The sequence below is a fragment of the Sycon ciliatum genome, chromosome 5, assembly GCF_964019385.1.
Source record: "Sycon ciliatum chromosome 5, ocSycCili1.1, whole genome shotgun sequence".
NCBI classification, from domain to species: Eukaryota; Metazoa; Porifera; class Calcarea; order Leucosolenida; family Sycettidae; genus Sycon; species Sycon ciliatum.
The window spans coordinates 1985064-2051292 of NC_088647.1; the positions used below are offsets into that span (position 1 = coordinate 1985064).

At 44.6% G+C, this 66229-nt stretch overlaps 1 protein-coding gene and 1 long non-coding RNA gene across 2 annotated transcripts; both read right to left on the reverse strand.

Annotated features, from left to right (window-relative positions):
- Positions 1–32910: 32910 nt before the first annotated feature.
- LOC135816519 (nucleolar transcription factor 1-like) lies at positions 32911–36572 on the reverse strand. The gene is made up of 2 exons (XM_065329715.1): positions 36402–36572; positions 32911–33333 (listed from the first exon to the last, which is right to left on the reverse strand). The coding sequence occupies exons 1-2, from the start codon at positions 36570–36572 to the stop codon at positions 32911–32913; spliced, it is 594 nt and encodes a 197-aa protein (XP_065185787.1).
- Positions 36573–39060: 2488 nt separating this feature from the next.
- Positions 39061–40626, reverse strand: LOC135817133 (uncharacterized). The gene is made up of 2 exons (XR_010553514.1): positions 40569–40626; positions 39061–39971 (listed from the first exon to the last, which is right to left on the reverse strand). It is a non-coding gene; the product is annotated as an uncharacterized LOC135817133 (long non-coding RNA).
- Positions 40627–66229: the final 25603 nt, after the last annotated feature.

Sequence of the window (66229 nt, forward strand, 5' to 3'; positions counted from 1 at the left end):
TTTGTGGTGTCCGTGTGTCGCGGGATGTACTGCATTAAGGTTCACTTATAAGCCCATGCGCTCATTTTTGAGGGTTGCTATTTGAGGGTTGCTATTACGCCCAGGCATAGGCACAATATGCGCGTCACTACGGTAGCCGCCAATCTTCCCTAATGTTGTCCTACATTCTGTCTACAACCTTTTCTCAATACATGCGTCAGAACAGATAGCCATATCATCACAGGACAGCACAACACATGGCTATCCTGAATACCTATAGCCACCTCTAATCATCATATGCATGCAAAACCCGACAGCCGCTCTTCAACTAAATAAAACAGTGGTGCACTTGCCTTGCAATATCTTCAATATGGTCTCGTGTTACTGATGCTGGAGACATGTCCTGTGCAGAAAATAATGGATAAAATCGAAAAAGCAAAGGCCAACTTCTCAAAGCTCATATTCATTATGCACCATATTTGGGTGAATTTTGGCAGAATGCTGCTCCTTGTTCATGACGTAGGCCAGCAATCATACCACGGACAAGTGTAAAAATTACAACACCCATATGTCCGTGTTCCCTGGCCATGCTCAGTCCGAGCCAAAAACGCACTCTTTGCAGACTACATACCCACATGCAACACAACGTAGATCAACAGAGAGTAGAGAACTGACCAACTCGTGTTTTACTGTGTTTTCGTCACGTGTTTCTAGCAGTATTCCACCCCCTTAATTATTCGTAATTGGTAATATTTTGAAGGAGCCAAACCTCATTTGTCTACTACAAATGTAGCATACATAATGTAAATCGCCTCCATTATCGATACGAGGAAGAACTCGTTTGTTGTAAACCAGACGTACATGACTGTGTCAACGTGAGTGAGTTGTCATTTTTCCTGCTTTCGCGCGGAATATTTCTTCGAGTTCACAGTGAGTTTTTCCAGGCAGCGCTCGAGTGCTCATACGGTAAGACGCCAAACTCCGCGGGCGATCGCCAGGATTGTAAATCTTTTTGAAACGGACTGTAGTTGCCTTAAATGACATCAATGACATCAACTGCATAACCTTCATAAACTTTCCCCCGATCAAGCGGATGTTTATAAAACTATGTTACATACCTCATTTCGACTAGATTAACACCACACCAGTCACATTTTACAAACATTTTCCTTACCACCCGGCTGCTAATGTTCCCATGCTTAACCCTGTCAAAATGGCTATCTTGAACAGATTCCTGTCCAGATCTGGCATGGAATGTGTGAAAACGTTACACGGTGGGTAATACCGTACTCAAAACTTGCTCCCATCAGCCAGCAAACGGAGAACCAATTTACTGCGTCAATAGTGCTTACAATATTATTCCCTCTCGGAAATGACCACCACTAGAAGTTGAAATAACTCCGCAGGAAAGACATCTGCCAGATGCAAACACAAAGTACAGTGAAAAGTACATCAACTTGACATGGTATGATTTCCGTAGTACAAGTCATACTAGACCGTATTTGTCGGAGAATAGTGCGCACTTTAGATGCACTATTTAATCCTCCAAACCACAGTTTTCAAAGCGAATACGAAAATGCATACACTTAAATAGAAGTAGTGTTATACATCAAACTATTGCGGTAATGCTTTTATATTTCAAGCAAAGTACAGCTCATCTTTTCTAACAATATGTCATTATTTAAGCTCAAAAGGCCATGTGCTGCTTCAGATATGCCTACTGCATGGTAAGACTAAAGACTATTTCAGGCACAATATCATCATAAGCAGCCATTATAAACGTATACAAATCCATACTCATTACTCACTCTTCTTTCAATGCATACATTCTCAATGATCAAAACAAAAAGTAAGTAGCTCAGAACTGGACAATTCACATCTCAATGGCTGCTAACTAAGGCCATCGGATATACTGAATCGCCTAGTCAACAACTAAAATTTAACATCCGGTTCTGAACAGAGAGAAAAGCTTTTGCGGAAGGACACAAAGCTTGTTGATCAGTGACAGCCAATATGGCTACAGTTTTGCAGAATTTATGCATCAGACCAACATGGAAATAGTATTGGTTCTGTTCTGGATTGCATGGCTACCAATCTTTCCTAATTTTGAAGTACATTTTGTCTACAACCTTTTCTCAATACATGCGTCAGAACAGATAGCCATATCATCACAGGACAGCACAACACATGGCTATCCTGAATACCTATAGCCACCTCTATTCATCATATGCATGCAAGACCCAACAGCACTGATCTTCAACAAAATAAGACAGTGGTGCACTTGCCTTGTAATATCTTCTGAATGGTCTCGTTTTACTGATGCTGGAGACATGTTGAATTGTACCTGTGCAGGAAATAATGGAAAAATCGAAAACGCAAAGGCCAACTTCTCAAAACTCATATTCATTATGCACCATATTTGGGTGAATGCTGCTCCTTGCTCATGACCCAGGCCAGCAATCATACCACTGACTAGTTTAGAAATTGCAACTCCCAGATGTCCTGGTTTCCTAGCCATGCTCACAGTTTGAGCCAAAAACACACTCTTTGCAGACTGGAAACCCACATGCAACACCACATAGAGCAACAGAGAGCAGACAACTGGCCAACTAGTGTTTTCCTTCGATTTAATCACGTGTTTTCACCAGTATTTCCACAATAGTAATTTGTAAATTGTAGTATTTTGAAGGAGCCAAACCTCATTTGTCTACTACACATATAGCATACATAATGTAAATCGCCCAAAATCCGCCCAAAATCCGCGCCTTTTTTAGAACCAGCGAGTTTGCAAAGACATGTACAATCGTTCGCAAAGCATTGGGGCCACCTCCATCATACCCATGGTTGAAGTTTGATTTCACGCTGGTTAATATTCGCGTTATGCTCTTCTCACGAAAATAGGGAACATTTATCTGCTGTGAATATTAGGCAGCTTAAAGTGGACAATAGTCAGTTCAGGAATTGTGCAACAGAAGGCTGTTAGTGATCCCAATCAGATTTTAGATTGAATAATTCGCATAACATGAGGAATCCCGTTCTCATACAAACAAGTTTCTGGTTGTACTTATTTATGAAACTGACGTTCTTAACTTAACTGCGGTTCAATTTAAAATAGCACTAAATTTTTCGGGCCTGGCCCATCATTAGGGTACTTACTAGAACCAAAAAATGACCAAGAATGGCAGCATGGCAATAGGGCTGCATTGCTATAAGGCTGCATGCTTCAGACCTGGCACTGCAAAGAGCAGGCCGTGGCCAGACCCCATGCACCAGTCCAGTCTTGTGCCAGTGTGAGGGACCCAGCAGTGTCATCATCAGCAACAGCAGCCCACGCACGGTTCAATAGACAAATATTTGAAAACTGTCTTCTTCTCCAACTGACAACCGCTCTATTCGGGCAGCTGCTATTCATAGCAACTGATAGTTTGTCAGTTGACTGACTATCCCCCTTTTTTCCGACTATGACAAAAAAAATTAAAATGATTCTCATTTCTTCATTCATTCCTTCATTCATTTATTGCGCTCTTGGCCAATCCAAACTCTGCACTCACGTCAAAAACACCACAGCGAGGACAATTCCGATAATATTATATAGATTGATATTGAAAATGTATTGGAGTCCATAATGGCCCGGTCGTCGCTACTTCTTCTCAAAATGATTCTTGTTGTATGAAGTCTCAACTGAAAGTAGTCATCAATTTTACACCGTGCCTCATATGCTCCTTTCTTCTTTCTGTTTATCTTCCCACATCTTCATTCCATTCAGCCATTGTCAATCTTTACACGTACACTCCATAGTACCCATCACCAATCAGAGCGGTTCCCTGCCCGCATTTTGTCTCAATGCAGAATTGAACCTCTCACATGGTATGTGTACCACAACATCATCCGGTGTATCAAAAGTCAAAATACACTCTCACAAGTGTGTGTACAATGCTGGTCTATGAATGCATCAGATCAATCACCGGAAACAAACCTGGCTGATGTCCTCACAGAGTGTGATGAGATCATAGCTTGTAATCTACAGGTGATGATGTCATCATATGCACACAATACTTGGGATACTGCTAAACATACCAATATGATTCTTTATCTAGACCGGCTCGTGTCGTACACTTAAACAAAATCCGCTAGTTCCCTTCAATGACATCAATGACATCAACTGCATAACCTTCATAAAATTTCCCCGATCAAGCGGATGTATTTAATGGTGGTTTAGCGTGTGCGCTAAGCCCTGTTAACGAACGTGGAACATCTACCACTCATACTTAGTCTGATGATCATGCATCTGATTATGTCATTGCTATACATGCGCATGCGCAGCGCGCGCCACTCTCCCACGCGTGCTTTCCAAATCTTGCTTTAGAGAGAGAGAAAGAGAAAAGAGAGACTCCTTTGTCACTTTTGCCTTCTGACGACTTGACTGTTCACTGGTTTGTCCGTCAGTTGTCAATTACCCGTCCTGCATACGGGCCCATGTCTGTCTGTCATGCCGCGGCAAACACCCAAAGAAGACTTGCACCCGAGCGGCCTCTCAGTCTTCCCAGTGACGTCGTCACTCCAGTCAACGTGCCTCGGCTAACTGCACTGCTAGCTGCTCACCCTGATGCCCTGTTTCGTGATTATGTATGTGCTGGCATGTGTAACGGTTTCTCGATTGGTCACACCACTCCTCTGGTATCATGCATTCAATCTGTCAATCATCCGTCTAGTCTCTGCAATAAATAATTTGTCACCCTGTACCTACAGTCTTGTTGCGATGCTGGGGAAACAGCTGGTCCGTTTGCTGAGCCGCCATATCAGCTGTTTCAAACCTCGGGTTTGGGCCTGATCCCAAAATCCAATGGCGAATTTCGCCTCATCCATGACCTATCCTCCTCCACTGGCTGCAGTGTCAATGATGGTATTTCCCGGGAGTCATTCAGCTTGGAGTATGACACTGTCGATTCGGCTATCTCCTATATCCTGAAGTTAGGCCGTGGTTGCTACCGGACCAAAGTGGACATTCGAAACGCTTTCCGATTATGCCCTGTTGCCCCCTCTGACTGGCACTTGTTGGGTATCTCTTGGGATGGTCGTTACTATTTCGAAAAAGTCCTCCCGTTCGGCCTTCGGTCAGCTCCGTACATATTATTTGACAAGTTTGCATCTGCCCTTCATTGGGTTCTGGAGGACACATGCCGCCTTCCCCATCTCATTCATTATCTGGATGACTTCCTGAATGTATCGCCTCCCAGTCCTCCTCTTGCCCAGCACCAGAAGTCACTACTGCTCGACCTGTTTGCATATTTACAGGTCCCAGTTGCACCTGAGAAGGTTGATGGCCCCTCTACCGTTCTCACCTTCCTGGGCTTAGAGCTGGACACAATGGCTCTGGAGATACGCCTTCCACCCTCAAAGCTGACTAAGCTATCTACCACTGTGTCGGCCCTCGTCCAATCCGGCCGGGTTCAGAAACGCGACCTCGCCTCCGTATTGGGCAAACTCTCGTTCGCGTCCAGAGCTGTACCAGCTGGTCGCACATTCCTGAGACGCCTGTACGACCTGGACAGAGCAACTCGATCAACACCATTGCACCAATGGCTACGCATTTCGGCATCGGCAATGGCAGACTTGTTGTGGTGGGCAGAGGCCCTGACCATATGGAATGGGAAGTCATTCTTCCTGGTGGATGAGTGGACGCCAGCCCCCGACATGCAACTACAGACTGATGCCAGCGGCACTCACGGTTATGGTGCCTTCTACAACGGCCGGTGGCTGAGAGGAGAGTGGACAGCCCAGAACGAGAACGAGAACATTGAGTTCAAAGAAATGTATGCTATCATAGTTGCCTGCGCGACCTGGGGTTCGGAGTGGAGCAGGTGACGCATTCAGTTTCAGTGTGATAACAAGGCCGTGGCGGACTGTATACGCTCCGGTACCTGCCCTTCACCGCCAGTCATGACACTTATCCGGGCATTGTATCTGCTGTGTACTGAGCATGACTTCTTGGTGTCAGCTGTCCATATTCCTGGTGTCACTAACACTGTCGCCGATGCATTGTCTCGCAATTTGCTGCAGGTATTCAGGCACCAGGCCCCGGAAGCAGCAGCCGAGCCAGATCAGCCAGTCTTGCCAACTCTCCGTTGACAGACTCCGTGCTACAGCTAGCAGCACTGGCAATAGCACCATCCTCCCGCCGGACGTATTCTACCGCCGAGACCCGCTACTTCCAGTTCTGCCAAGTGCATGCCTGCAACCCATTGCCGGGAGACGACTTTACTTTGTGCTATTTTGCTGCCGAGTTGTTCAGGACTCTTCAGCCTCGATCTGTCCGTGTCTACATGTCGGCAATCCGCAACCTTCAAGTGGAACTTGGCTTTGCTTACCCGTCGGGCCCAACAACTCTCCTCGCTAGGGTCCTGCGGGGCATCGACAGGTCGTCATCGACACAGCGTCATCGTCTGCCGATAACCACTCCACTTCTCAGGGAGATCTGCCGGCATGTTGCCGTTCCACGCATGCGGCACCCTCACGACAAGGCCATGCTAAGGGCAGCTTTTTCCTTGGCGTTTCATGGGTTCTTCCGTTGTGGAGAACTGACTGCTGGCCTGAGGCGATGTGATGTGACGATCAGTACTGACCAGCGGTCGTTATCGGTAAACGTGCGCTCATCTAAGACGGACCCCGACAGCACGGGCCACACAGTATTGGTTGGAGCCAGCACGGACACACCGATCTGCCCAGTGCAGGCCATGGCAAACTACCTGGCGTTTCGCCCCGGCGGCGACCATCTGTTCACTTATGCTAATGGCCAGCCACTTACAAAAAATGCAGTGTCCTCTGAACTGCGCAACCTGCTGCCACTCTGTGGGGTCACGGACCCGAGTGCTTATGCCAGTCACTCTTTCCGGATTGGCGCCGCAACATCAGCGGCCATGGCAGGTGTCCCCGAACACATCATCCGTATCATGGGTAGATGGCGCAGTGATGCGGTCCACCGCTACATCCGGGCTGCTACAGCTGACACCCTGCGAGTGTCACGTCAATTAGCTGCAGTTCAAAGTCATCAATGGTAGCTGCGGGTTAGTGACCACATCGTGCCTGAACTGCTTAGCTTTAGCTTTACATTGCTGCTGTCAGTACAGCACAATACACCAATCGTATTTCATTATTACTCTCATGCCATATTGGGGATATTGGGAACGGGCAGTCTATCTCCGCAGCTGGCTCATTTCAATCACTACCGGTCGCAGCTCCTGCCCACGGCAGGCCGACCGTCTCTCGTTCACACTCTGTGTGCTCCAGGTCACAGCTCCTGCGCAGAGCAGGCTGACCTGTCTGTCTCTCTCTCTCACACACACTATGTGTGCACCGGGTCACAGCTCCTGCGCAGAGCAGACCGACCTGTCTTTCTCATGCACGCCAGCTGCTCCGCCCAATATCCCTGATATGCCAACCAGAAAACAATGTGTTCCGAGTCGGGTGCATGCCTGTATGTGGAGAGTGCGTTAAAACTATGTTACACACCTCATTTCGACTGGAACACCACACCAGTCACATTTTACAAACATTTCACTTACCACCCGGCAGCTATTGTTCCCATGCTGAAACCTGTCGAAATGGCTATGTTGAACAGATCCCTGCCCAGATCTGGCATGGAATGTGTTAAAACGTTACACGGTGGGTATTACCGTACTCAAAATTCGCTCTCATCGGCCAGCAAACAGAGAACCAATTTACTCCGTCAATAGTGCTTACAATATTATTCCCTCACGGAAATGACCACCACTAGAAGTTGAAATAACTCCGCAGGAAAGACATCTGCCAGATGCAAACACAAAGTACAGTGAAAAGTACATCAACTTACAGTACCTGCTTAGTGTGATTCATCCCGACTTTGAGTATTGTTTCCCTGTTTACGCATCTCACCTATCAGCACAGTCCAGGGAGAGATTGTTTACCTTGTTCCGTAGAGCTGTACGAGTTACCTGCGGTGCTTCATATCATGCTGCTGTACCACCCCTTCTTGCTTCTCTTCAAATAAAACACCTTGAATACCGATACATTTATCAATTTCTTACGTTTACGTTTATTTGTCATATTGTTCAGCCTGCATCATGCTTACGCAGTCTTTTCCCTTTGCCCACCTCTAAGCGGTCAACTCGTGGAACTACAACAAACAATATGTCAATTTGCTTGTATAAATCCATGGTAGGGTACAATTCATTTTCCTCCAGGGCATCCCTTATGTGGAATGCCCTCCCTGCTCACTTGAAAGGAAGTGAGGACATTAGATCATTTTCTACAGAACTTTGACGACAACTTGACTATATCCCTATATCCCCTCAACAGTAGTGTTATTGGGATGATGCTTTTATATTTCAAGCAAATTTCAGATACACAGCTTATCTTTTCCAATAACTTGTCATTATTAAAGCTCAATAGGACCTGTGTTGCTTCAGATATGCCTACTGTATGGAAAGTACACACTACTTCAGGCACAATAATCATCATTAGCAACCGTCATAAACGTATACACCTCCATACTCATCACTCACTCTTCTTTCAATGCATACATTCCCAATGATCAAAGCAAAAAGTAAAGTCGCTCAGAACTGGACAATTCACATCTCAATGGCTGTTAACTAAGGCCATCAGATATACAGAATCACCTAGTTAGCAATTCAGCCAGCTGTGAACAGAGAGGAACGCTTTTGCGGAAGGACACAAAAGCTTGTTGATCAGTGACAGCCAATAAGGCTAGAGTTTTGCAGAATTTACGCATCTGACCAAAAATGGAATGAATTTCATTTTGTCTTGTTTGCATACAGTAGTGACGCAAATAAGGCCCATGCGCTTATGAGTGAGTTTTTGCGTATTTGCTAATTATTGCGGGTTGTTTTGTTGTTTTGCGCCTGATTTGCTAGTGTACACCGGTACACTAGCAAATCAGGCGCAAAACAACAAAACAACCCGCAATAATTAGCAAATACCTTGCATAAGTATGCACATATTGCAGTACCACAATGCACATTAAACTATGTGAACATGGTGTTTTTGTGGTGTCCGTGTGTCGCGGGATGTACTGCATTAAGGTTCACTTATAAGCCCATGCGCTCATTTTTGAGGGTTGCTCTTATGCCCAGGCACAGGCACATGTGCTTATATGCGCGTCACTACGGTAGCCGCCAATCTTCCTTAATTTTGTCCTACATTCTGTCTACACAACCTTTTCCCAATTCATGCGTCAGAACAGATAGCCATATCATCACAGGACAGCACAACACATGGCTATCCTGAATACCTATAGCCTTCTCTAGTCATCATATGCATGCAAGACCCAACAGCACTGATCTTCAAAGAACTAAGACAGTGATGCACTTGCCTTGTAATATCTTCTGAATGGTCTCGTTTTACTGATGCTGGAGAATGTTGAATTGTACCTGTGCAGAAATTAGTGAAAGTCGAAAAGTATAGACCAAATTCTCAAAAATTATTGTCCATTATGCACCTGTTTTGGGTGCATTTTGGCAGAATGCTGCTCCTTATTCATGACCCAGGCCAGCAATCATACCACGGACAAATGTAAAAATTACAACTCCCAGATGTCCTGGTTTCCTAGCCATGCTCAGTCCCAGCCAAAACACAGCAGGCCCGTCAGAGGTGGGGTGGCGATGGAAAGGTGGTCCTGGAAAAAAATTGAAACCAATTGCAAGCATTTCCGGGCATTTGGTGTCATTTCAGTGCAACTGCAATGAAAGACTTTTTGATTCTGCAATAAAAAAAGATCGGGGGCAAGGAATTGCCACGTTTGCGCTGAGCTGCGATCATAGCGCTTTGTTGCAGTGTGAGAAACGCCCAAAAAGTGGGGCGGCTCAGGCCGCCCCAGCCGCCCCGGCTGCGATGGCCTTGCACACTCAGTACAAACCCACATCAGTACAACACCACATAGAGCAACAGAGTGCAGAGAACTGACCAACTCGTGTTTTCATTCGATTTAATCACGTGCTTTCTACCAGTATTTCCACCATTATTATTTGTAAATGGTAGTATTTTGAAGGAGCAAAACCTCATTGTCTAGTAGACATGTAGCATACATTATGTAAATCGCACAAAATCCGCCTCACAAAATTTTCGCTATTTTGATAACCAGTGAGTTTGCAAGTACAGTCAAACCTCGTGAGGACGAAATTCAAGGGACCGAACAAGTTTGTTTGTCTTATCGGGAGTTCTTCTTATCCAGATATGGCAAAAATATTGATGTGCATATCATATGGGATTGTATTTATGTGAAGGTGCATGCTGTGGCAAATGTAAAGCATTTCTTTCATAAGATAACCCAGCAACAGGCAAGTAAAATGTTCAAGGAATTCATGATAACATTACATCCGCCTTGTAAAATGTTTTGCCACTGCAAGAGGCCTAAGCGCTTCGACTATCGCGAAAAACTACAGCTAGCATACCCACGGGGACCAAAGGTTCGTACTAGACACTGATTTTGTTCAAATCACGCTTGAAATTAGTTCGTCTTCACGAAAGTTCGCAGTACAGAGTTCGTCGTAAACGAATTCTTTTGACTCGATACTATGCCTGGCCAATCATAGGATTGGCCGGAGTTCGTACTAAAGGAAAGTTCGCCTTATCAGTGTTCGTCCTAACGAGGTTTGACTCTACATGTACAATTGTTCGCAAAGCATTGGGGCCACCTCCATTATACCCACGGTTGAAGTTTGATTTCACGCTGGTTAATATTTGCATTATGCTCCTCTCGTGGAAATGGGGAACATTTATCTGCTGTGAGTATTAGGCAGCTTAAATTGGCCAAAAGTCAATTCAGGAATTGTGCAACAGAAGGCTGTAAGTGATCCCAATGAGATTTTTTATTCAGATTTTCGATTGTATTAATCGTATAACACGAGGAATCCCGTTCACATACAAACTAGTTGCTGGTTGTACTTATTTATGAAACTGACTCCTCAAGTCCAAGTCTCTTAACTGCGGTTCAATTTAAAATAGCACTAAATTTTTCGGGCCTGGCCCATCATTAGGGTACTTACTAGACCCAAAGAATGACCAAGAATGGCTGCATGACTATAGGGCTGCATAGCTGTAGGGCTGCATGCTTCAGACCTGGCACTGCAAAGAGCAGGCCGTGGCCAGACCCCATGCACCAGTCCAGTCTTGTACCAGTGTTAGGGACCCAGCAGTGTCATCATCAGCAACAGCAGCCCACGCACGGTTCAATAACGAAATAATTGAACACTTCCTTCTTCTCCAACTGACAACCGCTCTATTCGGGCAGCTGCTATTCATAGCAACTGAATAGAATGGTTGTCAGTTGACAAACCTCCTTTTCTCCGAAAATGACAACAAATAATATAGTAAAATTGTTGTGCTTTGTGACCGTCACCTAGTTTTCAACCAAGACAAATGAACAAAGAAATGAGAAGAATGGGAAGAATGGGAAGGCTGCAATGGTTACATCTTCATTGCATTGGTCACTGTCCCATACTTGTAGTCTAGTAGCATCACACATACTTTTTGTTGCATGAGGTTAGCAGCTAAAACCCATCTTACACCATAGTCTCATACAGCAATGCTCATTTCTTCTTTCTCTGCATCTATCCACATCTCCATTCTATTCAGCCATTGTCTATCTTTGCACATACACTCCACAGTACACATCACCAATCAGAGCAGTTCCCTGCCCGCATTTTGTCTCAATGCAGAATTGAACCTCTCACATGGTATGTGTACCACAACATCATCCGGTGTATCAAAAGTCAAAACACACTCTCACAAGTGTGTGTACAATGCTGGTCTATGAATGCATCAGAACAATCAGCGGAAGCAAACCTGGCTGATGTCCTCACAGAGTGTGAATAGATCACAGCTTGTAAGCTACTGGTGATGATGTCATCATATGCACACATAACTAAGGATACTGCTAAACATGCCAATTTAGTTCTTTATTGACAGTGTCAGTGATGGATTTGAGACACTGGAAATTGGCCATGTCCATAGTTGACCGGAGAAAGAAGATATTTACAGTCACGTGCACTGCAGCAGCAGCAGGAGTAGCAGCAACAGCAGGAGCAGCGGCAGTAGCAGCAAACTATTGAATCCACCAAAAAGTATTCTCGAGCATACCTTGTTGTTAGAATGTAGAAGGCCACCAACCATTGGGAATCCTGGCTTCCTTCAATCCAAGAGATCTACTTTATGAAAGGCAAAGAGGAATAAACCAGCTAATGAACAATTAGCAGGTCGAAATGATAAGTCTCTTTCCCATAGCACTTCAACACTAAAACTCAAGATTGCTGCAGCAGACATACATACTGCACAAACAGACTAAAAAGACTTTTTTTCAGTCTCAATATCATCATTAGCAACCTTTCAAACTTATACACCTGCATACTCAGACAATCTCAGTGCATACATTCTCAAAGATCAAAACAAAAAGTAAAGAGTGGCTCAGAACTGGACAATCTCCACAATTGGTCGTCTTCCTTATGGTACTAAGTACTGAATGAAGTTGGAGACAAATGCTGAAGTACACAGTATCAATAGTTTGAAAAGCCTATCTGTACACTTGGATGTTACAACCAGAACAAAGGTATCAATTGAACCAAACTCCAATTCCCTCGGTATTCTGCGAGAGACTGTTTTTTCTCCTCTCCTGTATTGTTACAATGTGTTGAGTGGCTATCAAAAGACTATCCCATTGCAATCTGTCTTGGTCAACATTGCGACGATCGGCTTTGAAGACAAAAAGATCTCGCTGAATAATGACATCTGCTTACTCACCGTAATTACTGCATAAGCTAAGTAGTTGTAGTCATGGCTTTCTCCAATACAACACATCTGCAATACGAAAACAGTCAAAAGAAATAGTAAATGGCTGTACTTGGAACACCCAGTAATTCAAACCCGATGACACAGATCTTTTCCAATTACATTGAAGCTCAATAGGCCCTTTGTTGCTTCAGACATGCTTACTACATAGACAGGTGTTCAAGCAAGACTATTTCTGTCGCAATATCATCATTAGCAACAGGCAAGGTTAGACACCTCCTTCTCCACCTACGTGTCTCTACGCAAACGTTCCCAATGAGGAAACAAAATGAAATTTTGTTCACAAGAGGTACACAAAAGGAAGTATATAGGGCTGTTTTTTGTTGTAACTCAGAGTTTCATGGCAAAAACCAATCATCAGACAGCATAAGGAGATTAGAAAAACGCAGGTATATGAAGGCAAGCAGAGGAGATAGAATAATTCAGTGCAGACAATATGATAATCATTCAACACCTCCCAGAGGCAGTACGCTCTGACGTGCCAGAATCAACATCTCAGGTGCTGGGTGAAACATGAACACGCACACTCATCCACACACACACACACACACACACACACACACACACTAATCCACACACAGCCTCTCGTTCTCACACACTCCACACTCCCGCATTATCACACCTAAACACATGCGCACGCACACACACACACACACGCACCAAAACACACACATGCACCACACACACACACATACACACAGCCTCTCGTTCTCACACACTCCACGCTCCCGCATTATCGCACCTAAACACACACACACGCACACACACACACACCAAACACACACGCACCACACACGCATGCACCACATACACATACCTACACACAGCCTCTCGTTCTCACACTCTCCACACTCCCGCATTATCGCACCTAAACACACACACACACGCGCGCGCGCGCGCGCGCGCCAAACACACACGCACCACACACACATACACAGACACACACACACATACACACATACACACATACACACACACGCCAAACCCATAGCACGTCATACACGTTATGTCACTTCATAACCCAGCAAAAACTTGCGCTGGTGGCGGCACTTTGATACTAACTCGCTCCTTTTGTTAAGTGAGATGGCATTTGGAGTGGTGAGGATGTGAAACTTCTCCGTGAGGCACAGGCTGCATCGTTTGCTGATGTTGCTGTAGGATGGGGCGCGATCTTTTATTTTCCAGCTGATGTCAAAGTTGCGCTGGGCGTTCTGAAGGTCCCAAATATGCTTTGAGAGCTCCGTCGATGTAGAGTATTTCTCATGCCGGAATGTTGTGGAGTGGTTGTTGTAGCGCGATTTAAAGGTGTTGGCTGTCAGTCCGGTGTATGTCTTGGTCTGGGGAGATGACACATGTGCCTGGTATATGACGTCAGTCGACTGGCATTCCCCATTGAGCGGGCAGGATGGCTTGACCCGGCAGTTACAAGGCTCAACGGGCGGCCTTGGCTGGAGCTTCGCAGCGTTGTGACCTTTGATGATGGAGGCTACGTTTCTCATGCAGCTGTAGCTGATTTTTATCTTGTTTTTGTTGAAGATCTTATTCAGTGCCGAACCCTTTGGAAAATGCTTTTTGATGAGGCCCAGGAACCTTGCACCAACGTTGGTTCTGACCGTTGTGCTATAGGGCGGGTTAAACCAAATCACATCTCTGCTGCGCCGCTTCCTTCTTTTCCTTTGTTCCGGTTCGTTACTGTATGCCATGGTTCTTGGATGTCCGCTTGCTGCCAGGGCGTCCTCATATACGGGCTTGGCATCATTAAAGACGTCTTCATTACAAGATATCCGCTGAAGACGCTTGTTAACGCCAATCGGGATCTGCTTCAATACTTGTGGCGGGTGGCAGGAGCTGACATCAACATATACTGGAGTGCTATTTGGTTTTCTGTACGGCTGAAAGGTACCGGTGTTGAGGTTCATTGATATGTCGAGGTAATCGACGACCTTTCTGTTAGCGTCTATTGTAATCTTCAGGCCGTGTGTTTGGAACACCTGGATTATCTCCTTACGCAAGCGGTCAGCTCCATGGCCGGTGGCATCCTTGACTATGGCCAGACCATCGTCTCGGTACAACCCGACACATTCCTCGCCTAGAAGTGGGCGGAGCTTGCTGAGCATGAAGGCTCCTACAAGCTCACAGGCCTCAGCTCCATCGTATGAGCCCATAGTTACGTCGAAAGATCCATCCTTCTCCTTCTTTACCCACGCTTGTCCTTTGTGGAACAACAGCGATTTACGGCAGTGCAATATGATGTCTGTTTCTTTTTCGGATATTGTGGCAAACGTCTTCGCGTAGTCGAGAGCTTGCAGCAGGAGGTCTTCCGTAATAGACGGGTAGAAGTCCACAATGTCGAACACGATGAATGTGAATCTTGATTTGTTCTCGATCGCCTTGAACCAATTGATCACTTCTGAGGTGTTCTTCCACAAATTCTTGCAGACATCGTTGCGCATGGGGCCGATGATACCGTCGATTATGTCCTTGCTGACCACGCCCACCTCTGACTTCGCTGGGTTTATCAGCCTGCATGGCAGGCTCTCTGCAAAGCCATCTTTATGGTCCTTTAAAGTTACAAACGCTTGCGCCTTGGCGAGACACTCCATTCGGTCTTCCAGTTGGAGGTCGACGGCAATCGCTTTTGCTTCAGCGTTGATGTCCGCGTATGTATTGTCGGGAGCGAGCTTGTATTTTTTCGTTATGTTTTCGCGCATCAGCTTTTCATACTGGGGGACTGGCACACGGTACAAGTTTCGAGTCTTGTCTGCTGGTACAACTATCTCGGCGCCGTCCTTGATCAGCTTGATGTCCTTCCTCATTTTGTCCTGGAGCTGGTTCGAGGCACGTCGGAAAGAAATGGTTTCTACCATGTGGTACATGTCGTCCTCAAATGCTCTTAACTCTTCTATCTGGGGTGGGCAGTTCGTGCTCTTGAAGCCGTACGTCTTCTTGCTGGCCTCGTCGTTGGCTCCTTTCAGGGTGAAGAGAGCCTTCCACCGCATGCGTTTAATAACGTCCTCGACTCTGCTTAGTAGCTTCATTGTATACTCCTTGTTGGTAGGTACTGGTATATTCTTCAGGGAATATCCGAGCGATACTGGCCTTATAGTTTCCATTGCTTGCAGGATGAAAGCGATAGTGCTCGACCACTAGGGGTGGGAGCGTGAACACAGAGGGTGTGCGCCTTAACCTGCAATAGTGCTCAAATGCCCGGAATGGGCAGAGCGTAGTACGCAAGAGGTACACAAAAGGAAGTATATAGGGCTGTTTTTTGTTGTAACTCAGAGTTTCATGGCAAAAACCAATCATCAGACAGCATAAGGAGATTAGAAAAACGCAGGTATATGAAGGCAAGCAGAGGAGATAGAATAATTCAGTGCAGACAATATGATAATCATTCAACATCTCCCAGAGGCAGTACGCTCTGACGTGCCAGAATCAACATCTCAGGTGCTGGGTGAAACATGAACACGCACACTCATCCACACACACACACACACACACACACACACACACACACACTAATCCACACACAGCCTCTCGTTCTCACACACTCCACACTCCCGCATTATCACACCTAAACACATGCGCACGCACACACACACACACACGCACCAAAACACACACATGCACCACACACACACACATACACACAGCCTCTCGTTCTCACACACTCCACGCTCCCGCATTATCGCACCTAAACACACACACACGCACACACACACACACCAAACACACACGCACCACACACGCATGCACCACATACACATACCTACACACAGCCTCTCGTTCTCACACTCTCCACACTCCCGCATTATCGCACCTAAACACACACACACACGCGCGCGCGCGCGCGCCAAACACACACGCACCACACACACATACACAGACACACACACACATACACACATACACACATACACACACACGCCAAACCCATAGCACGTCATACACGTTATGTCACTTCATAACCCAGCAAAAACTTGCGCTGGTGGCGGCACTTTGATACTAACTCGCTCCTTTTGTTAAGTGAGATGGCATTTGGAGTGGTGAGGATGTGAAACTTCTCCGTGAGGCACAGGCTGCATCGTTTGCTGATGTTGCTGTAGGATGGGGCGCGATCTTTTATTTTCCAGCTGATGTCAAAGTTGCGCTGGGCGTTCTGAAGGTCCCAAATATGCTTTGAGAGCTCCGTCGATGTAGAGTATTTCTCATGCCGGAATGTTGTGGAGTGGTTGTTGTAGCGCGATTTAAAGGTGTTGGCTGTCAGTCCGGTGTATGTCTTGGTCTGGGGAGATGACACATGTGCCTGGTATATGACGTCAGTCGACTGGCATTCCCCATTGAGCGGGCAGGATGGCTTGACCCGGCAGTTACAAGGCTCAACGGGCGGCCTTGGCTGGAGCTTCGCAGCGTTGTGACCTTTGATGATGGAGGCTACGTTTCTCATGCAGCTGTAGCTGATTTTTATCTTGTTTTTGTTGAAGATCTTATTCAGTGCCGAACCCTTTGGAAAATGCTTTTTGATGAGGCCCAGGAACCTTGCACCAACGCTCTGCCCATTCCGGGCATTTGAGCACTATTGCAGGTTAAGGCGCACACCCTCTGTGAAATTTTGTTCATAACTGTGTAGTGCTGGGATTAGTGCTATCATAGTGGTCAGTGTTATATTGTAGAGTATAGGCTATAGCATTAACGCCATCATACTATAGTGTAGAGTTTGGCACATTCCGTATTGTGTTATAAGCCGAGTGTCGCATCATGCAGAATCAGAATACAGATCTTCTGGGACCAAGCAGTTGCTCTGGCAAGCGTGGGCTACGGTACTACAACTGGACATTGAAACTTGTAATGATTGTCAGCTAAGGCCCTAAGATATACCGAGTCACTTTGTCAAAAACTAAATTCCAATGAATTCAGTTGTAAACACAGGAGAGCCTTTGCGGTGGAGCACAAAAGCCTGCCGATCAGTGACAGCAAACATGGCTACAGTTTTGCAGAAGTTATGCATCTGACCGACATCATTATTATATTCAGCATAGCTGCCAATATTCCCTGACTTGTAATACATCTACAACCTTTTCTCAATTCATGCGTCAGAACAGATAGCCATATCATCACAGGACAGCACAACACATGGCTATCCTGAATACCTATAGCCACCTCTATTCATCATATTCATGCAAGACCCGACCGCACTGATCTTCAACTATACAAGACAGTGGTGCACTTGCCTTGAAATATCTTTTGAATGGTCTCGTGTTCCTCAAGCTGGAGACATGTTCAATTGTACCTGTGCAGAAAATATTGGACAAATTGACAAAGCAGAGGCACACCTTCAAAAATCATATTCTTCATCCACCTTTTTTGGGTGAGTTTTGGCAGAATGCTGCTCCTTGTTCATGACCCAGGCCAGCAATCATACCACGGACAAGTGTAAAAATTACAACTCCCAGATGTCCTGGTTTCCTGGCCATGCTCAGTCCCAGCTAAAACACACACTCTGCGCAGACTACAAACCCACATGCAACACCACATACCGTATTATCTCTAGTACAAGCGCAATCTCTTGTAGAAGCCCAGTCTCTATTACAAGCGCACTCCAATAGGGCTTCGAAGATATACGAGCGCAGTCCCCAATATAAGCGCAGGGGTTATACTGGAGAATTGTATGGATCATGCCCATGCATGTTTGACGTCACACACTACTAGCATCACATAAACACATTCTGACTGCTGTGGCAAAAGTATGTGATCCCCAAGATCTATAAAGTTCAGACTCACTCAGTGTACCAGGAAGCACAAAACTGCAGTCCCGGTAGTACCTGCTGGGAAACTTTGTGCTGATATAATGAAAAATAAGCAATGTGCATGTACCAGGGGGTTTAAAAATTAAAAGCCCAGTCTCTTGTAGAAGCCCAGGGTCCGGACTGGTTGAAAAAATGAAAGCGCTGGGCATCTAATGGAGATAATACGGTACGGTAGATCAACAGAGAGTAGAGAAGTGACCAAAACGTGTTTTATTGTTTTTCGTCCCGTGTTTCTACCAGTACCCCTCCCCCTTTATTATTCGTAATTGGTAGTATTTTGAAGGAGCAAGGAGCAAAACCTCATTTGTCTACTACTGAAGTACACACAATAGCATACATAATGAAAATCGCCCAAAATTCGTGTCATTAAATTTTGGCCGTTTCTTAGAACCAGCGAGTTTGCAATTTCAAAAGTTCGCGAAGTATTGGGGCCACCTGCCTTATACCCACGGTTGAAGTTTGATTTCACACTGGTTAATATTCGCGTTCTCGCGGAAATAGGGAACATTAATCTGCTGTGAATAATAGACAGCTTACAGTAGACAATGGTCACATCAAGAATTGTGCAATAGAAGGCAGTAAGAGATCCCGATCAGAATTTTCAGATTTCTTATTCATATATGGGGAGGAATCCCGTTGACATTAAAACAAGTAACTGGTTGTACTTATTGTGAAACTTCACTTCCTAACTCAAAAACTGTCTCTTTACTGCGGTTCAAATTTTATATTACAATAAATTTTTCGGTCCTGGCCCATCATTAGGGTACTTACTAGAACCAAAAAATGACCAAAGAATGACCAAGAATGGCAGCATGGCTATGGGGCTGCATTGCTATAAGGCTGCATGCTTCAGACCTGGCACTGCAAAGAGCAGGCCGTGGCCAGAACCCATGCACCAGTCCAGTCTTGTACCAGTGTTAGGGACACAGCAGTATCATCATCAGCAACATCAGCACACGCATAGTTCAACAAGCAAATAATTGAACTCTTCCTTCTATAAGGAAATGAGGCTTGTCAACTGACAACTGCTCTATTCGGGAAGCCGCAATCCATAGCAACTGAATAGAGTGGTTGTCAGTTTACAAACCTCCCTTTTTCCGACTATGAAAATGATATGAAAATAATTTTGAAAGAGATCGTGTTGGTACCGCAAGCAATGTTCCTCTTTTACACAGCAATGCTCATTTCTTCTTGCTCTGCATCTTTCCACATCTCCATTCCATTCAGACATTGTGTATCTTTGCACATACACTCCAGTGTACCCATCATCAATCAGAGCGGTTCCGTGCCCGCATTTCGTCTCAATGCAGAATTAAACCTCTGACATTGTATGTGTACCACAACATCATCCAGTGTATCAAAAGTCAAAACACACTCTCACAAGTGTGTGTACAATGCTAGTCTATGAATGCATCAGATCAATCACCGGAAACAAACCTGGCTGATGTCCTCACAGAGTGTGAAGATATCATAGCTTGTAATCTACAGGTGATGATGTCATCATATGCACACAATACTTGGGATACTGCTAAACATTCCAATATGATTCTTTATCTAGACAGGCTCACGTCGTACACTTAAACAAATCCGCTAGTTCCCTTCAATGACATCAATGACATCAACTGCATAACCCATAAACTTTCCCCAGGTCAAGCTGATGTTTGTAAAACTATGTTACTCACCTCATTTCGCCTAGATCAACACCACACCAGTCACATTTTACAAACCATTCCCTTACCACCCGGCTGCTATTGTTCCCATACTGAACCCTGTCAAAATGGCTATCTTGAACAGACTCCTGTCCAGATCTGGCATGGAATGTGGGAAAACGTTACCCGGTGGGTAATACTGAACTCAAAATTTGCTCTCATCAGCCAGCAAACGGAGAACCAATTTACTGCGTCAATAGTGCTTACAATATTATTACCTCTCGGAAATGACCACCATTAGAAGTTGAAATAACTCCGGAGGAAAGACATCTGCCAGATTCAAACACAAAGTACAGTGACAAGTACATCAACTTGACATAGTGTGATTTCCGTAATATAAGTCATACTAGACCGTATTTGTCGGAGAATAGTGCGCACTTTAGATGCACTATTTAATCCTCCAAACCACAGGTTTCAAAGCGAATACGAAAATGCATTCACTTAAATAGAAGTAGTGTTATTCATCAAACTATTGCGGTAATGCCTTTATATTTCAAGCAAAGTACAGCTCATCTTTTCTAACAACATGTCATTATTTAAGCTCAATAGGCCATCATGGCCAGCAATCGAGGACATCTGAGAGTTGTAATTTTTGTACTCCTCCGAGGTGTGATTTTTGGCGTGCTGGGCCAAGCACAAGGAAGCCATCTACAAAAAAACTGCAGAAAATGGTTGTTGTTTGATCCTTTGGGGTAATCTTTGTTTCTAGTCGAAGCTAGTTGCTGTTTGGAGCAGAAACGCTGAAATTGACTATTTTCTGCATGTACTCATACATGTACTCATGTACTCAGTCATGCAGTCTCACTCGTATTTTAGCTCTTTTTCTGGAATGGATGCTGCTCTGCGCCCCTTGGTGAACATTTCCTGCGCTCGTGGAGCAGCTGAAAAGGACCACTGGTATGTCTGGTTCCTGGTTTGAAAGTGGAGAGTCGACTTTTGTGCCTTGAAAAAGGAGTAGAGAGCGATAAAGGTACGTCTGTGGCTTATTTTTGAGTGCTCCTCGTACATTTTTGATCGTGATAGAAATTCTCAGACCAAAGTCAGACCAAAGTCAGCGCGATGATGGCCGTACAGTTTTCTTGTGGATTTTTTAGTTGTTTCATCTCGTATCTATGTCAGTATCGTGATGGTGAAGTGGAGAGGGTGATTTTCTTCCTCTAGGCTTCGTTCGGCCGACTTTGCTTCGTCCTCGTTGAAAAGTGATCCTGAAAAAAAGGTCGATTCGCAAAATTATGTTGATTTTGAATGTACGTGGTGACATGCGATTGCTGGCTATGTGTTGCTTCAGATATGCCTACTGCATGGTAAGACTAAAGACTATTTCAGGCACAATATCATCATTAGCAACCGTTATACACGTATACACCTCCATACTCATTACTCACTCTTCTTTCAATGCATACATTCTCAATGATCAAACCAAAAGTAAGTAGCTCAGAACTGGACAATTCACATCTCAATGGCTGCTAACTAAGGCCATCGGATATACTGAATCGCCTAGTCAACAACTAAATGGAATGCAAAACATCCGGTTCTGAACACAGAGAAAAGCTTTTGCGGAAGGACACAAAGCTTGTTGATCAGTGACAGCCAATATGGCTACAGTTTTGCAGAATTTACGCATCAGACCAACATGGAAATAGGACTGGTTCTGTTCTGGATTGCATGGCTACCAATCTTTCCTAATTTTGAAATACAATTTGTCTACAGCCTTTTCCCAATATATGCGTCAGAACAGATAGCCATATCACAGGACAGCACAACACATGGCTATCCTGAATACCTATAGCCACCTCTATTCATCATAAGCATGCAAGACCCAACAGCACTGATCTTCTACAAAATAAGACAGTGGTGCACTTGCCTTGTAATATCTTCTGTATGGTCTCGTGTTACTGATGCTGGAGGGATGTTGAATTATGTCTATACAGAAAATAATGGAAAAATCGAAAAAGCAAAGGCCAACTTATCAAAACTCATATTCATTATGCACCATTTTTGGTTGCATTTTGGCAGAATGCTGCTCCTTGTTCATGACGTAGGCCAGCAATCATACCACGGACGAGTGTAAAAATTACAACTGCCAGATGTCTGTGTTTCCTGGCCAACACCACACCAGTCGCATTTTACAAACCTTTCCTTACCACCCGGCTGCTATTGTTCCCATGCTGAACCCTGTCGAAATGGCTATCTTGAACAGATCCCTGTCCAGATCTGGCATGGAATGTGGGAAAACGTTACACGGTGGGTAGTACCGTACTCAAAATTTGCTCTCATCAGCCAGCAAACGGAGAACCAATGTACTGCGTCAATAGTGCTTACAATATTATTCCCTCTCGGAAATGACCACCACTAGAAGTTGAAATAACTCCGCAGGAAAGACATCTGCCAGATGCAAACACAAAGTACAGTGAAAAGTACATCAACTTGACATGGTATGATTTCCGTAGTACAAGTCATACTAGACCGTATTTGTCGGAGAATAGTGCGCACTTTAGATGCACTATTTAATCCTCCAAACCACAGGTTTCAAAGCGAATACGAAAATGCATTCACTTAAATAGAAGTAGTGTTATACATCAAACTATTGCGGTAATGCATTTATATTTCAAGCAAAGTACAGCTCATCTTTTCTAACAACATGTCATTATTTAAGCTCAATATGCCAAGTGTTGCTTCAGATATGCCTACTGCATGGTAAGACTAAAGACTATTTCAGGTACAATTTCATCATAAGCAACCGTTATAAACGTATACACCTCCATACTCATTACTCACTCTTCTTTCAATGCATACATTCTCAATGATCAAAACAAAAAGTAAAGTGGCTCAGAACTGGACAATTCACATCTCAATGGCTGTTAACTAAGGCCATCAGATATACTGAATCGCCTAGTGAACAACTCAATGCAATGGAAAACATCCGGTTGTGAACAGAGTGACAAGCTTTTGCGGAAGGACACAAAGCTTGTTGATCAGTGACAGCCAATATGGCTACAGTTTTGCAGAATTTACGCATCAGACCAAATTTGAATGATGATATTTTCGTCGTTTTTGCATACCGTAGTGACGCACATAAGGCCCATGCGCTTATGAGTGAGTTTTTGCGTTATTTTTTAAATTTTGCGGATAGTTTTGTCTCACACATAGGCGCATGCGCCCGAGTTGCTAGTGTAACGGTACCTTATAATATATGTATAAGTATGCACATAGTGCAGTACTGCAATGCACATTGAACTATGTGAACATGGTGTTTTTGTGGTGTCTGTGTGTCGCGGGATGTACTGCATTTTGGTTCACTTATAAGCCCATGCGCATATTTGTGAGGGTACGCTTATGCCCGGGCATAGGCACATGTGCTTATATGCGCGTCACTACGGTAGCCGCCAATCTTCCTCAATTTTGTCCTACATTTTGTCTACAACCTTTTCTCAATACATGCTTCAGAACAGATAGCCATATCATCACAGGAGAGCACAACACATGGCTATCCTGAATACCTATAGCCACCTCTATTCATCATATTCATGCATGACCCGACCGCACTGATCTTCAAATAAATAATACAGAGGTGCACTTGCCTTGTAATATCTTCTGAATGGTCTCCTGTTACTGATGCTGGAGACCGGTTGAATTGTACCTGTGCATAAAGTAATGGAAAAATCGAAAAAGCAGGGTCTCAAAAATGATATTCCTTTTGCACCTTTTTTGGGCGATTTTGGCGGCTGAGATGGCTGCTGCTTGTTCATGATCCTGGCCAACAATCGTACCACGGACAAGTGTAAAAATTATAACTCCCAGCGTATTCATTATGCACTGTGAAATATGCGATGCAACTAAGGTTCTAAGGGGCTGCAGTGAAAAAGGAATCCCGTGTTACCTCTATTACAAGCGCAGTCTCTGGTAGAAGCCATGTCTCATTTATAAGCGCACTCCAAGAGGGCTTCGAAGATATGCACGCGCTGTCTCCAATATAGGCGCAGGGCTTGTAATGGAGAACCGTATGGATCATGTTCTTGCATGTTTGATGTCAAACAGTATCACATGAACACAATCAGTCATGCTGAGGTAAAAGACTGTGATACTCGAGATCTATACAGACTCAGTGTACCAGGAAGCAAAAAGCTTCAGTCCCGGTACCTGCTGGGAAATTTCTGCTACGTTTATAATGAAAAATAATAGGCAATGTACATGCACCAGGTGGTTGAAAAATTATACTTCGAAGTAAGCTCAGTCTCTAGTAGAAGCCCAACCTCCAATATAAGCCCGTTGTCCGGACTGGTTGAAAAGATACAAGCGCTGGGCTTATAATGGAGAAAATACGGAAAAGCAATAGACATTGAGCAAAAGAGAAGTTCGCTAGATTCACCTGTGAGTGAAACAAAGGACAATGTGAACATTGAGAATTCGTGTTCTGCTCCGGTACATCCACACACAGAACACTACACTTGGGCGAAGCTGCCTTGCAAGACGGCCAACAGATACAATGAGTTGGTTAATTATCTTGACCTTGCAAGCGTTGGATTTTAGACACTGAAAGCCGACCATGTCCACAGCTGACCAACAAGACGTTTTAACTTTACATACTGTAAATATACAAATTTTCGGCAGCTATTTAATTTCGGCTATATTCGGCACCGACCCAAAACGCCTAAATTAAAACACCGATGAAATTTTTCACAGCATCTGTCGCACTATACTATGGATCTCAGCGCGTGCAGTGCGCAGGGTGTTTGCGCATACATTGCGTCATCGAGTTTTGAGTGCAGCTCGCGGACACAGCAGAAAAATGGCGACGGTCGATTTTCGACACTAGGGGACGCGGTGGACACTAGCGGAATCGTCATCTTCATCGTCGTTCGAACATACTTTGTAATTCCCGCCGAAGGACAGCGTGGCCAAGGCGATATTGCCCCGGTCGATTTTCCTATAATTTTCCATGCGGCAAGAACCCACTTCAGAGAGGATTCAGTCAAAAATTCAGACGTTTTCTCCGGTTAGATTGTCCTAACTTCGATTTTCAGTGCATCAGCCATCGCGAACAGCGCCGCCATTATCACTCGGAGAGAAGACTTCGCGCTCAGTAGAAGAGGTGTTCACGCTGCGTCCAAGAGTGAAAGATTGTGCTCTTTGACCCTCCATAGTTCCTCTGAGAGAGTGTCTGGGAGATAAGTAGCTTGGAGATGGCCGTTGAACGTGCTTTCCTGGACGCAATATTCAGCCATTTCTACTATCTTCTCCAACTTGATTTATTTCGAAAAAAATCTTCTTTTCCACGATTTCTGCACTGGACGCGTTTGGGATCGAAAATCTCACCTGCGCAGGCTGGCTGCGCAGTTCACGCGCTGAGATCCCTAACTATACCATGCTCTCTACCCCACGTCGAAAATAAATCGCCGCCGAAATGTCAAAAATCGTGAAGTGCCGAAATTTTGCAGCGCCGAAATTTTGTATATTTACAGTAACAGCTGATCTTCTCTTTTCAGAAGATTTATTAATTTTGCTTTGTTTTGGTCCGGTGTTGTTCCTATTCATTCTATTCAGTCGTCCCCAGCAAAACTAATTCACACTGAGAACTGATGGTGAGACTCTTTGTTCCTACCACTAACAGGTGGACTTCACTCTAGACTGGCTTGGCAGATTGGAATAGCATAAGTTTTTTCTACTTCCCCTCTTTCATGTGCTCTGGAGAAGCTCACGACAAGAGTTTGAAGTGACTTGGGCAAGTTTTCAAGTGCTCAAACACCACAATTTGCATTGCTGCAAGGTTCGACGTCATGCTAGTCTGTCAACATCAAACTTCTGTTGCTAGTAATAAGCAATCTGCGAGCAAAGTTTCAACTTGAGGGATTGACAGTTTGAAATACACCAAAATACCATTATAGAAAATAGATCTTTGGAACTTACCGGAGCCAACACTTGGCAGTGGTTTTGTCAGCTAGAGTACAACCGGTGCATGGAAAGTCGCTTATACAATAGTAGCTTTGCAGTACATTTGACCCCGCCGCTTGGTAGTGCAACAACTTACTAAGTAAGGTAGCTGATAATGGCAGCGTGCTTGCCGTCGGAATCTAGAAAGTCCGTCACTCCCGTAGGGGCTACAGCAAGGCAGTCACTCAGTCACTCAGCCAGGCCATCCAGAGCACGAGTCAAAGGTAGTTAGGCAAAAACGAAGGACGGTGGATTCACCTGTGAGTGAAATGAAGGAGAAAGCAAACATTGAGAATTCGTGTTCCGCTCCGGTACATCCACACACAGAACACTACACTTGGGAGAAACTACCTTGCAAGACGGCCACCATTCACAGCCCAGCAGATACAGTTTCGCAAGACGGAAATATTTGAACTGTCGGACAGACTCACCAATGGCCACACACAAAGTAAAAAGTCAAATACTGAACACTAACGCACTGCACTTACCACGAAATGTACACGCCATCTTCACATAACTCTCAAGTCACCTCACAGCAGAGGAAGCTGAGCGACTGAGTCGCTGAATTGTGAAACCAGCTGCGAGCTGACGGCCCTGCAATGTCGAAACAGTAGAATAGTCTGTAGGAGTTCCTCCTCGAGCGTCGCTTCCTGTCTACCTCGAATGGATGCACAGCACTGGTGTCGAAGAGAAAGCAGGTACCGTAGTCGATAACACGGCCAGTAGACTAGTTCCCTTTCTGCCATTCCGTCTCCTTTTCTTCAACCGCCGAGCGTTAGTCGAAGTGTGAATACAAACTTCACCCGCGCTGCGCCACTTCACTATAGGTCGGAGACGCAGTGCTAAACTAAGTTACTTTGCAGTTGTGTAGACTGCGAACGAGCTGCGTTGTACAGTCAGTGTAATAATACCTGGTTCACACTTACTTGGCCGATTTTCCGGCCGATGCTTCAACACCGATTCCGACAAGAAATCCACCGACTGTGTCGGATGAGCTGTTGCGTAGCCGAGGTTGCACTGACCGGTTGGCGGCGGCTAGCCAGGGTCAACGACATGAACGGCTTCGGTATCAGACTGCCACTAGGCCCCGGTGTAATATGCCCGAAACTTTGCCGAAAATGCTTTTGGGAAATTCTCGCAAACCTTGCCGAAAATGCTCGGAAAATGCTTACTTTTTTTGTCATCCTCAGCACACGCCGTCAAAACCAGGGCGTCAGAACATACTCAATATTCAAGAGACTTGCTCGAGTCTGCATTCATAAACTACTGAACAAGAAGCTAACCCACGGAATGCGGAAGTGACGTTCTTGTTTGGGAAGTTTTTGTTCTCTCATTTTGATACACAACGGCCAAGTGCTCCGTTTCCCCCAAAATGCTGCATCACGAGCCCAAAGTGCTGGGTTCGCGGATTGTACCGAAAATGCTCACAAATATGCCGGCATATTAGGGACCATCGCAAAAGTTCGCAGAAGCCCCTGAAACGAAGAGCATACGTTTGGGGGGGGGGGGAGGGAGTCGTGTCGAAAATCGCAAACCGGGCTTCAATTCAAAAAAGTATTGACGACATGTAGGAGCTGATATAGATTAGCATGCCATCACAGCCGGCGTAGATCGCTTGTCAGGACGCGTAGTCATGCGCGTGTCGCGTAGCTGGCTGCCTGTACACTGTGTGCAGTCTAGTACCAAGAGTCCATAAAACGCGTGGTTTTAATAATATGGACTCTTGCTAGTACTAGTACTAGCACTAGTACAGTAGTAGCAGGGGTTCATAGGCCGATGATATGATAGGGTTTATGAACCCCTGCTGTGTAGGCCTTGACGGATTATGCTAGCATAATTTTTCGCATAATGCCTACCAAAATCGAATAATCGCATAATTCGAGGCAAATTGCATACGAATCGCATAAAATTGTAATAATCCGCCTGTTCGCATCAAATTCCATACAGTTGTACATGTTCTACAAGTACAAGTACAAGTAGATGCACTAGGAAGTTGTAGGTTTACGACTCCCTTGATAACATGTCCAGTCCACTACAATCAGTGATGGTCGTAGCTAGGTCGGACGGTGCGTTGACCCCGTTGAACTTTTGCTACTACAGTACAACGCCCTCTACAAAAAAATTCCCCTGTTATTTTGCACAGAACCATTATGCATTAGCAGAATATGTGAGCATAATGCGGCATAATATGGTAACTTTTAGCATAAAAATAGCATAATTCTGCAATTTTTTCAGCAATGCGAAAAGCATAATTTCACGAAAATATTAGCATAATCCGTCAAGGCCTACTGCTGTGTAGTATAATTATTATAATAATTATTATGTGTGCAGCATCCAAGTGAAATAATGAAGCCCATATTGTGAATGTCGTTTCGTTTGAGGGGGGAGGGAGGGGGGTCAGGCCCGAAACTCACGGTCTTCGTTTCGGGGGCTTCTGCGAACTTTTGCGATGGTCCCTTACACGGGGGGCTTACTGCCACCATAACACCTAAAACTAGTGCGACGAGAAAATCGCTGCAGATCTGTCGGAAACCATGTCGGCCGGAAAATCGGCCTACAAAAATGTGAAACAGGCATAAGACATGTAGGCTGTAGCTACATCATGTAGCTAGCTGTATCTACTTTACATGTAGAGTCTGTTCACATGGTTCACACACGTAGACTCTACACGTAGATCTACACGTGGGCCATGGGGCACAGCATGCGCGTACGCGTACCTAGTACCTGTACTGTAGTAGACGGTACAGACACTACTACGCGTCCCAGCTCCAGTGTACACGCAGATTTACTAGTAGATCTACGGGGGAAATAGATTTTGTTTTCTGATGATCGCTTAGTGCGTGAAACTCTGAGTAAAAACACTTCCTCTGTCCTCCTATTGTTTGATTGTTTGATTTTGTTTTTAAAGGGGAAGTGCATCGATTTTTCGAGTATGGTCCAGAAGAAAGACAATTTGATATCGGTTCGAATGGCATATCTCTCGTTTCCATACGATAAGCCAAACTTGCCAAATCGCCAATTGTATACTCACGTTGCCATAGCGACCAGCGCAGTGATGACGTACGAAAGGCTTAGCTCCACCACAGAGAAGGTCGATCACTGCAGAATTTGGTCATTTTCAATTGGTTTATTGTATTCACGAAGTGAAAGAAGGGCTGTGTTCAATGCTGTAAGTGCAGTGAACTGTTTGTTAGTAGTCCTCTCGGTTGTGTACTGGGACGTGACACCGACAGGAGAAAAGCTGGAGCGCGGAGACACCAGCAGGCAAGCGAAAATAGTGACGAACAAAATGCTGAAATCTTGGTTGGGACAAATGAGACGTTCAGCATTTCCCCCAACCAAGGACCATGCCGTTTGCTCTTTCCACGTCCTGAAGATGAATGTGATGCTTCCTGGTGACTCTCCTATCTCTTGTAACATCTTCTGAAGCCAGGTGAGACGACAGGTGGTGGAGATTGACGAATGAAATAATGTCGTAGGTTTGAAAGTTTGCTGAAAATGTCTCAGGAGAGACGGCGAATTCCAAGCATCTTGTCCTGGAGGTAGGCCTTGACAGATTATGCTAATATTTTCGTGAAATAATGCTTTTCGCATTGCTGAAAAAATTGCAGAATTATGCTATTTTTATGCTAAAAGTTATCATATTATGCCGCATCATGCTCACATATGCTGCTAATGTACATGTACAGTATAATTATGATGGTTCTGTGCAAAATAACAGGTGAATTTTTTGTAGAGGGCGTTGTACTGGAGTAGCAAAAGTTCAACGGGGTCAACCCTAGCCCTTTCTCAAAGGTGCTCGCCCTTTTTTTCGCCCTTTTTCGCCCTTTTTGGAAAAGCCCGTTTCTTTGGCTTTTTGTAAATATCGCTCTTTTTGAGCTTTTTTAGCTGAAAGAGTGCTAAAATCTGTTTGCTCATGCATGCGATCACAGTTCCCGAGTGCTCGATGGGCCTCGTGCCCTCAGCACGCCGTTTTTTTTGGAGCAACAAGTTGGTGAAGCTTGTACCCGGTGTACACAAATAATAATTGACTCAACGCACCGTCCGACCTACATGTAGCTACGACCATCACCCTGGTCACTGATTGTAGTGGACTAGACTGGACATGTTATCAAGGGAGTCGTAAACCTACGCCTTCCTGGTGCGTCTACTTGTACTTGTACTTGTAGAACATGTACAACTGTATGGAATTTGATGCGAACAGGCGGATTACATGTATTCCAATTTTATGCGATTCGTATGCAATTTGCCTCGAATTCTGCGATTATTCGATTTTGGTAGGAATTATGCGAAAAATTATGCTAGCATAATCTGTCAAGGCCTACCTGGAGGAAACCATTTCCTAGGCACAGTCAGCCTAGGGAAATGCATGAGAAGGGCGACAAATAGTTCACGGCACTAACAGCATTGAACACAGCCCTTCTTTCACATCGTGAAAACAATAAGACAATTGAAAATGACCAATTTCTGCAGTGATCGACCTTCTCTGTGGAGGAGCTAAGCCTTTCGTACGTCATCACTCCGCTGGTCGCTATGGCAACGTGAGCATACAATTGGCGATTTGGTAAGTTTGGCTTATCGTATGGAAACGAGAGATATGCCATTCGAACCGATATCAAATTGTCTTTCTTCTGGACCCTACTCGAAAAATCGATGCACTTCCCCCTTAACTAAAACTTTCTACACGAGCTACATGTATACAGCCAGTACTAGCCCTTTCCCTAAGATGCCATAGTTTTTCGCAACTTATGCTTTTCGCAACCGTGCCAAAACAAGTGCTAGTTGCTGAAATCGCATCCATATTTTCAGAAAAAGCTCAAAGTTGCCAATGTCGCAACTCAAAATTGGAGAGTTCTTGTGCAAAACCTACAAAACAGGGAGCAGAAATGCAGCGACGCTACGACAGCAAACTCGTACACCCCTTCCTGCTGTGGCACCACTTTACACATTGCCAGTAGCCTGTTGCATGTATCCTACATGTACATGTGCATCATTACAGTGCACGGAAAAGGGAATGCACATATTTATCGTAACTACCGTTGATCTACTGTTTCTCAGAAATGAGCCTGAAGGCAAGCGAGAAATGAGCGAGCAAGAGTATGCATTTGGCCAACAATGCAATATATACATGTAGTGCCATGGGGCCAATTGCGCCAAGGTTGCGGAGAAGTTTCGAAATAGTTCCGGAAAATGAAGAAAGTTGCGATTTCTTCCTAACAAAGAAAAGTTCCGAAAAATGGGGCGAGCATCTTTGGGAAAGGGCTAGCCAGCACAGGGCCAATAAAATACATGTACAAAGGTAGCCCTTGGCGGACTATGCTGGTGTTAGGTACATAATTTCCGGCATAATCTTCGAATTTTGTCAGAAATTGTCTCTGTGAAGACATCACCAGACAAGGGAAAATAGTGAAGGACATGTACATGCGGATAAAAGCCCAACAAGTCGCCACCGTGGACCAGTACTGCTCCCCTGCTAAATCGAATGCATGTATGTGATCTACAGGTTTCTGTGCACTTGAATATGTTGTGTTTCATCTGGCGATGTTTGCATGATGCATGTAGCACCCTGTTTGAGTCCTTTTTTGCTGTCGTGCCCTCAACTCGCACTCGGGGAAGCCAAAGCAACTTGCTTGTGGTCCCACCTGCTAGCACTGCTCGTTCTGCTAAGCGCCTAACGCACGCTGGAGCCATTATGTGGAATAGATTGCCATCAGCAGCAAAATGTTCAAATAGGTATTTGGATTTTAAATCTCAAGCCTTGCAGTATATATTATCAGCGACATAGGTTTTCCAATGCTTACTGGATTGATATCTGTTCGTTGCAACCAACCTTCCGTCATTTTTTCCTTTCTCTTTTTCTCTTGTATCTACTTTTTTTTTTTTTTTTTTTTTTTTTCTCCACAATATCCTTTAACATGTTATTCACAGTGGGTCCAATGTTATTAGGCATTTTGCCTGTTTTGATTTCCACTATAAATAAAGTATACAACAACAACAAACAAGAAAATGCGGTATGCCACCCTCACGGTCTAATGTAGGCTTTCCCCCTAATCGGCCCGTTTTTCGCCTATTCGGCTTTTCGCCCGGCTCAAAATTAAATCAGATTCGGCCGCAAAATCAGCTAATTGTTCAAAAATCGGCTGGAAAATTGGAATATAGTGGAAAATATAGCTATGAATAGGATGAAGGCCGCAGACATCACGCAACTACGTTACTTGTTCGACATGTATGACTGTGTATTTCATAACAAATATTATAGTATTGAAACGAGAATCGATTTTCTCGTTCCTATCATCGGTGGGGAAAATACGGAACTAAATGATACAACCAAAGAAACTGAAGTTAAGCGCTGTAATAGAAAGGTGTTAGAAATGACATCATGACACAAGTGCAATAAAAACACTAGAGGAAAAGCAAAAAGGTAACAAGAATACGTAACCAAAGGTGACAAGGCACTGAACGAAGTGTCAACCTACGAATACAACCTCAGTGCGACAACGTGCTCTTTCTGCTTACACAAAACAGGCTTATGAATACGTATACAAACTGCCTCAAGGACTTTCAACTGTTGGACATGCGCACGACACAGTGCAGAAAAAATGAGAGTCATCATACACACGAAGACAGTCAGGACGAGATAACAAGACTTAGTGTAGATACACAGCCGACTTCTTACGATCAACACATTCATCCGCCTCATCTCGCTCTCTCCCATCCGACTCCTCCTCGTCCATCTCATCGTCCTCTTCCTCGTTCCACTCGTCATCCTCACGATCATCCTCACTACCATCATCTGCCTCGTCCTCTGTCTCTTCACCAACCGCTTCATCATCCAATTCCCCCTCCATCCACTGATCATCCGTCTCATCCTCCGTTTCTGTACAGATCACTTGTCTCCCATTTGCTAGCTGCTCGTCCCGTGACCGGAGTTGTTCCTCCAGATCCGCTTCACTCAATGACTCATGATACTGCTCGACCCTCCTCCTGTTGTTACTGTCCGCAACGGGCGGTCCTTGGCCGTTTCTGGCATGAATCTCTGTGGAGTAGTTTTCTGTTGCCCTCCGAGGTCTCTGGATTAAGGGTGTAGATTCAGTGAGAGGTCTGCATTGCCTGTCTTGCTAAGTAGGTGCTGCGGGCGCCGTGGCAATTCGTGTGAGAGTTGGTGATGCCAGCGCGGGTGTAGGTGGATCCACCCCATCCCCCGCCACAAGCAGAGCCGGTGGCGGTTCTGGTGGTGGCAAGGGCAATGTTTGTTTTCCACTCAGCTGCTGACCCTGTACGCCCTGCTCGCTCCCACGCCTCGAATGGCTTAGTTCTGCCCACTGTCAGCTCACGCTATGGTTCTGTGTCCTTGTTTGTTCTTGCCCACAATAGGTGGAATAGCCTTCCACCCGCTGTTCGCTCCACATAACGTTATGAGAATAATCGCTCCTGCTCTTGTACCAGTTGACCACTCTCATGTGGGTTAGGGTCTTTGCTGTTTGCGTTATGCAGAGCTCACTGACTTGTCAGTTTGAGCACTCTGGCAAGGTACGCTCGGGCCTGGTTTAAATCTGGCTTTGGGAAATTTACTTTCCATTGCTATCAGGCTCGGCCTCATTTTCTCTATGCTGTGCTGATGAGTCCACAAATGACGAAACAGTTCTGTCCGCAGATTGAGTAACGTTATGATAACTGTACAGAGGAACCTTAAGAGAGCATGTCTGAGAAAACCAGAACATATGTGCAAGTCGATCTCTCAGATTTCGCTCAAATTTTGCAGGTAGGTTTGCTTTGGGGTGTAGATCGACATTCCAAAGCCCGCGCAAAATCTTTTGAAGGGAACCATGAAATTGGCATACACCTCAATATTGGCCCAATATTGGCACGATTTATGGGTCTACAAACGAGCCACGGCACAGCGTACAAGACCAAGCTACGAACAAAACTCCATCAAGCCATCATTACCTCACCTTAGAAGAGTTCTTGGGGCAGCACCACTTAGCCACGCCAGCATACCAGAAGACGAGGGAAATCATCCCTTGACGCCACAAATGATCGTCTTGAAAATAGCCAAATTACAAGCGCTGATAAAACAGCGAGCTACGTCCTCAATTAGCAAACACTATACACCGGCAGATAGTAGAACACCTCTTCTAGCACTGAGGACATGTCCCCCATCATCCTTTTGGGATTTTCTTGAAATATACAATTTTGAATTTTTCTACTCGACCATTCTGAAATACGTCCAAACTCATACCTGCGCAGGAAAGCTCGCCCCTCCGCGACGTCTAGTCAGCAATTTCTACTCCAACACCACTCCCAACGCTGCAGAACAAAGTGTATTGTTGACTCTGACAAGGAAAGCAGCGGTGATCACTTGTTACTCCAAACGACAAGCTTCTCCTTGCGCCACCAACATTTTTCGTTGCAACAGTTGATGCAAAAGTGACTGAATTTTTGCGTGTAGTTTTTGGATTTTACTTCAAGAGGAATGATGAAATCACGTGCCTCGTGACACAAGAATGCCAGGTCTCGTAGATCACGGTTCAGCAGTTGTTCCGAGTCACCTTGATCAAGCGCTCCTGCACTTACATGGATAACCCGTTGATCTAGATCGGATCAAGTGCATCTTGATGTCCAGCTCAAGAGCACGCATGTCGTGTTGTAGGCCTTCCAGCTGGGACTTTCCCTCAACATGCAGCATAGAGACTATGGCGAGTAGGGTCAAATCACGTTATTCATGACGTAAGAAATCTGCCATGTGCCATGTGGGCGCGCCACATACTTCATGCAACCAGTGTTGGCCGCGCGCTGGTCAACTCCAAGCGACCTTGATGGCATGGACCACGCTCATTCCTTGCTGATGCAAATCTACGTGGATCATCAGCATATATAAACCAGCCGTAGTTTCTGTTGAACCATGTTCGGGATGAGCGAGGTTAGTGTGAAAAAATGCATCCCTGTTCTTACTGCAAGAGGAAATATCTCCAAGAATTATTGCCAATGCAATACTGCTAGCGTTATAACGATAGTGTCTGCATGTTCTGAGCAGAGCATGCAAGAAATATAATGCATCTTACCTCCTCCCTCATGGTCCGTTTCGAATAGCGCCTCCGGAACGATCGTGATCGTGTGCATTGTGTCGTGTACCAGAAAGCATTATTCTACGTCACGATCCACGTGATTTCTTCATTCCTCTTGCAGTAAAATCCAAAAACTACACGCAAAAATTCAGTCACTTTTGCATCAACTGTTGCAACGAAAAATGTTGGTGGCGCAAGGAGAAGCTTGTCGTTTGGAGTGACAAGTGATCACCGCTACTTTTCCTTGTCAGAGTCAACAATACACTTTGTTCTGCAGCGTTGGGAGTGGTGTTGGAGTAGAAATTGCTGACTAGACGTCGCGGAGGGGCGAGCTTTCCTGCGCAGGTATGAGTTTGGACGTATTTCAGAATGGTCGAGTGGAAAAATTCAAAATTGTTTATTTCAAGAAAACCCCAAAAGGATGATGGGGGACATGTCCTCAGTGCTAGAAGAGGTGTTCTACTATCTGCCGGTGTATAGTGTTTGCTAATTGAGGACGTAACTCGCTGTTTTATCAGCGCTTGTAATTTGGCTATTTTCAGGACGATCATTTGTGGCGTCAAGGGATGATTGCCCTCGTCTTCTGGGATGCTGGCGTGGCTAAGTAGTGCTGCCCCAAGAACTCTTCTAAGGTGAGGTAATGATGGCTTGATGGAGTTTTGTTCGTAGCTTGTTCTTGCACGCTGTGCCGTGGCTCGTTTGTTGACCCATAAATCGTGCCAATATTGGGCCAATATTGAGGGGTATACCAATTTCATGGTTCCCTTCAAAAGATTTTGTGCGGGCTTTGGAATGTCGATCTACACCCCAAAGCAAACCTACCTGCAAAATTTGAGCGAAATCTGAGAGATCGACTTGCACATATGTTCTGGTTTTCTCAGACACGCAATCGCGGCCGTGGGTATTTCTGGCATAGCCCTGGCTTGGTTGCAGTCATACCTCCGTGGACGGCAGCAGCGCGTGGTTACCTACATCGGAACGTCTCCTCTGGTACCAGTTACTAGTGGCGTACCTCAAGGCACCATTCTGGGCCCTGTGCTCTTCAATTTATATGTGCGGAAGCTGCCGCTCACAGCTGATGCTCTTTCCTGCAAGCTGCCGATGTTCGCGGATGACATGACGCTGTATGCCAGTAGAAGGTCGCCAAATGAAGCTGTCGGTGCCGTCAACAAGGTACTTTCAGTGCTTGCTCTAGATCTTGCGGACCTAGGGTTGTCAGTCAACTCTGCCAAAACTGTCGCCATGTTCATTTCCAAACTCCCCCTGCACCTGTCTGTTTCTGTGATACTCAACGATCAGGTATTGACCCGCGTTACCAGCACCCGAATCCTGGGGGTCATCATTGATGACCGCCTAACGTGGTCGCCTCACATTGACTTTGTAATTCGCAAGACATGTGCTAAGGTTGGCGCTCTTCGTCGGTCCTTTCGGCAATTGAGCAGGAAGGCCAGGAGGCAATTTATTGTATCAGTCATTCTACCTGATCTTTTGTACTGTTGTTCGTGTTTTGTAACGAAGCTGTCCGCTAAGGACCGCCAAAGGCTCTCTACTGTGTTCCGCCGTGCTGTGCGAGCTGCCTGTGGTGCTAAGTCACAGGACGACATCACGCCATTATTGACCACATTGGCGATTTATCCATTTGAACACTATAATTATGATTCTCAACTTTGCCCAGTTTATTCATAGAAAACATGTCATCATCTCACTGCCTACCCTTACGGAATTATTTCCACCGATCACAACAAGCCTTAGAACTAGAAGCCACTCTAATGCTTCCATTGCCATATCTAAGCACCGGACAACTGATGGAGTAAATTTTTTTTCTAATCGTGCCGCAATTTTCTTTAATACACTACCTGCCGAGTGGCGCAGACACCACCGTACCTCTACATTTGCAAACCAACTCAGGGATCTTTTTAAAGACCCAGTGGCGTTTAAGAAGTATTTTGACCTTCTTTTTGGAATCTGTTGAGTTTCTCGATGATCTTGATAGTTCTTGTACTAAGATTGAAGTTGACTTGGTGTTTGATTACTGTACTGCTTGATGTCTGAATTCCAATTTTTTTCTATTTTTTCTTTTCCTTTCCTTTCCACTTATCCCGTTATCGGCCCTCTTAAGAGTTGTGTGTATCACTGTTGAGGCATCCGATGGTAAATAAAATAAATACTACTACTACTACTACATGCTCTCTTAAGGTGGTAGACTACCCGAAAATTCGCTGAAAAGTTGAATTTGTATATTCATATTGAGTGCTACATCAGTTGAAAGTGCATGAATAGCTGCAAATTCTCTGAAGATTTTGTCCCGATCTGCCCAGCCGTTCAAGAGTTATGGCCGAAGATGTGCCCTTGCAAGGAAAGATTTTTTTGTCGCACGCTGTCATTTGTTGGCAGCACTGTATTTGAATGTGAGCAGACCGTGCGCAACTTGTCGTATCATGGAAACACGCGAAAGTGTGCAGAATTTTGCTCCAAGTCCAAAAAATCACGTTTTTGAGCCACGTATTGGGCTGCACGGACTTTTGCCAGCACCCTCGTGACGTTGCATGTATGTGGCTTGATTATTGTAGTTGACGTTGATTTAGTGACTTTGGCAAGTTTGAGTCGTGTCAAGAAGTCAGGTAGGATTCAGTACTAGGCAGTCGTGGAACGTGAGTGGTAGTCTTTGCCGGTTTCTGAGGGTATCCTGGATTTGGTGTGCAGCGCTGTGGAAATTGCTTGCTGTGGACGCCCCAGCACTGGATGTTGTATCAAAGGAACGACCTCGTAGCACGTGCTAAACCTAAGAAAAATTCAAAAATTGACATGGGTCTGTGGGAGTCTGTGAGAGAACGCCCACTCCTTCCGTTGTGACAGATTCCAGGGCCACGTTGAGGGGCCCTACCCCACCACCCATGGCTGCTTCTGGACTTGTTTTAGGTTTGGGTCCCGCGCACGGACAGAATGGGCACGAAAATGTGAAAAAATTGTAAATGCATTTGGTCGGCTCCTGGGTGGCTCGCACACCGTGGCACTATGCCGGAAATTTGAGTTTTTCCGGCCTGGAAAGCCTGTCAGTGAGGCGCAAGAACTTGTAAATCATGTCCTGAGGGCCAGCATAGTGGCAGGAGCGTGTGGTCAAAATTTCACTCAAATCCATTAAGAAACACCAAAGTTACGGTCAATTGAATGCCATATGAAATTTATGGGTAGGCTGCCGCCTTAACTACCGGTCACAGTGCTCAGTACACGGCGTGCGGAGCTTAGTACAAACGAAAATCCGGTGGAACAAAAGTAATTTTAATCACTTTTTGTAAAACAAATGTCTCTACTCAGGAGTTTCATGCAGAAGAGTTATGTCTCAATGTCTCCTGATGATTGAATTTCCGCATGAAACTCGTGAGTAGAGACATTAAATTTTAATCACTTTTTGTTCCACGGAATTTTCGTTTGATAATTATGTATGATATAGTAATAACATTACGTCAGATGCATCACGCTGAAACTATGGCGCAAAAGTGGCAAGTCACGTCTGAGATTGGTGCGGGTACCCTGTAGGAAGGCAAACCGCATGTGGGACCGGCGCTAGTAATTCTAGGCTAGAGAGCATGGCAGGGAGAGCCCTATGGCTTGGTAGTGCCCGACAGGTTAGCCTGAGGGCTAATCTGAAGGGCACAAACAAGCCATTAGACCCGACCTACCATTTATTTATTTATTTCTGCACCTCGTGGCATGTCAAGACAGCCAATTGAATTGAGGAGAGGGTGAGACCAACCACGGAAGAAGAGAAAAAAAGAAAATGAAAAGCACGTACACAAAGTGGGAAGGGATTAGCAACTTACAAAGCAATGGGATGCGCAGCGAGCTATGCAGCGGAAGTGGGGACTGTGACTTTGTTTACTGGGAGATACTGAAGTGCTGTCTGACGAGGGTACGGAATTCCATGCACAACCTATTTTAGAACGGGGTTACATGACATTATATTATCTCCATTGCATCGTATCCTTATATTGGTTATATTGGGTTTTGTGGTTTGTTTGCAAAGACAATTGGTGAGGCGTGAAAGAACATTGTCTTCTGGTAAGTCAACAGCACTGAGCACTACTAAAAAGGGAATATAAGCAAATGAAATGCTGGGCTCTTATTGTGAGCTTCATTTATATTCATACATGTGGCTTCGAGAACTCCCTTTCCGTACATATAATGAGTTCGATCTTGGGGTTTTATAGGGTTCCGCCAGCTGTGGTCCAGTGTGGGCAATGGGAAGTTGTACAGGTGAAAGAGTACGGGAGGCAAAACCGTACAAACTTCCGAAATGGGTAGCTTTTAGTAGTACACCGTATATTCTATACAGATTTCATTACTTCGTACGTGCGGAAAAAGATATAATTTTTTTATTTTTAACACAGCCCTACAAAAAGACATGTTGAGACAAACACAATAATAATATCAATAAAGACATTGCCGAACCACCGTGCTCACAGGAGAGACTTCTGTGGGTGTTATTGTTGTAAAAGTGGACAACAATAGCAGCAGAAGGTGCAGCAGAACAGAAGCAGCAAACTATTGAATACACCAACATGTATTCTCGAGCATACTTTGTTCTTAGAATCTAGAAGGCCAACCATCCATTGGGAATCCTGGCTTTCTTTAATCCAAGACAACTACAACATGAAAGGCAGAGAGGAATAAATCAACTCAGGTGGCAATTAGCAGTCCGAAATGACAAGTCTCTTTCCCATAGAACTTCAACACTAAAACTCAAGTGTGTTGCAGCAGACATACATACTGCATAAACAGACTAAAACAAGACAGTATTTCAGTCCCAATATCATCATTAGCAGCCTTTCAATCTTGTACACCTGCATACTCAGACAATCTCAGTGCATACATTCTCAAAGATCAAAACTTAAAGTAAAGAGTGGCTCAGAACTGGACAATCTCCACAATTGGGTGTCTTCCTTATGGCACCAAGTACTGAATGAAGTTGGAGACAAATGCTGAAGTACACAGTATCAATAGTTTGAAAAGGCTATCTGCACACTTGGATAATACAACCAGGACAAAGTTATCAATTGAACCAAACTCCAATTCCCTCTGTATTCTGCGAGAGACTGTTTTTTTGTCCTCTTCTGTGTTGCTAAAATGTGTTGAGTGTCTATCAAAAGGATATCCCATTTGCAATCTGTCTTGGTCAACATCGCAACGATCAGCTTTGAAGACAAAGTGATCTCGCTGACTAATGACATCTGCTTACTCACCAGAAGTACTGCATAAGCTAAGTTGTAGTCCTGGCTTTCTCCAATACAACACATCTTGAATACAGTCAAATGGCTGCACTTGGACCACCCAGTAGTTCAAACCCGATGGCACGGATCTTTTCCAATTACATTCAAGGACCTTTGTTGCTTCAGACATGCTTACGCCATGGACAGGTGTTGAAGCAAGACTATTTCAATCACAATATCATCATTAGCAAGCTTATAAGGTAATGTTACACACCTCCATGTTTATTCACACCTCCTTCTTCACCTGCATGTCTCTACGCAAACGTTCCCAATGAGGGAAGAAATGTAATTTTGTTCATAACTGGACGTTTTCACTTGTAATGATTGTCAACTAAGGCCCTAAGATATACCGAGTCACTGTCCTGAATATCTATAGCCACCTCTATTCATCATATGCATGCAAGACCCGACAGCACTGATCTTCAAATAACTAAGACAGTGATGCACTTGCCTTGCATTATCTTCTGTTTGGTCTCGTGTTACTCATGCTGGAGACATGTTCAATTGTACCTGTGCAGAAAATAATGGAAAAATCGAAGCAGAGGCCAACTTCTCAAAACTCATAGTCATTATGCACCATATTTGGGTGCATTTTGGAAGAATGCTGCTCCTAGTTCATGACCTAGGCCAGCAATCATACCTATGTGTAAAAATTACAACTCCCAGATGTCCTGGTTTCCCTCTGACCATGCTCACAGTTTGAGCCAAAAACACACTCTGTGCAGACTGCAAACCCACATGCAACACCACATAGAGCAACAGAGAGCAGAGAACTGGCCAGCTCTTGTTTAACTTCGATTTAATCACGTGTTTTCACCAGTATTTCCCTCATTATTATTAATTGGTAGTATTTTGAAGGAGCAAAACCTCATTGTCTAGTAGACATTTAGCATACTCAGTACATTATGTAAATCGCCCAAAATTCGCTCACGAAATTTGCTGTTTCTTAGAACCAGAGAATTTAAAACCGCAAAAGTTCGCGAAGCATTGAGGCCACATACATTATACCCACGGTTGAAGTTTAAATCGCGTTGGTTAATATTCACACAATGCTCTTCTCGGGAAAATAGTGTTCATTAATCTGCTGCGAATATGAGGCAGCTAACAGTAGACAATGGTCACTTCAGGAATTGTGCAACAGAAGGCCGTAATTGATCCCAATCAGAATTTTTTATTCATTTTTTATTCATTTTTTATTCAGATTTCTTATCCATATAACGGGGGGAATCCCGGTGACATAAAACAAGTTACTGGTTGTACTTATTAAATTCCGGGAAACTTCACTTCTTAACTCCAAAACTGTCTCTTTACTGCCGTTCAATTTAAAATAACAGTAAATTTTTCGGGCCTGGCCCATCATGAGGGTACTTACTAGAATCAAACAATGACCAAGAATGGTTGCATGGCTATAGAGCTACATGGCTGTAGGGCTGCATGCTTCAGACCTGGCACTGCAAAGAGCAGGCCGTGGCCAGACCCCATGCACCAGTCCAGTATTGTACCAGTGTGAGGGACCCAGCAGTTTCATCATCAGCAACAGCATCACACGCACTTTTCAATAAGCAAATAATTGAACACTTCCTTCTATAAGGAAATGAGGCTCGTCAACTCACAACTGCTCTATTCGAGAAGCCGCTATTCATAGCAACTGAATAGAGTGGTTGCCATTGGAACCTCCCTTCGACTATGAAAATTATATGAACAATTTAAAATAGGATTCAGTTTCAGATCTAACCAAGCAAGGTTTCTCTTTTACACAGCAATGCTCCTTTCTTTTTTCACTGCATCTTTTCACATCTCCATTCCATTCAGCCATTGTCTATCTTTGCACATACACTCCAGAGTACCCATCACCAATCAGAGCGGTTCCCTGCCTACATTTTGTCTCAATGCAGAATTAAACCTCTCACATGGTATGTGTACCACAACATCATCCGGTGTATCAAAAGTCAAAATACACTCTCACAAGTGTGTGTACAATGCTGGTCTATGAATGCATCAGAAAAATCCCCGGAAGCAAACCTGGCTGATGTCCTCACAGAGTGTGAATAGATCATAGCTTGTAAGTTACAGGTGATGATGTCATCATATGCACACACAGAACAACGAATACAAGTTATGGCAAGTGGATTAGAGGAACTGCCATGTTGATAGTTGACAAAGACATCCATTACATGTGCATAGCAGCAACGGCGGCAGCAGCACCAGTAGCAGCAACAACATCAAACAACGCAATGCCTTTTTACTTACACTTACCGAGTCCGAGTAGCATATTTCTCGTCTTTCAAAGAAGACTTTTCATTCCAGAAGTAGTTCAACAATGCAGGATACCTCCTACTCAGTCACCCACATCACATGGAGCTGACACCCCAGCAGTCCGCAGACAACAATCTCCTGAGATCACTAAGAACAGATTTAAAATTCAAGATATAAATACATGACAAAATTGCACAGTACACGTACAACAGTTTGCATCCTTTACTAGTGCCTTCTAGTGTCCTTCGAGTTACACGAGTAAAAAAAGAGAAATGACAATTTAATCTCGGCACCAACAACAGCCTAATCTTGCCAATGGCATGTTGTTCTGTGTCAACATGTCTGCCTCCACAGTATTAGCGGTACATAATGCTCTCAGCACATTCTTGTAAACACATCACAAAATTAGACAGTACATGTACTACAGCTTGCATCCTTTACTTACACTAGTCTAGTGTCCTTCTAGTGTCCTTCTAGCGTCCTTCTAGCGTCCTTCTAGCGTCCTTCTAGCGTCCTTCTAGCGTCCTTCTAGCGTCCTTCTAGCGTCCTTCTAGCGTCCTTCTAGCGTCCTTCTAGCGTCCTTCTAGCGTCCTTCTAGCGTCCTTCTAGCGTCCTTCTAGCGTCCTTCTAGCGTCCTTCTAGCGTCCTTCTAGCGTCCTTCTAGCGTCCTTCTAGCGTCCTTCTAGCGTCCTTCTAGCGTCCTTCTAGCGTCCTTCTAGCGTCCTTCTAGCGTCCTTCTAGCGTCCTTCTAGCGTCCTTCTAGCGTCCTTCTAGCGTCCTTCTAGCGTCCTTCTAGCGTCCTTCTAGTGTCCTTCTAGTGTCTTTCTAGTGTCTTTCTAGTGTGCTCTTCTTCGCAAAACGACCTCGGGGAAAGAAGAAACCATTGAGATCGCCAACCACTGAATGATGCGCCTTCGAGTGTCAGGACTTCCTGCTGCGTCCAGTTTTGAACTTTTCACCACGCGGTACACGTGCTTTCACAGTTTTTGCAGTGCAAACTGCAATGAAAAGATCGCCGCACCCCGCCGGACGAGCGTTACGAACGCAACGAAAATTTGTCGCACTAGCCTGGTCGCGCGTTACGCCGCACCCCCCCCCCTGCGTTACGCGTTACGCGGCAACATAATATTGTCAGCACGGTAGTGTCCTTCTAGTGTCCTTATAGTGTCCTTCTAGTGTCCTTCTAGTGTCCTTCTAGTGTCTTTCTAGTGTCCTTCTAGTGTTCTTCGAGTTGCACGAAAGAGAAATGATAATTTAATCTCGGCACCAACAACAGCCTAACCTTGTGCATGGCGTTTGTTTCTGTGTACTATGTCTGCCTTCACGGTATTGACGGTATTCTGTACTCTCAGCACATTCAGTGGCTGCATCCTCCCACCCGTACATATGTATAGCTGTCAGTGTTTCCAGGTTGCCCGGAATCCCCTTGTGGCGAGCAGCGCAGATGCCGAAACCTTTTGAAAATATGTCCTATAATACAAAATTCGTAGATGTGAATGAACAAGAACACATTGACAATGGTCATCTTAAGTCCCAGATGGGGCCTCTCAGAAGCTTGGAATTTGAATATCTTCTGAAACACTTTTGCGGGGCTCTGCCCCCCCCCCCCCCTCTCCCCACCCCATTATCTACACCTGGGACACCCCAGATCCCATCCCGGTAACCCATTCACACACCCTTCCAGCTACGGGCCTCTGGTAAATCAATGAATACCTAATAACATCTACTCGCTAACAAACGTATGACACGCTTCGTTGTACACCTGGATTCCTACAACTCCAGATATCTGTAATATGCAGGCAGTCAAAAAAAAGAGTAAGTACATAGTTGGACAACACCTTCTATTCCGGAATATCATGGCTCTTTTTCAATATCATTTTTCACATTTAAACTCAACAACATTTTTTGTATTGCTTCAGACATGCACACACTGTATAGACATGTTGAAACCAGACTAATACAGTAAGAACTTCATCATTAGCAACCTTGCAAACTTACACTTTCTGTTCATTGTCCTTCACACATCAATCAATGATCTCAGTACATACATTCTAAATGATCAAAGCAAAAAGTAACACCGATCAAAACTGGACATTTTCATAGTACAAGTTGTGATCTAAGGCCATCAGTTTAATACTGAATCACCTCAGTATTAATAACCCAATACCACTGAAAACATCTGGTTGTGAACAGAGGAAAGCCTTTGTGGTAGAACACAAAAGCCTGTTGGTCAGTGACAGCCAAAATGGCTACAGGTTTGCAGAATTTATGCATCTGACCAACATCAAAGGTAAATTTCAGAATCAGATAGGTTTAATATAGCTGCCAATCGCCCTAACGTATGCCATATGCACTTTGTCTACAACCTCTGCACAACCCTTCGCGCCATGCACTGTTACATACAACTGGTCTGACAGGGGTGCATGCATCAGAACAGATACTTATCCTATGGTTATCCTGCCAAATAGCTGTAGCTACCTCTATTCATCATATGCATGTCTGTACTAGGATGTGCATTACAAGAACACCTATATGGCTGGAGATTGGTGTACTTGCCTGTTCAATATACCTGTGTGTGATCTGATGACATTGCCGGCAATGAGATGATGGAAGGAGATCCTGGATGGACACTTCAGCTTCACTGTTTAGGGAATAATGTGAACAAAAGACAAAGCAGACTGATTGAACTTACCAACATGCTAAGCTACAAGCTTGCACTGACTGTTATCAACACAACTGCTCTCATAGAGCGTGTACGTGATGAAAATGATACGGGTGGATTAATTCAAGTCATCTGCCAAATATAAACAAAGTACGAGGGAATATCTTTATACATGGGCAACTTTATTGCCAACAACCACAGGTCTTCACACACAGAAAGAAAATTAGCCTATCATTTTTCATGGAGGACAAAGCAAACTTCACCAAACACAGAGGAAGAGAAACATCCTCAAATCTTTGAATACTCCAAAAGTGATTTTCGACCATACTTTGTTGCCAGAAGCTACACGGCCATCAGCCATTTGAAATCCTGGCTTCCTACAATCCGAGACATCTGATATTTGGAAACAGTCAAGGTGATGATGTCATCATATGCGCACATTACTTGGGATACTGCTAAACATGCCAATATGATTCTTTATCTAGACCGGCTCGTGTCGTACACTTAAACAAATCCTCTAGTTCCCTTCAATGACATCAATGACATCAACTGCATAACCTTCACAAAACTTTCCCCCGATCAAGCCGATGTTTATAAAACTATGTTACCGACCTCATTTTTACTAGATGCACACCACGCCAGTCACATTTTACAAAGATTTCCCTTACCACCCGGCTGCCATTGTTCCCATGCTGAGCCCTGTCGAAATGGCTATCTTGAAGAGATTCCTGTCCAGATCTGGCATGGAATGTGAGAAAACGTTACACGGTGGGTAATACCGTATTCAAAATTTGCTCTCACCGGCCAGGAAACGGAGAACCAATATACTCTGTCAATAGTGCTTACAATATTATCCCCTCGCGGAAATGACCACCACTAGAAGTAGAAATAACTCTACAGGAAAGACATCTGCCCGATGCAAACAAAAGTACAGTGAAAAGTACATCAACTTGACCTAGTGTGATTTCCGTACTACATCGTATTTCTCGGAGAATAGTGCGCACTTTAGATGCACTATTTAAGCCTCCAAACCACAGGTTTCAAGGCGAACACGAAAATGCATTCACGTATCTAAAAGTAGTGTTATTCATCAAACTGTTCAGGTAATGCTTTTATATTTCAAGCAAAGTACAGCTCATCTTTTCTAACAGCATGTCATTATTTAAGCTCAAAACACCACGTGTTGCTTCAGATATGCCTACTGCTTGGTAAGACTAAAGGCTCTTTCAGGCACAATATCATCATTAGCAACCGTCACCTCCATACTCATTACTTACTCTTCTTTCAATTCATACATTCTCAATGATCAAAACAAAAAGTAAGTAGCTCAGAACTGGACAATTCACATCTCAATGGCTGTTAACTAAGGCCATTGGATATACTGAATCGCCTAGTCAACAACTAAATGGAATGCAAAACATCCGGTTCTGAACAGAGAGAAAAGCTTTTGCGGAAGGACACAAAGCTTGTTGATCAGTGACAGCCAATATGGCTACAATTTTGCAGAATTTACGCATCTGACCAACATGGAAATGAATTTTGTTCTGGATTGCATGGCTACCAACCTTTCCTAAGTTTGAAATCCAATTTTTCTACAACCTTTTCTCAATACATGCGTCAGAACAGATAGCCATATCATCACAGGACAGAACAACACATGGCTATCCTGAATACCTATAGCCACCTCTATTCATCATATGCATGCAAGACCCAACAGCACTGATCTTCAACTACAATGTAAATAAGACAGTGGTGCACTTGCCTTGCAATATCTTCTGAATGCTCTCGTGTTACTGATGCTGGGGACATGTTCAATTGTAGCTGTGCAGAAAATAAAAGAAAGCCAAAAAATTAGAGACCCACTTTTCAAAAATCATATTCATCATCCACCTTTTTTGGGTGCGTTTTGGAAGAATGCTGCTTCTTGTTCATGACGTAGGCCAGCAATCATACCACGGACGAGTGTAAAAATTACAACTCCCAGATGTCCTGGTCTCCTGGCCATGCTCAGTTCCAAACAAAAACACACTCACTACAAACCGACATGCAACACCACATAGAGCAACAGAGAGTAGAGAACTGACCAACTCGTGTTTTACTGTGTTTTCGTCACGTGTTTCTAGCAGTATTCCACCCCCCTTAATTATTCCTAATTGGTAATATTTTGAAGGAGCAAAACCTCATTTGTCTACTACACATAATAGTAAATCGGCCAAAACTCGTGTCACTAAATTTTCGCTATTTCTTAGAACCGGCAAGTTTGCAATTGCAAAATTTCGCGAAGCATTGGGGCCACCTGCCTTATACCCACGGTTGAAGTTTGATTTCATGCTGGTTCATATCCACGTTATGCTCCTCTTGCGGAAATAGGGAACATTTATCTGCTGGGAATACTAGGCAGCTTATAGTGGACAAAAGTCACTTGAGGAATTGTTCAACAGAAGGCTGTAAGTGATCCCAGTCAGATTTTTACTCAGATTTCAGAATTTATTATTCGTATAACAGTAGGAATCCCGTTCACATACAAACAAGTTGCTGGTTGTACTTATTAATTTTATGAAACTGACCTCCTTAACCCTATAACGCCTATAGGGCGGATATATCCGCCAGACTGTACAGTGCATGCTGAGGTGACTTCAAACTTTCGTCATTCAGTCAATCCTTGTTCGAATTCAACAAACGAAAGGTCCAATCGTATCAGAAAAGCCTCAGCTGTCGGCTCAAAAAACCCCGAAGACGATCCGAGGTCATGGCGCAGAGTTATGACACTCGAACGAAATTCGCGTGGGCGAGTCGGCTCGCGCGGCGTAAAAAACAAAAAAACTCCAAAACAGTCTTTTTGCTACGGTTCAATTTAAAATAATGTCAAATTTTACGGACCCGGCCCATCATCGGGGTACTTACTAGAACCAAACAATGACCAAGAATAGCGGCATGGCTATAGGACTGCATTGCTATAGGGCTGCATGCTTCAGACCTGGCACTGCAAAGAGCAGGCTGTGGCCAGACCCCATGCATCAGTTCAGTGTTGTACCAGTGTGAGGGACCCAGCAGTGTCATCATCAGCAACAGCAGCACACGCACCGTTCAATAACCAAATAATTGAACACTCCCTTCTTCTCCAACTGATAACCGCTCTATTCGGGGAGCTGCTATTCATAACAACTGATAACCGCTTTTTTCGGGGAGCTGCTATTCATAACAACTGATAACCGCTCTATTCGGGGAGCTGCTATTCATAACAACTGATAACCGCTCTATTCGGGGAGCTGCTATTCATAACAACTGATAACCGCTCTATTCGGGGAGCTGCTATTCATAACAACTGATAACCGCTCTATTCGGGGAGCTGCTATTCATAACAACTGATAACCGCTCTATTCGGGGAGCTGCTATTCATAACAACTGATAACCGCTCTATTCGGGGAGCTGCTATTCATAACAACTGATAACCGCTCTATTCGGGGAGCTGCTATTCATAACAACTGATAACCGCTCTATTCGGGGAGCTGCTATTCATAACAACTGATAACCGCTCTATTCGGGGAGATGCTATTCATAACAACTGATAACCGCTCTATTCGGGGAGCTGCTATTCATAACAACTGATAACCGCTCTATTCGGGGAGCTGCTATTCATAACAACTGATAACCGCTCTTATTCGGGGAGCTGCTATTCATAACAACTGATAACCGCTCTATTCGGGGAGCTGCTATTCATAACAACTGATAACCGCTCTATTCGGGGAGCTGCTATTCATAACAACTGATAACCGCTCTATTCGGGGAGCTGCTATTCATAACAACTGAAAACCGCTCTATTCGGGGAGCTGCTATTCATAACAACTGATAACCGCTCTATTCGGGGAGCTGCTATTCATAACAACTGACAACCGCTCTATTCGGGGAGCTGCTATTCATAACAACTGATAACCGCTCTATTCGGGGAGCTGCTAATCATAACAACTGACAACCGCTCTATTCGGGGAGCTGCTATTCATAACAACTGATAACCGCTCTATTCGGGGAGCTGCTATTCATAACAACTGATAACCGCTCTATTCGGGGAGCTGCTATTCATAACAACTGATAACCGCTCTATTCGGGGAGCTGCTATTCATAACAACTGACAACCGCTCTATTCGGGGAGCTTCTATTCATAACAACTGACAACCGCTCTATTCGGGGAGCTGCTATTCATAACAACTGACAACCGCTCTATTCGGGGAGCTGCTATTCATAACAACTGACAACCGCTCTATTCGGGGAGCTGCTATTCGTAACAACTGACAACCGCTCTATTCGGGGAGCTGCTATTCATAACAACTGACAACCGCTCTATTCGGGGAGCTGCTATTCATAACAACTGATAACCGCTCTATTCGGGGAGCTGCTATTCATAACAACTGACAACCGCTCTATTCGGGGAGATGCTATTCATAACAACTGATAACCGCTCTATTCGGGGAGCTGCTATTCATAACAACTGATAACCGCTCTATTCGGGGAGCTGCTATTCATAACAACTGAATAGAGTGGTTGTCAGTAGACAAACCTCCTTTTCTCCAAATATGAAAACAAATAATATATGAAAATTATTGTCCTTTGATAATGGTCACCTTTGCTAGTTTTCACACAAGCCAAATGAACAAATAAATGAGAAGAATGGGAAGAATGGGAAGGCCTTCATGGTTACATCTTCATTGCCTTGGTCACGGTCCCATACTTGTTGTAGTCTAGTAGCATCACACATACTTTTCGTCGTATGAGGTCAGCAGCTAAAAACCCATCATACACCATAGTCTTGTCTATCTTTGCCCATACACTCCAGAGTACCCATCATCAATCAGAGCGGTTCCCTGCCTGCATTTTGTCTCAATGCAGAATTAACCTCTCATATGGTATGTGTACCACAACATCATCCGGTGTATCAAAAGTCAAAACACACTCTCACAAGTGTGTGTACAATGCTGGTCTATGAATGCATCAGAAAAATCCCCGGAAGCAAACCTGGCTGATGTCCTCACAGAGTGTGAAGAGATCATAGCTTGTAATCTACAGGTGATGATGTCATCATATGCACACATTACTTGGGATGCTGCTAAACATGCCAATATGATTCTTTACCTAGACCGGCTCGCGTCGTACGCTTAAACAAATCCGCTAGTTCCCTTCAATGACATCAATGACATCAACTGCACAACCTTCATAAACTTTCCCCCGATCAAGCGGATGTTTATAAAACTATGTTACGCACCTCATTTCGACTAGATCAACACCACACCAGTCACATTTTACAAACCTTTCCCTTACCACCCCGTTGCTATTGTTCCCATGCTGAACCCTGTCGAAATGGCTATCTTGAACAGATCCCTGTCCAGATCTGGCATGGAATGTGTTAAAACGTTACACGGTGGGTAATACCGTACTCAAAATTTGCTCTCACCAGCCAGCAAACGGAGAACCAATTTACTCCGTCAATAGTGCTTACAATATTATTCCCTCTCGGAAATGACCACCACTACAAGTTGAAATAACTCCGCAGGAAAGACATCTGCCAGATGCAAACACAAAGTACAGTGAAAAGTACATCAACTTGACATGGTATGATTTCCGTAGTATAAGTCATACTAGACCATATTTGTCGGAGAATAGTAGACATCCTTAGCAAAAGTACGATAACGCTAACTTTTACGGTACTCACTCCCAGCCGTGACAAAAGACGTTATCGGGTAACGGAAACACGTTTCAGAGCTCAAAATGACGGGCCGACGTTCGTTATGGTAATTCTGCAAAAATGCAAAACTCGCATTGTTTTGTAACTGGCGGCAGCACGTGCAGATCGAGATGAGAGTCGAGATTGCTTCCTCTTGTGACATTTTAGCTTTTTTGGCGAGTTTTGCCTTTCAGTTGCCAATGTCTGCGTCCTCTGCTTCGTCCCTTTCACCCTCTATCCCATCTGGGAAACAAAGGACCAGTTCCACGGCACTCCTGAGGAAGAAATTCATCGGCCTCTCCTAGACGTGCTGGAGCTGGAGAACCCTTACAGTCTTCGGTGCTGCGTTTAGGAAAGGTTTTCCAAGGACCTGGGAACAGCGAAAACTCATTTTCGCCGCGCTTTTGCTATTCCAGAGTAAAAGACCTCGCCAAGGTATTCTTTCGGAACGACAGCAAACTAATCCCTGGTTCAAAATTTTGAATTTCCCGCACCTGTTTCCACGAAAATTCATAACGCCATGGTTGTCACGACTACTTTGTCTCAACTATAACATACATTGTGCTAAGGGAAAAGTCAGCTTGAACGATCCGAAGTAGGGAAAGATTTGCGTTTACGTTAGCATTTTTCTAGCTAAGGATATCTAGTGCGCACTTTAGATCCACTATTTAAGCCTCCAAACCACAGGTTTGGAAGCGAATACGAAATGCATTCACTTTAAGAGTAGTGTTATCCATCAAACTGTTGCGATAATGCTTTTATATTTCAAGAAAAGTTCAGATACAAAGTTCTTTTGCAACAACATTCATTATTTCAGCTCAGTAAGACCTGTGTTGCTTCAGATATGCCTACTGTATGGAAAGACTAAAGACTACTTCAGGCACAATAATCATCATTAGCAACCGTTATAAACGTAAACACCTCCATACTCACCACTCACTCTTCTTTCAATGCATACATTCTCGCTCCACATATACTGGCATACACAGATACATAGACAGCAATAGCGACAACACACAAAGTGAAGGGTAGTTGGCCGCAGCCAGATGTGAACCGGATAACGAGTGAGGTATGGAAGCAAGCAAGGACTGAGAACAGAGTGTCTCAGAAAGACTAGACGTGCCAGTGGATAGCAGAAATAGGCCATGATGCAGAACCACTTGGGACCGTCAGATTAATTTTCCTGGACCGAGCCAGCCGGGAAAAAACCCTCGCGCCGACGGACGCATTTGTGAGGGAAAAAACCGGGTGTATATGTAGGACTCAGTATAGAGTCCATGCACTATATGATGTCCAGCACCCTATATAGAGTCCATTGGTCCAAAATCCACTATACAGAGTCCAGGAGTCCCCTCAGTTTTGATCAGCTTCATCCTGCCGCGCAATCCCCTATAAGGAGTACACTTTTTCTACAAGTCCCCTATTCACAGTCCAGGAGTCCAGTTTATCCAGTCACGCCGTCCTGTGTGTTGTGCCCGAAAGAGAACAAAAACATTTTCAGTTTTGCTTGCCTCGTGGCAGCGCATTCCTTTCTTCACTTCAGCCATGGCTGCCAATTCTGCTGTGCAGTTGCTGACAGTAATCTGTCTCGAGGTAACCAAGGAGGATAAGGAGACGTTCAAAATCAAATCTGGAAAGCGTCTTGTGGTTCTCTGAAGACGTTTCATCAGTGCGCGGGATGAAAGCAGAAATTGCAGAACGAGAAAAGTTCAGCACAGTTCAAATCTGACGAGTCAGGTACACTGACGCTCTCTTTCGTTCGACGCCACAAGGATCCCCTGTTTGGCTGGCCATTGCTGCCAGTAAGACGTTTGAACGGTTTCATCAGAGCGAGGGATGAAAGCAGAAAGCGGAGAAAGAGAAAAGTTCAGCACAGTTGCAATCTGACGAGTCAGATACACTGACACTCTCTTTCGTTCGACGCCACAAGGATACCCCTGTTTGACTGGACAAGAGCTGCCTGTACCACCGTGTCAAAAGGCTGTCCAACTACATGGCAGGACGATGACTGAGGTAAGGAAGCTTTTACTCGTTTCGATTGGTCTGCTGTTCTGTCGTTATGCTTGAATTTTTTTCCATTTTCAAGGAGCGTATCGCGTTTGTTTGATGTTGCTTGAATGAATGCCCTAAAAGTAATCAACCACTTCGTAATAGTCCTCAAGGACTGCAAGGACTTTGCATCAATCGTATATGATCGTCTAGCTATCATCAATAATTATTATTATTTTATTTCATGAGAAATGTATTTTTATCCCTGTGATAATTATGTGAACTCCACGACACTGTTCCTGTAGTATGATGTCAAATACAATGGGATCCACAAACGCAGTGCCAGTGTACTAGTAGTAGTAGGACTAGGAGGATTGCTTGTATGCCAATGACAAGAAAAAGCTTCTCAAGCTAATACTCGTATTCCCTGAAGTAACCGTTTTGATGTCACGAACATGACATTGTGTCAGCGAAACTGCCTCGTGACAACAAATCATTGCATTTCCATCTTGGGGAAGACTGACTGACAGCAACGCTGTACAGATTGTTCAAATCATCTCATTTGAATTTAGTTGCAGTGAAGTGAAACACTGTGTACACTACATGTATGTTGGTGTGTCTGTGCGTCTTGAGTGGGCACAAACGATCTTGTTCCTCGTATTACTAATAGATTATTGTCCCCACCGTCACCTGTTCACAGGTCTTTGAGTGGATTGATTTTCATTGAGCATCACATTTGTTGAGAACTTGGTAGTTGTGTGCTCCCATGCATCATTACGGTAATAAGCGTATCCTTGTGTTATCTATTTGTTGCAGGTGTGCTGATCTTCAGAAGCTTGCGGAACTGAGTGCTGCTGAACATTTGCATGGCCATGAGCAATGGTGAAGCTTGCTATTGCAGTCTCAGCATGTGCTAGTATTATGCTGACCACTGCACTATGTTACTCTCTTACACTACTACGTGTATGTAAACGTGCGTGTACCCGTCCCCGTATGCATTCGTTTCGTATAATTATTTGTTATCCCTCTTGACTTTACATGTAAATGGGTGGACGTTTGCATGGCTGTTGGAGTTGGGTGTGTATTGTGTCTCTACTCTTTCTTTGGTGTTTTCTTGGCGTTGTATAAGTTTGTGTGTGTGTGTGTGTGTGTGTGTGTGTGTGTGTGTGTGTGTGTGTGTGTGTGTGTGTGTGTGTGTGTGCGCGCGCGCGCGCGCGCACAATAATTTGAAAACAAATAATTAATCCTGGGCTCTCCATTATTCTCTTTCGATTCTTGTTTTTTTTCTAGGTATTTTCTTGGCGTTGTGTGGGTGTGTGCATGTGTGTGTGCGTGCACAATAATTTGGCACCACTACATGATTGAGATATTGTAATTTGCAGCGTCTGCGAAGAGACCACTTGATTTGAGGATGGTGTTTGTAGGGTTTTTCATGTAATGAAGTGGCTGCAGTGGCGCCTCAATACATATTTTTTATCTTGAGAAGTGAATGATGTAAAGGATTAAAGGGAGAGGTCGTTTTCTGGTTAATATTCACTGCTTACAGCAGATCCTATGTCTATTTTCGAACTCGATAGGGGATGCGTAATTGGCTGGACTTTATACAGGGGGTGTCGTCCACATAAAGACTCTTTATAGTTGATTTCAAAGTTTGGACTCCGTACAGTTGATTTTGGACCAATGGACTCTATAATATAGAGTCCATTGGTCCAAAATCAACTGTCCAGCCAATTGGCTTCACCCCTATATTATAGGGGCTTCACCCCTATATTATAGGGGTGAAGCCAATTGGCTGGACTCTATACAGGGAGTGATGTCCATCGAAACTTTGAGCTCACAGTTGATTCCAAATTTGGACTCTGTACAGTGGATTTTGGACCAATGGACTCTATATAGGGGTTGGACATCATATAGGGGCTGGACGCTCTACTGAGTCCAACATATATCCCCAATGGCGATTAGGCATCATGTAGGCATGGCAAGCACATCACGGCAAACAGTGATAAAAAGCATTGATAATATGCACAGAAATAAAGGGTGGGAGGGCAGGGACACTGGTGAAACTCAAAACTGACTGAAGAAGTCAGGAAAAGAAGCGACAACAAAGAACACACCAGATGCATTATTTGCAACTGAAAAATATTTCGCGAGAAATCATTTCTCGCCTATCTCGCTGCGCTCGGCCGGCGAGAAATACAACTTCTCAATGATCAAATCAAAAAGTAAAGTGGCTCAGAACTGGACAATTCACATCTCAATTGCTGTTAACTAAGGCTCAGTATCAGAAATACTGAATCACCTAGTTAGCAATTCAATGCAATGGAATACATCCGGCTGTGAGCAGAGAGGAACGCTTTTGCAGAAGGACACAAAGCTTGTTGATCAGTGACAGCCAATATGGCTACAGTTTGGCAGAATTTACGCATCTGACCAACAATAGAATGATTATATCATTTCGTCTTTTTTGCATACCGTAGTGACGCACATAAGGCCCATGCGCTTATGAGTGAGTTTTTGCGTTATTTTTTAAATTTTGCGGATTGTTTGTCTCACACATAGGCGCATGCGCCTGAGTTGCTAATGTACCGGTACCTTGCATAAGTATGCACATATTGCAGTACCACAATGCACATTAAACTATGTGAACATGGTGTTTTTGTGGTGTCCGTGTGTCGCGGGATGTACTGCATTAAGGTTCACTTATACGCCCATGCGCTCATTTTTGAGGGTTGCTATTATGCCCGGGCATAGGCACAATATGCGCGTCACTACGGTAGCCGCCAATCTTCCCTAATTTTGTCCTACATTCTGTCTACAACCTTTTCTCAATACATGCGTCAGAACAGATAGCCATATCATCACAGGACAGCACAACACATGGCTATCCTGAATACCTATAGCCACCTCTATTCATCATATGCATGCAAAACCCGACAGCCGCTCTTGAACTAAATAAAACAGTGGTGCACTTGCCTTGCAATATCTTCAGTATGGTCTCGTGTTACTGATGCTGGAGACATGTCCTGTGCAGAAAATAATGGATAAAATCGAAAAAGCAAAGGCCAACTTCTCAAAGCTCATATTCATTATGCACCATATTTGGGTGAATTTTGGCAGAATGCTGCTCCTTGTTCATGACGTAGGCCAGCAATCATACCACGGACAAGTGTAAAAATTACAACACCCATATGTCCGTGTTCCCTGGCCATGCTCAGTCCGAGCCAAAAACGCACTCTTTGCAGACTACATCCCCACATGCAACACAACGTAGATCAACAGAGAGTAGAGAACTGACCAACTCGGGTTTTACTGTGTTTTCGTCACGTGTTTCTAGCAGTATTCCACCCCCCTTAATTATTCGTAATTGGTAATATTTTGAAGGAGCCAAACCTCATTTGTCTACTACAAATATAGCATACATAATGTAAATCGCCCAAAATTTGTGTCACTAAATTTTCGCTGTTTCTTAGAACAAGCAAGTTAGCAATTGCAAAATTTCGCGAAGCATTGGGGCCACTTGCCTTATACCCACGGTTGAAGTTTGATTTCACACTGGTTAATATTCACGTTATGCTCCCCTCGCGGAAATAGAGAACATTTATTTGCTGTGAATATTAGGCAGCTTACTGTGGACAATAGTCACTTCAGAAACTGTGCAACAGAAGGCTGTACGTGATCCCAATCAGATTTTTATTCAGATTTCAGATTTTATTGTTCGTATAACAGGAGGAATCCCGTTTACATACAAACAAGTTGCTGGTTGAACTTATTTATTTTATGAAACTGACCTCCTTAACTCCAAACAGTCTCTTTACTGTGGTTCAATTTAAAATAACAGTGAATTTTTCGGGCCTCGCCCATCATGAGGGTTTTTACTAGAACCAAACAATGACCAAGAATGGCGGCATGGCTATAAGGCTGCAAGGCAATAGTCCTGCATGCTTCAGACCTGGCACTGCAAAGAGCAGGCCGTGGCCAGACCCCATGCACCAGTCCAGTCTTGTACCAGTGTGAGGGACCCAGCAGTGTCATCATCAGCAACAGCAGCACACGCACGGTTCAATAACCAAATATTTGAACACTTCCTTCTTCTCCAACTGACAACCGCTCTATTCGGGTAGCTGCTATTCATAGCAACTGAATAGAATGATGGTCAGTTGACAAACCTCCTTTTCTCCGAATATGAAAACAAATAATATATGAAATTTATTATGAATTGATAACAATGCTAAGTCACATTTGCTAGTTTTCACATCTTACACCATGGTCTCACATAGCAATGCTCATTTCTTCTTTCTCTGCATCTTTCTGCATCTCCATTCCATTCAGCCATTGTCTATCTTTGCACATACACTCCAGTGTATACATCACCAATCAGAGCGGTTCCTGCCCGCATTTGGTCTCAATGCAGAATTGAACCTCTAGTCCTATGGTATGTTTACCACAACATCATCCGGTGTATCAAAAGTCAAAAACACACTCTCACAAGTGTGTGTACAATGCTGGTCTACGAATGCATCAGAAAAATCACCGGAAACAAACCTGGCTGATGTCCTCACAGAGTGTGAAGAGATCATAGCTTGTAATCTACAGGTGATGATGTCATCATATGCACACATTACTTGGGATGCTGCTAAACATGCCAATATGATTCTTTATCTAGACCGGCTCGCGTCGTACACTTAAACAAATCCGCTATAGTCTGTTTCAAAAATATTTACAATCAGGTTTGGGTCTTAAAAAGTATGAAGATAAGGGAAATTTGGACAAAAAAAGTACATAGAATGGCTTGTTAGGACACGGCAAATTGTTCTGTAAAGGTTTCGGAACAATTGGACCAACCGTTAAGGAGTTAGAATTTCGGCCAGGTTTCCGGCCTTTTCCCATGGTTTACAATTTGCCCAGGAAGCCAGTATCGATTTTTTATCAAAACCCACGATTTATCCTTTCATTTTTGGCCTTGTGGTTATGAATGCTGTCTGCTGACCATGAAGTTGTGAGTTCAAATCCCAACCTATCCTCAAATCAAACGTTTTTTTCATTGTTTTGGTGATCAAGCTGGTACAAGACAAAGAAGATGCCTGGGCTGCACAAAACGACTTGTTGTTGGAGCTCGCGCTTCCTGCCGAACTGACTGACACTTGACTGGCTCACGCCATGTGAACACACCCACAACACTGCAATGGTGTGAGTGAATTATAATGGAAGTCATCGTGCTGTAGCTTTTTGAGATTTATTTTAGTATTTCAAGATCGGCAATTTATTTGAATTTAGCAGTCAACGCCGTCTTCTATCAGCGGCAGGGAGTCGTAAAATACCGGTATTTTACGACTCCCTGATCAGCGTTCACAAGCGTCTACTTTTCTCAAAATGTCGTCGAAGTCACACGGATAGCTTTGCCAAGTCATGGCCTTGGGAACGAGTCCGTGTTGATGTCGTTTTCGTCACACGGTGAGTAAATTGCATCGCAGCTCAAAGAAACTATTTGGTCACAAAACGGACCCATGCAGCTCGTCAACATTTACAACACTTTCGTTTCGACATGTCCTCTCTCCATTATCGATACGAGGAAGAACTCGTTTGTTGTAAACCAGACGTACATGACTGTGTCAACGTGAGTGAGTTGTCATTTTTCCTGCTTTCGCGCGGAATATTTCTTCGAGTTCACAGTGAGTTTTTCCAGGCAGCGCTCGAGTGCTCATACGGTAAGACGCCAAACTCCGCGGGCGACCGCCAGGATTGTAAATCTTTTTGAAACGGACTGTAGTTGCCTTAAATGACATCAATGACATCAACTGCATAACCTTCATAAACTTTCCCCCGATCAAGCGGATGTTTATAAAACTATGTTACATACCTCATTTCGACTAGATTAACACCACACCAGTCACATTTTACAAACATTTTCTTTACCACCCGGCTGCTAATGTTCCCATGCTTAACCCTGTCAAAATGGCTATCTTGAACAGATTCCTGTCCAGATCTGGCATGGAATGTGTGAAAACGTTACACGGTGGGTAATACCGTACTCAAAACTTGCTCCCATCAGCCAGCAAACGGAGAACCAATTTACTGCGTCAATAGTGCTTACAATATTATTCCCTCTCGGAAATGACCACCACTAGAAGTTGAAATACCTCCGCAGGAAAGACATCTGCCAGATGCAAACACAAAGTACAGTGAAAAGTACATCAACTTGACATGGTATGATATCCGTAGTACAAGTCATACTAGACCGTATTTGTCGGAGAATAGTGCGCACTTTAGATGCACTATTTAATCCTCCAAACCACAGTTTTCAAAGCGAATACGAAAATGCATACACTTAAATAGAAGTAGTGTTATACATCAAACTATTGCGGTAATGCTTTTATATTTCAAGCAAAGTACAGCTCATCTTTTCTAACAACATGTCATTATTTAAGCTCAATAGGCCATGTGTTGCTTCAGATATGCCTACTGCATGGTAAGACTAAAGACTATTTCAGGCACAATATCATCATTAGCAACCGTTATAAACGTATACACCTCCATACTCATTACTCACTCTTCTTTCAATGCATACCTTCTCAATGATCAAAACAAAAAGTAAGTAGCTCAGAACTGGACAATTCACATCTCAATGGCTGCTAACTAAGGCCATCGGATATACTGAATCGCCTAGTCAACAACTAAAATTTAACATCCGGTTCTGAACAGAGAGAAAAGCTTTTGCGGAAGGACACAAAGCTTGTTGATCAGTGACAGCCAATATGGCTACAGTTTTGCAGAATTTATGCATCAGACCAACATGGAAATAGTATTGGTTCTGTTCTGGATTGCATGGCTACCAATCTTTCCTAATTTTGAAGTACATTTTGTCTACAACCTTTTCCCAATACATGCGTCAGAACAGATAGCCATATCATCACAGGACAGCACAATACATGGCTATCCTGAATACCTATAGCCACCTCTATTCATCATATGCATGCAAGACCCAACAGCACTGATCTTCAACAAAATAAGACAGTGGTGCACTTGCCTTGTAATATCTTCTGAATGGTCTCGTTTTACTGATGCTGGAGACATGTTGAATTGTACCTGTGCAGGAAATAATGGAAAAATCGAAAACGCAAAGGCCAACTTCTCAAAACTCATATTCATTATGCACCATATTTGGGTGAATGCTGCTCCTTGCTCATGACCCAGGCCAGCAATCATACCACGGACTAGTTTAGAAATTGCAACTCCCAGATGTCCTGGTTTCCTAGCCATGCTCACAGTTTGAGCCAAAAACACACTCTTTGCAGACTGGAAACCCACATGCAACACCACATAGAGCAACAGAGAGCAGACAACTGGCCAACTAGTGTTTTCCTTCGATTTAATCACGTGTTTTCACCAGTATTTCCACAATAGTAATTTGTAAATTGTAGTATTTTGAAGGAGCCAAACCTCATTTGTCTACTACACATATAGCATACATAATGTAAATCGCCCAAAATCCGCCCAAAATCCGGTCTTTTTTTAGAACCAGCGAGTTTGCAAAGACATGTACAATCGTTCGCAAAGCATTGGGGCCACCTCCATCATACCCATGGTTGAAGTTTGATTTCACGCTGGTTAATATTCGCGTTATGCTCTTCTCACGAAAATAGGGAACATTTATCTGCTGTGAATATTAGGCAGCTTAAAGTGGACAATAGTCAGTTCAGGAATTGTGCAACAGAAGGCTGTTAGTGATCCCAATCAGATTTTAGATTGAATAATTCGCATAACATGAGGAATCCCGTTCTCATACAAACAAGTTTCTGGTTGTACTTATTTATGAAACTGACGTTCTTAACTTAACTGCGGTTCAATTTAAAATAGCACTAAATTTTTCGGGCCTGGCCCATCATTAGGGTACTTACTAGAACCAAAAAATGACCAAGAATGGCAGCATGGCAATAGGGCTGCATTGCTATAAGGCTGCATGCTTCAGACCTGGCACTGCAAAGAGCAGGCCGTGGCCAGACCCCATGCACCAGTCCAGTCTTGTGCCAGTGTGAGGGACCCAGCAGTGTCATCATCAGCAACAGCAGCCCACGCACGGTTCAATAGACAAATATTTGAAAACTGTCTTCTTCTCCAACTGACAACCGCTCTATTCGGGCAGCTGCTATTCATAGCAACTGATAGTTTGTCAGTTGACCGACTATCCCCCTTTTTTCCGACTATGACAAAAAAATTAAAATGATTCTCATTTCTTCATTCATTCCTTCATTCATTTATTGCGCTCTTGGCCAATCCAAACTCTGCACTCACGTCAAAAACACCACAGCGGGGACAATTCCGATAATATTATATAGATTGATATTGAAAATGTATTGGAGTCCATAATGGCCCGGTCGTCGCTACTTCTTCTCAAAATGATTCTTGTTGTATGAAGTCTCAACTGAAAGTAGTCATCAATTTTACACCGTGCCTCATATGCTCCTTTCTTCTTTCTGTTTATCTTCCCACATCTTCATTCCATTCAGCCATTGTCAATCTTTACACGTACACTCCATAGTACCCATCACCAATCAGAGCGGTTCCCTGCCCGCATTTTGTCTCAATGCAGAATTGAACCTCTCACATGGTATGTGTACCACAACATCATCCGGTGTATCAAAAGTCAAAATACACTCTCACAAGTGTGTGTACAATGCTGGTCTATGAATGCATCAGAACAATCACCGGAAGCAAACCTGGCTGATGTCCTCACAGAGTGTGAAGAGATCATAGCTTGTAATCTACAGGTGATGATGTCATCATATGCACACAATACTTGGGATACTGCTAAACATGACAATACGATTCTTTATCTAGACCGGCTCGTGTCGTACACTTAAACAAAATCCGCTAGTTCCCTTCAATGACATCAATGACATCAACTGCATAACCTTCATAAAATTTCCCCGATCAAGCGGATGTATTTAATGGTGGTTTAGCGTGTGCGCTAAGCCCTGTTAACGAACGTGGAACATCTACCACTCATACTTAGTCTGATGATCATGCATCTCATTATGTCATTGCTATACATGCGCATGCGCAGCGCGCGCCACTCTCCCACGCGTGCTTTCCAAATCTTGCTTTAGAGAGAGAGAAAGAGAAAAGAGAGACTCCTTTGTCACTTTTGCCTTCTGACGACTTGACTGTTCACTGGTTTGTCCGTCAGTTGTCAATTACCCGTCCTGCATACGGGCCCATGTCTGTCTGTCATGCCGCGGCAAACACCCAAAGAAGACTTGCACCCGAGCGGCCTCTCAGTCTTCCCAGTGACGTCGTCACTCCAGTCAACGTTCCTCGGCTAGCTGCACTGCTAGCTGCTCACCCTGATGCCCTGTTTCGTGATTATGTATGTGCTGGCATGTGTAACGGTTTCTCGATTGGTCACACCACTCCTCTGGTATCATGCATTCAATCTGTCAATCATCCGTCTAGTCTCTGCAATAAACAATTTGTCACCCTGTACCTACAGTCTTGTTGCGATGCTGGGGAAACAGCTGGTCCGTTTGCTGAGCCGCCATATCAGCTGTTTCAAACCTCGGGTTTGGGCCTGATCCCAAAATCCAATGGCGAATTTCGCCTCATCCATGACCTATCCTCCTCCACTGGCTGCAGTGTCAATGATGGTATTTCCCGGGAGTCATTCAGCTTGGAGTATGACACTGTCGATTCGGCTATCTCCTATATCATGAAGTTAGGCCGTGGTTGCTACCGGACCAAAGTGGACATTCGAAACGCTTTCCGATTATGCCCTGTTGCCCCCTCTGACTGGCACTTGTTGGGTATCTCTTGGGATGGTCGTTACTATTTCGAAAAAGTCCTCCCGTTCGGCCTTCGGTCAGCTCCGTACATATTTGACAAGTTTGCATCTGCCCTTCATTGGGTTCTGGAGGACACATGCCGCCTTCCCCATCTCATTCATTATCTGGATGACTTCCTGAATGTATCGCCTCCCAGTCCTCCTCTTGCCCAGCACCAGAAGTCACTACTGCTCGACCTGTTTGCATATTTACAGGTCCCAGTTGCACCTGAGAAGGTTGATGGCCCCTCTACCGTTCTCACCTTCCTGGGCTTAGAGCTGGACACAATGGCTCTGGAGATACGCCTTCCACCCTCAAAGCTGACTAAGCTATCTACCACTGTGTCGGCCCTCGTCCAATCCGGCCGGGTTCAGAAACGCGACCTCGCCTCCGTATTGGGCAAACTCTCGTTCGCGTCCAGAGCTGTACCAGCTGGTCGCACATTCCTGAGACGCCTGTACGACCTGGACAGAGCAACTTGATCAACACCATTGCACCAATGGCTACGCATTTCGGCATCGGCAATGGCAGACTTGTTGTGGTGGGCAGAGGCCCTGACCATATGGAATGGGAAGTCATTCTTCCTGGTGGATGAGTGGACGCCAGCCCCCGACATGCAACTACAGACTGATGCCAGCGGCACTCACGGTTATGGTGCCTTCTACAACGGCCGGTGGCTGAGAGGAGAGTGGACAGGCCAGAACGAGAACGAGAACATTGAGTTCAAAGAAATGTATGCTATCATAGTTGCCTGCGCGACCTGGGGTTCGGAGTGGAGCAGGTGACGCATTCAGTTTCAGTGTGATAACAAGGCCGTGGCGGACTGTATACGCCGTTCACCGCCAGTCATGACACTTATCCGGGCATTGTATCTGCTGTGTATTGAGCATGACTTCTTGGTGTCAGCTGTCCACAATCCTGGTGTCACTAACACTGTCGCCGATGCATTGTCTCGCAATTTGCTGCAGGTATTCAGGCACCAGGCCCCGGAAGCAGCAGCCGAGCCAGATGAGCCAGTCTTGCCAACTGTCCGTTGACAGACTCCGTGCTACAGCTAGCAGCACTGGCAATAGCACCATCCTCCCGCCGGACGTATTCTACCGCCGAGACCCGCTACTTCCAGTTCTGCCAAGTGCATGCCTGCAACCCATTGCCGGGAGACGACTTTACTTTGTGCTATTTTGCTGCCGAGTTGTTCAGGACTCTTCAGCCTCGATCTGTCCGTGTCTACATGTCGGCAATCCGCAACCTTCAAGTGGAACTTGGCTTTGCTTACCCGTCGGGCCCAACAACTCCCAACAACTCTCCTCGCTAGGGTCCTGCGGGGCATCGACAGGTCGTCATCGACACAGCGTCATCGTCTGCCGATAACCACTCCACTTCTCAGGGAGATCTGCCGGCATGTTGCCGTTCCACGCATGCGGCACCCTCACGACAAGGCCATGCTAAGGGCAGCTTTTTCCTTGGCGTTTCATGGGTTCTTCCGTTGTGGAGAACTGACTGCTGGCCTGAGGCGATGTGATGTGACGATCAGTACTGACCAGCGGTCGTTATCGGTAAACGTGCGCTCATCTAAGACGGACCCCGACAGCACGGGCCACACAGTATTGGTTGGAGCCAGCACGGACACACCGATCTACCCAGTGCAGGCCATGGCAAACTACCTGGCGTTTCGCCCCGGCGGCGACCATCTGTTCACTTATGCTAATGGCCAGCCGCTTACAAAAAATGCAGTGTCCTCTGAACTGCGCAACCTGCTGCCACTCTGTGGGGTCACGGACCCGAGTGCTTATGCCAGTCACTCTTTCCGGATTGGCGCCGCAACATCAGCGGCCATGGCAGGTGTCCCCGAACACATCATCCGTATCATGGGTAGATGGCGCAGTGATGCGGTCCACCGCTACATCCGGGCTGCTACAGCTGACACCCTGCGAGTGTCACGTCAATTAGCTGCAGTTCAAAGTCATCAATGGTAGCTGCGGGTTAGTGACCACATCGTGCCTGAACTGCTTAGCTTTAGCTTTACATTGCTGCTGTCAGTACAGCACAATACACCAATCGTATTTCATTATTACTCTCATGCTATATTTGGGATATTGGGAACGGGCAGTCTATCTCCGCAGCTGGCTCATTTCAATCACTACCGGTCGCAGCTCCTGCCCACGGCAGGCCGACCGTCTCTCGTTCACACTCTGTGTGCTCCAGGTCACAGCTCCTGCGCAGAGCAGGCCGACCTGTCTGTCTCTCTCTCACACACACTATGTGTGCACCGGGTCACAGCTCCTGCGCAGAGCAGGCCGACCTGTCTTTCTCATGCACGCCAGCTGCTCCGCCCAATATCCCTGATATGCCAACCAGAAAACAATGTGTTCCGAGTCGGGTGCATGCCTGTATGTGGAGAGTGCGTTAAAACTATGTTACACACCTCATTTCGACTAGAACACCACACCAGTCACATTTTACAAACATTTCACTTTCCACCCGGCAGGTATTGTTCCCATGCTGAAACCTGTCGAAATGGCTATGTTGAACAGATCCCTGCCCAGATCTGGCATGGAATGTGGGAAAACGTTACACGGTGGGTAATACCGTACTCAAAATTTGCTCTCATCAACCAGCAAACGGAGAACCAATTTACTGCGTCAATAGTGCTTACAACATTATTCCCTCTCGGAAATGACCACCACTAGAAGTTAAAATAACTCCGCAGGAAAGACATCTGCCAGATGCAAACACAAAGTACAGTGAAAAGTGCATCAACTTACAGTACCTGCTTAGTGTGATTCATCCCGACTTTGTATTGTTTCCCTGTTTACGCATCTCACCTATCAGCACAGTCCAGGGAGAGATTGTTTACCTTGTTCCGTAGAGCTGTACGAGTTACCTGCGGTGCTTCATATCATGCTGCTGTACCACCCCTTCTTGCTTCTCTTCAAATAAAACACCTTGAATACCGATACATTTATCAATTTCTTACGTTTACGTTTATTTGTCATATTGTTCAGCCTGCATCATGCTTACGCAGTCTTTTCCCTTTGCCCACCTCTAAGCGGTCAACTCGTGGAACTACAACAAACAATATGTCAATTTGCTTGTATAAATCCATGGTAGGGTACAATTCATTTTCCTCCAGGGCATCCCTTATGTGGAATGCCCTCCCTGCTCACTTGAAAGGAAGTGAGGACATTAGATCATT

Excerpts from the sequence above, each read along its gene's own strand:
- LOC135816519 (XM_065329715.1), bottom strand. The coding sequence starts at position 36,572 with ATGGCGACAGTTTTGGCAGAGTTGACTGACAACCCTAGGTCCGCAAGA. Across the intron at positions 33,334-36,401 it reads TGCAGGAAAGAGCATCAGCT|AGACCTCGGAGGGCAACAGA; the intron begins GTGAGCGGCAGC and ends CCCTTAATCCAG.